This window comes from Nothobranchius furzeri, chromosome 3 (genome assembly GCF_043380555.1).
Source record: "Nothobranchius furzeri strain GRZ-AD chromosome 3, NfurGRZ-RIMD1, whole genome shotgun sequence".
Classification (NCBI taxonomy): domain Eukaryota; kingdom Metazoa; phylum Chordata; class Actinopteri; order Cyprinodontiformes; family Nothobranchiidae; genus Nothobranchius; species Nothobranchius furzeri.
In genome coordinates, this window is record NC_091743.1 from 90,753,754 (window position 1) to 90,825,842 (window position 72,089).

The 72,089-nt window shown below is 45.4% G+C and overlaps 1 protein-coding gene across 2 annotated transcripts; it reads right to left on the reverse strand.

The window, feature by feature from the left end:
- Window positions 1-22,412: 22,412 nt before the first annotated feature.
- On the reverse strand, window positions 22,413-26,573 carry LOC129153774 (uncharacterized). Of its 2 annotated transcripts, none has more exons than XM_070549977.1 (2): window positions 26,490-26,573; window positions 22,413-26,132 (listed from the first exon to the last, which is right to left on the reverse strand). In XM_070549977.1, exon 2 carries the CDS (start codon window positions 23,851-23,853, stop codon window positions 23,224-23,226), a length of 630 nt encoding a protein of 209 aa, XP_070406078.1. In that variant the 5' UTR covers window positions 23,854-26,132; window positions 26,490-26,573; the 3' UTR covers window positions 22,413-23,223. The 2 variants fall into 2 exon arrangements, with proteins under 2 accessions (XP_070406078.1, XP_070406077.1); XM_070549976.1 differs by lacking the exon at window positions 26,490-26,573 and adding an exon at window positions 26,208-26,293.
- Between the last annotated feature and the right edge of the window lie 45,516 nt (window positions 26,574-72,089).

Here is a 72,089-nt window from a genome sequence, read left to right on the forward strand (position 1 = left end):
GTTTCTCCAGTGAAACGGAGAAAGATGGGCATGTTTGGGTCTGTGTCTTGACAGGTGGGATACAGGGCTAAACTCAGGCTTGTAAATGTACAAGTCGAGGCCGTGCTGGAGGGATTTCTGCGATGATGGAGTAAGTGGCTTGCTTCAGCAGTAAAGCATACCGATCAGCTGTCCCTTAGACAATACTCCCCGCTTTAGAGCAGGAAAAAGAGTTTCTTCTCACTCCTTTTCCCCAAATACCTCAGAAAGGTTGGTAAAAATAGGTCCATTCATTCTAAAAGCAGCGTTGTTCTCTAACAACAAGGCCATTTTCTTCCATGCAAGAGTGATTATTCTGGAGTATCTAAATGGACGTAAATGATCTTCAACAAAGCACATTTTTGTTTTAAAATTTAAGTCGTCCACTCACCGGCCTGCGCGTGGTACTGCTGCAAATTTAATATCTAAGTGTCAGGAGCCTGAAAAAGAACAAAAGTTTTATTCTTCATTTATCTGCCTGTGTATCCACTGATGCAGCAGAAAACGATGGGATGTTTGCTTCTATAAGGAACTTCTTCACTTAAATCAGATCAGGTTGAGGAACAGAAATGTCCTTGTGTTGAGTAAGTTGACTGAAACCTTTCAGAAGAACTTTAAAAACAAACAGACTCAACGTTAGATCTTTGGTGGCTGAGGCGGGCGCGCTCACGTTGTTAGCATATCTTTAGTTAGGCGGTTGGTGACAAACTACACATGATATTTGCCAAGCCGTTTGCAAAGCTTCAGCTTTTTTCTGAGTATTAGGAGCTCCTGTTGTATCATTGTTATAGATGCTAATGTCCCGTCTGCACAGGAGCAGTCGTCTCACTTTGCTTTCTGTGTCAGAAACCCTAACCCTAACCGAATTCGGTACTTTTTAAGGCACCGACCGAATTCCATAGTACCGACCGAGCACCAATTCACGTGATTTGAAACGGTGCCTCGTTTCGGTACCCGTCCTTCATAACGAGAACTTGCCTAGACAGCTGCGCATGCGCAAGAGCGTTACGTCGTCGGTCGCAGCGAGCCAGTTGTAAACAGAGCAGCATGGTAGAAAGAACGCACGCTAAAGCTTGGGTCCACTTCACTAAATGTGATGGGTAACTGGGTGATGATGAAACCAGCGACAACGATCTAAGTGAGGCATCCTCATCTTAATCTGCTCCGGTAGGTAAATAAAATGTTTAAGATAACGTTAGCTTGATATGTTAGCTTACATTGCCACCATTGTTATCAGCTAATGGTGCGTTCGCTTTCTCCTCGGAAATTCTAACTTCCCAGTAGGAAAAATCAAATGAAAAAAAACAGCAAAAGGAATGAAGATACACAGTAAATTTAGTTCACAGTAAAGATGTTTGCTTCAGTTTAATTATCAGCTTATAAAACTACAAGGACGATGTTAAAATACAAACAGTTGTGTGTTATTTATCGTGATATTTATCAAATATGGTTATATATTGAGAAAAATATGTATTTAATTATAAAAGAGAATTAAAATATTAAACACTCAAAAGGATCGAAAATTGGTACCGTTAAGTACCGGTATCGATTCCTAGGTACCGGGAATTAGTACCGGATCGATTCAAATCTCAAAGGTACCCATCCCTGGGGTTGGGAACACTATGGATGTGGACATCGTGACAAACGCAGACATAGCCGAGTTCGATGACGACCCAATGGTAGCAACATGTTTACATCTATAGTCTGAGCCCAGTCAGATCCAGGCCCAGGCTTCAGAAACCAACACATTCTCACTCCCTAAGCGTCGAAAAATGACGCGGTGTGACCAAGCGTTTGTTTCTGATGCGTAGGGAGCCCCTGTGCGTCGGGAGGCGGCACGCTGTGCCAGAACGCCCGCGGTAAAACGGAGATTTCACCGAATTGTGACCTTTACCCTCTTGCTATTTAACCTTCCCCTCACCCCCATCCTAACCTTAACCAGCTAGCACATGCAGTTTTGTTTCGCAGTTCATCGTTCCTCTCAAACACGCTTAACGGAAAGTTTAGGCTGGGTTATGGTTAGGATGGGGGTGAGGGGAAGGTTAAATCGCTACAGGTTAGAGGTGAAATATCTGTGAAATATCCGTTTTACCGCGGGCATCAGAGTACGATGCTCTGGCACAGCACAATGCCTCCCGACGTGCAGGGGCTTCCTAATCATCGGAAACAAACGCTTGGTCACACCGTGCAACTTTCCTATGCTCAGGGTGTGAGAATGTGTTCCGAAACTGAAACTGAAGCTTAGTTTTCCTCGGGTAGTGTGTTTGGCTTCATCTTCTTCTTCTTGTTTTGTTGGAAAACTTCTGAAGGCTTCACTGAAAACAATCTTTCTGCTTTTTACAGAACAGACCCTTGGGATCAGCGCAGCATCCAGTTAGAGCTGATGTGATCTCATCCACAACAAAAAGCAACAGACTGAGGGTGATGGGAGGGCCTGAACAGTCGGTCCCATGCTGCAGCAGAAACCAGCAATGCCTAAAGGGAAGCCAGACTCATTCCCAGTCAGACCTCCAGATGTAATCAAGCAGACGTGGCCCGTTCGGTGTTTGACGTTACGTCGTACCTGAGCTGCTCCATGAATAAGTCCGTGTTACATCCGTCAGCATGCATGGGAATTAGCATCAGCACATCCTTCTGTCTCCGCCTGTTACTGTGCAACAAAAACAATCATCTGGTGTAACGAAGGTAATGACCTGAGTGCTGCTGAAGTCAGGCGTGTCCCACATGTAGCCCATGGGCCTTTTGCAGCCATTGGAGCTATTTTTTTGTGGCCTCAACTTTCATATTTACAGTGAAGGGTTTTAATCATAAAAATATTCTTACGTACTTTATCACACCTTTGTGGCCTGTGAGGACTTTCTACAGCTTTCATCATCAAACCAAGAGCATAAAATGTGATCAGAAATCAGTCTCAGCTGTTACCGTCTTAGAGCTGAGCAGAAATGTGGTCAATTTAATTCATTCACTGGATTCGATTCATCTACCCCTAACCCTTCTTCAATCAGGTTCTTCTTTGGAGAATAGAGAAGCTTTTCCATGGAGACTAAATGTGAAACCAGTGGAACCAGTCCCAGTTTGCTGCTCCGCGTGTCTGCCGCAGCACGCACAACTCTTTCATCATTTTCATAATTAACACTCTGGCTGCTCTAGTAGGGCCTGCAGATCCGTATTGAGCGTTTATTGAACTGTCTGATGTTTGTGACTGCTGGAGATGTGTTCAGACGAAAGAGCCTGCCGCTGCGTTTGCTCCAAAGGAGGAAGCGTGCACGTTCTGGCTTCAGAGTGGAAAGTGACCTTGAAGCACGCAGGCTCAGCTGAGAGATGGACACATTCAGGAGTCCTGCTGCTGTTCAGGCACTCGTGTAGTTGGACGGTTTGTTTTTACTCTCATAGTCACCGCCCACCCATGAACTCTGGCTGCAGCTGCTCGGACTGTGAAACCAGGAAGGAGACAGCTGGAGCGTTTAGTGAGGTGCAGGAGGCCCGAAGCTCTTTTTACTTATAAGCACAGTGCACTTACAGCCAGTCAACGACGGGTGTGAGTGCATTTTTCTCACGATACAACATTCATTCATGCCAGTGCCCACAGCAAATGTATAAAAAAAAAAGTAAATAAGACCTTTAACATTTAGAAAATCTTAAAAACTCATTCGTGTAAAATCTCCCCAGTGAAAGGATAGATAGTCATCAGCCTATTGGCTAAAACATCAGAAAGTAAAATAAAAACACCGTAACTGAACTATTTATTGTATGTAAGGTTCATTTAACAACTACATAAAAATCTGCGTTGTTTTATGATCTAATTCTATTTGAACAGAACAGTTATGAAGCACCGCAGGGCCAACAGACGTACAGAACTGCAGGTTTCTCATGAAGGTACTAATCCTGATACTCTGAAGGAGGCTTATGCTAATCTGTGTTGTATAATTTCAGGATTTTCTTTAATAACTATGGTCCATGAAGAGTGATGATGAATATTAACACCTTATTGTCACAGATGAGCATCAAACCACAGTATTAGTACCTTCATCAGAAATCTGACGTGTCCAGTCCTGTACATGTCCACCGCCCTCTGGTGGAGGATCTTCAGGTGGTGAGGGCCCATTTTATTTGTCTACTACTGTAACATGTTATATAAGGAGATAAAACTGATTACATGTGGTACGAAATACAATAAATTGCTCAGTTTAAAACATGATTTTAATGATTCTAATAACAAAGAAACGTTTGACTTTGTCAGGAGAGACTTTTTAAGCCCTTACATGGAAGGGAATGAGTAATAAATAACAGCTTGACTCAAACATATGACCACAACAGAGCTGCATGGGGAATCCTCATCATTTGTAAACCTTACTCTGGCTTTCTTAGTTCTGGGATTTGGCAAAGATCCTGTCAGCCACGGGGAGGATAAACTGAGATTTGAAGATGGGCACAGGAGCACTGAAGCGAAGTGACAGAAGAGACCACGTTTTTACCTCTTGCTGAGAGTTGTATTGATTGGCAACTCCTCTCCCGATAGCACATTTGGAGAAGATTTTCTATCACAGCACAGATGAGGAGAAAAAAGAAAGATAATCCCTTCAGCAACCTCACAGGCTGTGCTGAACACATCCTTCTTAAACCTGCAGGAGCTGCCCCCTTTAGTTCCAGTGGCAGCTCCAGGGAAATGGTAAAGTGCACCGCCATGTGACAGCCACTCACAATCAGACGCGCTTAAGGACAGCCGCAATGCCAGCGACAAGGTTATCAACATCTTGCACAGACCGCCTCAGGCATTCGCCTCCTTTAAAGACTGCCACACTGACCTTGCACTGACCACAATCCCATTTTTTTATGTGATCAGAAAGGAGGAAATAGGCTAATGGGTCCTCCACAGTGGTGAGATGTCTCGCTGTCACACTTCATCTAGAGTGATGCTTTAGGATTGTTTCACCACTCAGGCCGAGCAATTACCGCCCAATTCCAATCTACTCCTCAGCACCTCTATAATGAAAAATAATTAAGAGGCTGAAAATGAGTTTTCGCATGAAATAGTTTTGGTGGTGCAACACAATGGTACTTGGCAGAGGGCTACGCGAGTGTGTTTCAACGTGGAACAGGTAGTTAATCACGTACCAGGTGCATTTGGCGACCGTTGGTGTTATCGCTGTCAGCGGGAGAGGTGCTCATCAGTAAGGCTGTCCTCTCATTCAGCATGTGGGGGTGCAGGTTGAGAACCACCTGACCAGGTGTGACTGGCCACAGCGTTTTTAGAACGGCTTCAAAGAAGAAAAAAGCTCGAGAACAAGGCCAAACATCCTTTCTAGTGAACCAAAGCTTGATCTACTCAGCGTGATTATTTTTGTTCATACTTTGCTGCTCAGGACAAGGACTAGCATTCAAGTGGAGAACCAATCCAATCTCCTGTTTCCTTTTAATTAGGAACGAGTAGATGGATCTACTGAATCTAATTACATTTTAACTGAACTGAAATTACAGCTGACTTGAAGCTGGACCCGATATCAACCGGATCTGGGTTTTTTCTGCATAAATAAACAGAACTGAAGCTTTATTTTTGAAAGACAACTGCCCCAATGCACTTTGCTGTTGTAGCTTGAGCATCACTGCTGAATGGTGCAGACAGAGCGAGCATATTGCACTGCTCTGCACTTTGCCACATTGCAGCATGATTAATGCAATTTGGGTTCTGGGCCCAAAGAACTTTGGTGGTTCTGGACAGAGGCCACTATTGCAGTGTTATTCATATCTAGGTGTCATTCAAGTCCCGTTTTAGTGAGTAAGTTGGTAAATTTTATGTATATAGCACTTATCACACACATAGAATCACAAAGTGCTTCACGTTGATCATAGAATCATAAATATATTAACACCATAAAATCAAAATGCTCTCAAAACAGAAAAAATAAAGTCATAAAATTTCATAAACAGATGAAAGATTAAAAATTTGAGTTAAAAATAACAAAATAAAAGATTTAGTTAAAATCAGCGTTAAATAAAAGGGTCTTCAGCTGTTTTTTAAAAGTGCCCAGACTGTCAGCGCTGCGTAAGGATAAAGGAAGATCGTTCCAGAGGCGGGGTGCAACAGTCTGGAAGGAGCGATCACCTCGACGTTTATATCTGGTCTTTTGGGACTTCTAGAAGGTTCTGATTGGTGGACCTGAGGGCTCGGGTTGGAGCATAAGGCTTTAACAGTTCAGTAATATAGGGAGGAGCTTGACCATGTAGAGCCCTGAAAGTTCTAGTCAGGACTCTAAAGTTAACGGGTAACCAGTGCAGAGACAACAGAACAGGAGTGATGTGTGCTCTTCTGTTTGCTCCAGTTAGGAGCCTCGCTGCAGAGTTCTGGACCAACTGAAGGTGGTCAAGGGCTTTTTGTTAAAACATGTGAAGAGTGTGTTACAGTAATCTAGACGCGAGGAGATAAAGGCATGGAGAACCATTTCAAGTTCATGTTTTGACACCAACCTTCGCAGTTTGGAGATATTTCTTAAATGATAAAAACGGTTTCGGACCAATGTTGTTGAGTGGCCTTCAAGAGACATTGATTGGTCAAAAATAACACCCATTTTTTTATGTTTGTCTTGACGGCAGAGGAGAAATGACCAAGTTTTAGACTAATCAGGGGAACCATGCTCTCACGGGCAATGATCAGACATTCAGTCTTTTCAGAGTTTAACTGAAGGATATCATCTTCTAGCCAGCTGGTGATCGCTGATAGACACTCTAGTAATTCAAACAGTTTGTAGAACTCAGAATCTTTAAAGGAGCAGTACAGCTGAATATCATCTGCATATAGGTGATAAGAGACATTATGAAAAGTATCGATTATCTGTCCAAGAGGGTGTATGTACAGTAGAAACAACAGTGGACCCAAAACAGAGCCTTGGGGTGCCCCACAGAACAGATCAGTAGAATCTGACATGATTTGGTTTATACAGACACTGTAACTTCTGTTAGAAAGGTACGATGTAAACCAGTCTAGACCAGTTCCAGAGATCCCCACCGAGTCACCAAGTGTGCTGTGATCAACAGAGTCAAAAGCTGCAGAAAGATCTAACAATACTAACACTGTGAACTCCCCATTGTCTGCAGCCATCATGATGTCACTGGAAACTTTTAGCAAAGCTGTTTCTGTTGAACGCTTTTTACCAAAACCAGACTGGAATTTATCAAAACTGTTGTGTAGTTCCAGAAAAGTAATCAGCTGATCTGCCACAACCTTTTCCAGTATTTTAGAGATAAAGGGTCATTTAGAGATGAGTCTGTAATTATCAATTACCGGGAGGTCGGTAGATGGGGGTGAGAAACTTGCCCTGATATTTCAGATTTTATTCTCAAAGAATGCTAGAAGGTTGTTACGGCCAGACCTTGAGCAAACTGGCATAAGAGGGGCGTGAGGAAAAAACAATCTGGTTTATGGTGTCAAACGGGACTTGTTTACAGCAATCAGCTGAGCAAAGTAAGTGGCCCTGGGATTTTTCACCGCCTCATTCAGAGATGTTATCAGTTCTTTAAAGTACTGCCCGTGACTTTCTAATCTAGTTCACTTCCAATGTCTGTCGGCTCTGCGGCGTCCTTCTGAGACTGTAAATGTTTTGATTAATCCAGGGACTTTTCCTCTTGCTAGATAAAGTAGCCTGCTTAACAGGAGCTACTTTATTTAAGATACTGCAGCATTGTTTGTCCAATGACTGGATGAACAAGCTTGGATCATCACCCTGAACTGAGCTGCTGTCAAATAATCTAGAAAATCCATCCACTGCTGACTGATTAATGATACGTCTCTGTGATTTTAGGTTGTGAGGGACAGATTCAACATCAGATAGGACATTAAAGAAAATGCAGCTGTGGTCACTCACAAAAACCTCTTCTACATATGAAAGATTTATGTTTAGTCCAAAGAAGAAAACAAGATCTAGAGTGTGGCCCATTGTGTGTGTGTGGCCTGAAACGTGCTGCTCTAAGTTAAACGCCTCCTTAATAGACATGAACTCCACTGCTGTGCTACAATTAGAATCATTAATGTATAAGTTAAAATCACAGAGGATTAAAACTTTTTCTAGTTTGATTATTGATGAAAGAAATTCTGCAAATTCAGAGAGAAAAGGGCCGGCTGGACCGGGAGGTCGGTACATTAAAATACAGTGAAATACATTTTGTAACCCTGCTTTGATGACCTGACATTCAAAAGTTGTAAAAGGGCCATTTTTCACCAGATTACAGACATGTTTGTCCTTAAAGACCACAGCAAGACCTCCACCACAAAGTGTCGGGCGTGGTGTAGTAAACACAGAGCAGTTTGGTGGACATATTTCATTTAAATGTCCAAAATATTCATCTTGCTGCCAAGTCTCAGTAAGAAATAAATAGTCCAGCTGTCCTCTGGTGAACAGCTCATTTAAAATAAAGGATTTGTTTGGGAGGTATTAACTGAAATAATCACAGTTTTACATTTCCATACCATGGCCGAATTTAGCCAGCCCTACAAAGGGGTGCAGGTAGAATAACCGGGGGGGGGGGGGGTTGGGGGGGGGGGGTGTCTGGGAAATAATTTTTTGGGTGTCACATACCTCCAAATCCCTAAAATGCATAGAAAACGATGCTATGCAATCTATCTTAGTTTTTTAAGGTTTTTATCTTTTTTTATGTCTTTAATCTATTTTATCCATCTCATCTGTCTATCCTTCCATTTTTTATTTAATTTTTATTTTACTTTTTACTAGGGGTGGGCCGTTATCGGCGTTAACGCGCTGCGGCAAAGCCAGACTCTTATCGCGCGATTAAAAAAAATGATGCCGTTAATCTATTCTCAAAGTTGGGTTGGGATCTGGGTCTATACTAAGTAAGCTATGATGACTTTCACATTGCGCGGATGGATCCCTGGTTGGCGCGGATGTATACTCGGAGCGGATCATCGTACGTATGGACGGACGCCAGGCTCGCGCAGTTTAATGTTCCCCATGCAGCCGAACAGTCGCACCTTTGTCTCCAGCAGCGCTTCTCCCTTCTCATCGCGTGGGACAAGTAAATAATTAATGTACTTTCACCAGAGTTTAATCCATAAATCTGACTTTCATTCTTTTTATTTTGTTTTGTTTACCTCCGACATTTCCAGCCGGGCTTTCCCCGGCCCACACTTCACCGTCCGCGGCCGAAGCAGCGCTCGGATGTGAGAAAACCGAGACAAGACTTTCTCAGACAGGTGCGGTTTCCAACTAAGTTTAGCTCTTTTAGCAGCTGTTTATTGTGAAAAAGTGATAAATTGTTTCTACAGGTCGTTGTTCATGTGGCTTCGACTCAAATTCACCTGTAATAATAAACGTTTTACTCATAAATTTTTATATTTGTTTAGAAAAGTTGAGCTAGGATAACTCCCCTTGCCGTTTTCAGAGACAACAACAGCAACAGTTGGCTTCTGCTTGTTGGGGTTATTAGGAGCGAACAATTCGTAAGCTTTAACTTACTTTTGGATTCTTCAATAAATTCTGTAAATATGGAACTATTTACTGATTTATTAATTAATTAAGATATTCTTAGATATCTTCGGGGCACCACCCTTTAATTAGAAAGGGAAATGAATCCAAAACTCTTATCAGTCTTTCTTGAAGTTCGTAGAATCCTCGGAGCAGAGACTTCTCTTCGACACAACAAAGCTACTGGACACAAAAATCTGAATTTTATAACATTTAATTAACAATTTGTCAAATGAATAAACAGTGGAATAGATGAATAATAACCGTGTGATATGATTGAAGATGGATGTGTTTGCATGTGATGGAGGATGTATGAATGGGGTCCTTTGTTCTCACAAAGGAGTAGTGTGTGTGTGTGTGTGTGTGTGTGTGTGTGTGTGTGTGCGTATGTATGGATTCAAAATGGAGTCTTGAATACAAGATGGCTGACCCCTTTGTCTGGCTAAAGTGTGGGTGGCAACTTGCACTTTAACTTCCAAAGCACTTAGAATCAGTAGTAACTTAACCTTAAATCACTCAAAACATTTCAAAAGATCATGAAACAACACAAAAGATTAATCACAAATTAATATCTTTTAGTTTCAGCCTGGCCATGACAGAAACCATTTTAAGATACCAAACAATGATCAATAAGCAGTTTATTCTTTCAAAATGACCCGACGGACGTGTTTGGGACGAAAGAGGAAAACACGAAGCTACTTTTTAAGCAATAGCGCGGTTTTATTGCTTATTCTGGACTATAGAGTTAACGGAAGAAGAAGGAGAGAGAGAAAGAGATGAGTTGCTGATCACCAGAAGAGCGAGGCGTCCCTCCCTCTTTGATTTGACGGTTCTCCGTGTTTCTCCGCAGCTTTCAGCGTCGTCCGTCGGTTTGATGCTTTCTCCGTTGTTTGGCGTTCACGAGTGTTTCTCCACGGGCTGGACAGAGACAGCAAAGTTTCTTTCTGTGCTGAGTTATAACTTACAGCGTGCTTGATGGAGTTGTTGCTTTCCTCCGCAGTTCTGTGTCCTCAAACATCAGCTGGAGGGGAGCAGAAACGAGCAGATCTGATGGGCTTGCAGTTTAGTTTCCAGCAGTTCCGTGGGCTCAACTTGGGCACTTAGAGCTTCCGCGTGCTCAAGGGAGTCGGAGCGTTGACAAGCGTGTCCTTACCGCCAGGTATCCTGGGCAAAAGAACAAGGTTTCTTTGTCTCTGCTGAAGATTTATGGTCTTAGTTCGCGGGAAAAGCTCCACGGCTTCCCGCACATGCGCAGAACGTGTTTCTGGTACTAGGCGGTGACGTCATCACAATGCTTCCGTGTGCATAGCATCATGGGAAATGAAGTTTCTTGGCGCTGATGTGATTATTTGCTTTTCAGAGCAATTTAAGCACAGTCATTTTGGAGAAAATCACTGCATAGTAATTTCCTCATGAGGTCAGACCCTCAACATTCCCCCTTTTGGTTTCGGGGATCGCGCCCAAAGCTCGATCGTCGGAAGCACAGATGGGTTTGTTCCTCATGAACGTAGGTCGACTTGATTGTCGGAAGCACAGGTGGGTTTGTCCCTTAGGACGTTGGTCTCCTTGGACGCCTTTGTCTTTGGTCTTTGTCTTGGATCCTGGCGCCTTTGGTCTTTGTCTTTGTCAGGCACAAAGAGGATAGGAAACGGGATAGTCCCCAACGCGCATAACGAGAAGAAGCCACTCACGCAGGTGGTACGCAATGATGATGTCGTCCATGCGAGAGGTAGTAGTGTAGAAGGAGGAAGGTCGGTGGGCGGTTAACTCCACGAGTGGACACAAAGGCATCTCACCGCCGGCCATACAGTTCAGTTTATGGAGCACGCGGTGATGTACGAGGTCCATAGTTCGCAAACGCGCATTGACCTATGTGGTCCCAAGATTCCCCCCTTTTTGGTCCAAAGGGTGGATCAGGACAGTCTTTGGGCTAAAACAAGGACCATAAAACTAAGAGGTACTACAATGTGCTGGTGCGTCAGACAGAGTCATTGACAGACTGAGCTGGGCCGGCACATAACCACTAGTTAATATGTGACCAAGTAAGAAACAAAAATACAGAAAACCCAAACAAAAAACATATAACATCCAAGAAAATTCATAGCAACCTTGAGGTCTCATAAAATACATTCTTAGGTCATACAGTCAGTGTGTAGCTTATAAAGAATGTGACATACTGCAACACTCAGATAAATATGTGAGGTAGACTAAAATGAGAACTACTCTTAGGGTTACAGAATAACAAAGAAAATGTTGCTCACCCCCTTTAGACAGGTGTGGTACATTCACGCTTGGAGTCTCCCCGAACGCGGTTACGAGGCACACCGTAGGTGAGCAAGTGCATCTTATCTTGGAGTTTCTTAACACGCCTGTAGGCGGAATAAGCTATCACGGCCGTGATGAGCCATCCCATCCCCAGGGCGACCAATGTGCAGATTAAAGTCGTATAATCTGTGTCAATGTAGCGTCTTGGGCGTCAAAGTAAGTTCACGCGGGTTTTGTGTGAACTTAACAAATTTGGTTCCTTCAATCAGTAATTGTTGGTCAATTTCTAAATCGATGGTAAAGTTATAACCCTGGAAAGCGTCCATGATCTCAATCTCTGAGTCATGCTGTTCGAGGTGGAGATGATGGAGTGCCAGGTTTCTAGTTCAAGGTGGAAATGCCTACCGTCCTTTCAAATACCAATGTTCAGCATCGACTTAAACCTATAGATGTGAGTTGTCACAATTATGGGAACATGTAACAGGAAACCGAGTTCTAATTTTTTCCAACGTGAATGGGCATTGCACTACTTAGGCTGTACGCTAGGTGGATTTGTGAAAGGTGCACAGTAGAGGGGTAGCAGCTGTCAAGCTATCTTTGAGCAGGTCCAGTGGTACCAAGTACGGGGAAATACGACTTTCAACCAAGCTGTCCAGCGTGGAACTTACTTCCCTGAGCAGGTCCTGCATCAAATCTCTCACCACTCATGTGTACACAATATCCTGATGTATGGTTTCAGACAAAGTCTTGATTGCACGTAGAGATTCATTAATCAGAGCAGAATGTAGGTTGACAGTTACAAGAGTACCCTGTAAGGTTTTAGTAAGTACTTCCTGTTAGCGTTCTAGGAGGAGTTTCTCTTGGTTAGTGAAAATGACGGCGGGGGGGCTTGGTTCTTTGTCGGTTAGTACATGTTAGTGGGTTAAACGTGCACTTCCCCCCCTTTTCCATTTCCATGCATAGAACTATGTAGCGACTACGTCTACCTCCTGCGGGGAGTCTGGTCTCTGTACCCGTGGGGATGGTTTGACGTAGGGTTTGATTTGGTTTGCATGCACCCATTTGTAGACAGGCTCCTGTCTCGCTTTGGTGATGCGTAACCTGTATGCAACTGGAGAGAGTTTTGCCACGATCTCAAATGGTCCTGACCAGCAGGGCAGGAACTTCTTAGGTTTGCGTGCCGGTTGGGCGAACCGAAAGTAGAATACTTTGTCACCCACCTCGTATTCGCGGCTGGTTGTCTTTTGGTCGTAGTAGGCTTTAGCGCCTTCTACGTTGGTCTCCAGTTTCTTCTGAGCGTGTGCGAACGTAGCTCTGAGGTGTGTTTTCAAGTCTGCCACATACTGATGAGCGGTATAGGCAGTGGCAACACTGACATCCTCTGGGTGATACAGGAGGTGCAGTGGTAGAGTCATCAGTCTGCCGGTCATCATCTCAAAGGGCGTAACCCCTGTGGATCGCTGGGGAGTGGACCGTATGGCCATCAGGACCAGAGGGAGCTTGACGTCCCAGTCCTTCCCAGTGGAGCAGACATACTTTTTGAGCATAGAGACGACCGTGCGGTTCATCCGTTCGACCTGTCCGGATGACTGTGGGTGATAGGGGAGGTGGAATCTCACTTCCACTCCCAGAAGTTCAAACAGGGACGTCATTACACTGGATGTGAAATGAGTTCCCCGGTCAGAGTCAATGCAGAGTGGAAGTCCCCATCGACTGAAAACGTGGTTAATCAGCAGTACAGCGGTTGTGACGGCTGTATCGTTTGGCGCTGGAAGGCACTCAACCCACTTTGTGAAACTGCAAGTTACAGTTAGCATATATTTGTTTCCTCTTGCCGATTTGGGAACCGGTCCAACCCAGTCGATCTGCAGGTGGGACCAAGGGAAGGTTATTCCCCTGCGTTGCAGTGGTGCTCTAGCAAGCGGCTGGGAGGGTTGAAACTGGGCACAGATGAGGCAGCCTTGGACATAGCTGTGTACGTCCTTGGACATCGACGGCCAATATGCTACTTCTGTCAGTGACGCGAGGGTAGCTTTTGCTCCGCGGTGACCTCCAACCGGAGTGTCGTGGGCGTAGGCAAGCATCACTCCTCTGTGGTCGAGTGGAACAACCCAGCGCGGCGGGCTGTGATCGTCACGCATGTAAACTAACAAATCGTTTTGTAGTTTCAGGTGCGTGAGTTGACGATGCAGGTTTACCAAATCTTGGCTTGCACCAATAGGTGGTGATGGTTGTTTAGACATCGGGCCCTTTTGGAGAAGCTCGCGGATGAGCTTCAGGTCAGGATCTTGTTCCTGCATGGTGACTAGGTCCACGTCCTGTGGTTGTCTGCCTAGAAACACTGGTACCTCAACGGTCCGAGGTTCGTCTGCCTGTTTAGCATGGCGACGAGTAATCGCGCAGACCTTGTGAACGGCCTTGGGAGGAAGCCACTCGTCTTTGAATTCCCAGCAGGTTCCATGGTCAGCACCGAGCTTAGCAAGGCGGTCAGCTTCGTCATTACCATCTTTCTCCGGACCTATGGTCCTGGAGTGACCTTTGACCTTTTTCCAGTAGACCATTATGCCTTTCTCAGTGGTGAGCAGATCACACGCTAGGAATAACTCCGAGTGTTTCACGCCTCTGTTCCTGGCGTTTTTCATGTGATTCTCCTTCCACATGGGGAAGTGAGAGATGAAGCTGTGTCTAGCGTAGTTTGAATCAGAGCAAAGGACGATTTGAGTGATGTCCAAGGCTGCCGCCTGGTGGAGGGTTATCAACACTGCAGCAATTTCGGCGTACTGACTAGACTTTTGGCCCAACCGGTAGTGATTTGGTTGCTTAGTGTCACAGTCCACCCAAACAACTCCAACCCCGGCACAGAGCTGGCCTTCGTGAAGGTAGGCGCATCCGTCAGTGTAAACTTTCGGAAGCCCTTGGCAAACATTCTCATCAAAGTAGCGATGATTGGATGCGGTTGGGTAGACTGCGGCAGGTGTGTCCAGGGGGGCCATGACGGAGTCAGAGTCACAGTGCTGGCAGCCTGCTAGCCCTTGTCCTAGCGCTAGCTTGGTGTTCTGACCATACTTGACCTCAATGTTGTATCCTTGGAGCACCATCATCCACGTCGCAATGCGGCTGTTTGACACTCTTCCTTCGCGCAGACGCTGGCTGTTTAGGAAGGTGACAGGCTGATGACACGTTTCAATGATCACTTTCTGTCCACCGATGTAACTACGAAAGTGTTCGACGGCCCAGACTGTAGAGAGGAGAGCTCTCTCGCAGTCTGAGAACTGGAGTTCCACCTTGCTCAGAGGCTTGCTGGCATATGCCACAACTCTCATATCCTGATCGTGTTTCTGCTTCAAAGCAGCGCTCAGGCAGTGAGAGGAGAAAGTAGCCTCTATGTAGAACTTTTTATCCTTGTCTGGGTAAGCCAGACAGGGTGCGGACGCCAACTTCTGTTTTAGGAACTGGAAGGAGAGTTCTTGGGGTCTGTCCCACACGAAAGGTGTGTCGTTCCGAAGCAGCTCAGTGAGGGGCCTCGCTGTTTCAGCGTACTCCTCAATGAACTGTCTGGAGTAGTTGCAGACTCCGAGGAAGCTCCTGAGTTCAGTCAGATTAGCTGGGGCTTTGATGTCCTGAATGGCTCTAATGCGTCCCGCTTGGGGCTCGACTCCATTAGGGCCAACCAGCAGTCCAACATACTCCACTTTGGTTCGACACCACTGTCCCTTGAGAATCGCCAATTTAGCTCCGGCGTCAGCGAGCTGTTGCAGCACGTGACGGAGTTCGGCCAGGTGCTCCTCGAAGGTTCGACTCCTCATCAAGATGTCATCGACATATATGAGGTTCCCTCTGGAAGCAGCATCTGACATGGCTTTGTGGAGGAAGATGTTGAACTCGGCAGGTGAGTTAGAGTAGCCAAAGGGGCAGCGGTTCCAAGTATATTGGCGATTTCCAAAGGAGAAAGCCAGTTTATACTGGTCCGCCGGCTCAACCTTCATGGTCCAGAAGCCGTTGGCTATGTCAACCGTAGAGAAGAAACGAGCATCTCTGACTCTGGCTAGCTCCTGATCTAAATGGATCATAGGCCACCTGGAGAGAGGTACTTGTTTGTTCAGTGCACGATAGTCTATGGTGAGACGCCATTTCCCAGTCGGTTTCAGAACCGGCCAGATGGGAGAGTTGTAAGTGGAGTTACACTCTCTGATGATGTTTTTCTCCTTCAGCTGATCGAGGATCTCCTGGATCGACTCATAAGCAGCGAGGGGAATCTTGTACTGACGTACAAAAGTAGGAGGGGCATTCGGGTTCGTTGGAATGCGAACCGTATGCAGGTTTGTGAGTCCACAGTCCAGGGAGTCCCTGGATAAGATGGACTGAAACTCATAGAACAGGCTTCTAAGCGCTGCTCTCTGCTCCTCTGACTCCAGCGCATCCGCTTTGTCAAGCTGCTGGCTGACTTCGGCCTCGAAGCCGTCATAAGGTTCAGAGGAGGAGGGTCTCTGGTGTTCCGGGCTTTCAACCGGTGACTCAGAGGGTTGAGTATTTATTGCAAAAACCGTTAGACACTGACCGCCGTCAGTATCTAAGGTTGCACTGCAAATGGGTTCCTCAGGAAGGGCTTCATGCCGCTTGATGGTAATCATTTGTGAAGGGAAAGTACTGAATGTGTCTACACCACCCTGTCTGTCGTTCAAGAACAACGGAAGTTGTCCGATCACGGGGACTGAAAGTTCGAAGTCATGGAATGAGCTATCTATCAGCATGCCCAAGGGCTTTCCTGCCGGCATGTGGATAGGACTCCGGGTCGGATTTTCGACCAACAAGTACGCAGAACGATTGTTCAGCTCCAAGAGTGGCGTGCCACAGACGGCTAAGTTGAGCTCCAAGAAGTGTGGTGATGGCTGGAAGAAGGCCTGTGTGCCTGGCAGCTTCTGATGCTTCATCAGAGTCAGACGAACAGGCACTCCTTTGACCAGTGGGGGCAGAACCGTGCTGGCCTCAACCACTGCACGGCAGGCCTGTGGAATGGTCTGTCCGGACAGCAAGTGTTCACGGCCTTCTGAGCGAGGCTCAGAGGAAGGTGTGGCCCGGGCCCAAAGGACTTGATTGCAAGTGTCCAGCTGGGCACCTAGTCGAACCAGCAGATCTGCTCCAATGAGTGCAGGTGGATCAAGCTGTGGTATGATGCTGAATGTATGTGTGAGCTGTCTTGCTCCAAGTTGGATAGTCAGAGAGCAGACCTCTGGCGCTTTCAGGAGCCTCTGCGGCCAAGCAGGTGACAAGAGCCGATGGCTACTTGTCACACTGACCAGAAGGGGGTCCTTCTGACGCAGGTGTTCAAACGTCTGCTGGCTGATGGCTGACTTTTCAGACCAAAGAGCAAGGCGAGCATCTGAGATGTGGGTGCAGTTGATGGTAAGACCACCAACTATGTGTGGTGCATATGGCTTCAGGCTGACGTTCTTCAGCGAGCAGAGAAAAGATGAATGTGTGCGGAACGGAGTTCCAGGAGCAGTTTCATGCCTTTGCAGGCGGACATCGTCTGTGGGAGCTGTAGGGAGGGGCATGACCTTGGAACAAGGGTTTTGCGGCTCACTTATGCTGACTTCAAGAATGGAGGATGGTCGGCTGCTATCCGGGTTCCAGGGCTTAGGTGTTTCCACCTGGGCCCACAGTTGACCCTTCTGGCAGTCGATGAGGGGAGCTAGACGTTCAAGCAGGTCCTGACCAATGAGAAGTGGTTCAGTGTCTAGCTGGCAGACATAAAACGGGTGAACCAGAGTCATGTCTTGGAAGGTGATGTCCAGCCACGCCCGGTGAGTGATACACTCCCGGGTCTGGGTGTAGCTGGTGATTTTCAGGTCACAAGGTTCAACCTGGACTGGTTTCCCGAGCGACCGCATGGTGTCAGACACGCGATGGAATAATGTGGAGCACATCAGGGTGATTTCTGAGCCAGTATCCAGCAGGGCATCAACCTGTATGCATCCACCTACGCTGGTGCTACAGTACAAACGGCGAGCATGATCATGGTTTGTTAAGTCACCAAGGAACTTCAGAAATTTAGTATCTGGTTTCTCTGGGGGGTAGATTTCAGGAGACTCCTGTGATCTACCAGTAGTGTTCCCCCAGCTGATCAGGTAGGTCCTGGCCACACTGGGGGGTTGAGCCACGCCTAGTCATGCGGACGTTGGCTCTGGGTCTGGCTTCTTAGAAGACGACTTTGGTGCAAGGGTTTCTTCTGCAGATCTCAGCTGTTCCTTCTGTTTAGCTAGAAACTGCTGAAACATCTCCTGGACGTCGGCTTTGGTCAAGTACTCACCTGCGGACTCGTGTTCGGGACCTACCTGTGGGCGGCGCTCCTTAAACCTTCCACTGTTCCGACCTGCCTGCCGTTGGTTTTGGTTGGGCCACTTCCTGTCTGATTGTCCAGACCTAGGCGGCCAATCAGCACCCCCCTTCCCCTGTTGAGGAGATTGGGACTGCTCTCGCGGTTTAACAGGTCTAGGTTTAGCAGATTTTGGCTTAGTGGGTGGAGCTTCTGTGCCTTCAAGCTCCAAACGCGGCTCGGCGTCGGGAGCTAGGTGCATGACGCGGTGATGTGCGTCAGGCTTTTGGGGCTTTCCGCCGGCTTCCCAAGCCTGTTGAGCGTATCTCCTAATCTCCTGAGTTGTCAGTTTTTTTCATCCGACAATACATTGAGACTTCGGATCGAACACACTCGTGCAGGTTGTGAATGAACAGGGATCTGAAGGCAGGGTCTTCCTCGAGCCCAGGGCCGTTTCGACCTTGGAAATAAGCACTTTTGAGTCGGCGATAATACTCTCTGGGGGGTTCGTTTCTCCCGTGTTTGATGGAGAAGGCCCCCATTGTAGCTGACGCGGAGTCTGCATACGTGGCGTATTCATCTCTCAACGCTCGGCAGAGCGAGGAGTACCGATCTCGAATGTCAGGTGGTAGAGTTTCCATGAAACCATGCACTGTTCTAGATGTGGTTTTCCAAATTAGCTTGAGCTTTTCCCTTGAAGAGGGTGCTGGAAGATCAAGCAGACAACGTTCTATCTCCCTGAGATAATCGTCGACATTGGATTCATTGTTGTTAGGATCAAAGCGTTCTATGTCTTTAGCTAGCGATTCAATTTGACGTACACGGAGCCCTGACTCACGGTACGGCGCGTCATCCTCTGACTCTGACCCACGGTCTGTCTCAGAGGGTGCTGGATATCGCTGGTGTGCTCTGGGCTCCCAATGTTGACTCCTGGGGCCCAAATCGGGGTCCGGCATGTTGTGGCGGGCTGCTGGCACGTCACGTGGGTGTCTTGGGAGGTCCTCCTCCCGGAGCACGTCTGCGTAGTGCAGCCTGCGTCTTTCAACTGGGGCTTCTGCGTAATACGCTTTGTCCGGATACGGACTGGCGTATGATGCTTGGTCATGCAGCTGGTTATCGGCATGCCGAATACCGGAGTAGCTAGGATGGGTGGATGGTTGAGGTGCAGCTCGGGCTTGTGCATAACCCCAGCCGGCACCTTGCACCCTTCGTGGACTGGAGGAGCGGTCTAAATAGAGGTGCCGCTCAGCTGGTCGACTTCTCACTGATTGAGAAGGCCGTGAAGATGAGGGTGGTGGTCCCACCTGGGATTCGAGGGCGAACTGCTCTCGGCCTCTAGGTGGTCCTGAATGCCCTATAGTGTGTGTAGGGAACGGGGCCGAAGGTTGGAACAGATGAGCTTCATCTCTCCCCTGCGGCGTGCGTCCGTCCAGAGAGTCCTGGTGTTTCCCCCCTTCCCACTGTCTGTTGTCATCAGCAGAGGGGGGCGGGGTCTCCTCCCCATCTTCCCCAGAATCGGTGCTGGTTTCGTCTTCCTCCTCATCATCCTTCTGCCTTCCATTTTGCTGCCTTTCAGCTAGCATGCTCTGGAGCTTCATGATCTCTCGATCATGTTGGAGTTCTCTCTGATAGAGGATCAGGGCTAACTTAGCTAAGTGAACCTGGATTGGTTTTGTACCATCCGGGTTTTCTATTTGATCAATTACAGCTTCTAACTCGACGCTACGCTGTTCTTCAGTGAAATCCCTAGAAGGGTAGTCGGGTTCTCGAGCAACCGCGACCAGTTTGGACAATAATTGTCCAGAAAGTAGGCCAGGTTCATAGTCGTGGGCCGCAGCGCCACCTGGTTGCTGGGAGTTGGTCAGGTCACTACTCTGATGCTCCATTTTAACAACCGAACCAAAATAGCCTAGTAGAGCTTCTGCAGATAGCTCAAGCTGCACCTTTTGGGCAGCAACTGCTAGCTTTGTAGCAGAAAAACACTAAATTAACCTTTGTGCGCACAGGTTTTAGCGTTTTAAGATTGCACGGAATGCCGTGACTGACGCTTAAAATACTATTCCTTTCAGTATTTTAGCAAGAGCTGGTGCGTTGCCGTAGCAACGTCTTACAACACTTGGGTGTTAAATATGCTAGTTATTCCTTCAGAATATTAGCAAACAGGGTGTTATCAGTCTTTGAGTGAAGGTTTCAGTTAGTTATAATAGCCACTGTGAGTTAAAGTCGCTAAATTAGCAGTTAATTTTAGCCTAAAAGGGTTAGTCAGAATCACTTACATACTGCACCTTTAATGAGGAACTGAATTTTAACCTAAAAGGTTAGCCAGAATTAATTACACGTTGCACCTTTAAGGAAAAACTGAATTTTAACCTAAAAGTCAACCAGAATTAATTAACACGTTGCACCTTTAAAGAAGCACTGAGTTACTGGTGAGAGTTCGATGCAGCTTCCTGCTCAGCGAAATCAGCACCACTCTGTTGCTGGTTCAAGGATGAACAACTGATTATTTTTAATTCAAGCTCTTTGGATTTATTTGTTTGTTTGTGCCGGATAGAAATCTCTGTGTATCCAAGCCTCACACGGGGCACCAATAAAATGTTGGGGTTATTAGGAGCGAACAATTCGTAAGCTTTAACTTACTTTTGGATTCTTCAATAAATTCTGTAAATATGGAACTATTTACTGATTTAGTAATTAATTAAGATATTCTTAGATATCTTCGGGGCACCACCCTTCAATTAGAAAGGGAAATGAATCCAAAACTCTTATCAGTCTTTCTTGAAGTTCGTAGAATCCTCGGAGCAGAGACTTCTCTTCGACACAACAAAGCTACTGGACACAAAAATCTGAATTTTATAACATTTAATTAACAATTTGTCAAATGATTAAACAGTGGAATAGATGAATAATAACCGTGTGATATGATTGAAGATGGATGTGTTTGCATGTGATGGAGGATGTATGAATGGGGTCCTTTGTTCTCACAAAGGAGTAGTGTGTGTGTGTGTGTGTGTGTGTGTGTGTGCGTATGTATGGATTCAAAATGGAGTCTTGAATACAAGATGGCTGACCCCTTTGTCTGGCTAAAGTGTGGGTGGCAACTTGCACTTTAACTTCCAAAGCACTTAGAATCAGTAGTAACTTAACCTTAAATCACTCAAAACATTTCAAAAGATCATGAAACAACACAAAAGATTAATCACAAATTAATATCTTTTAGTTTCAGCCTGGCCATGACAGAAACCATTTTAAGATACCAAACAATGATCAATAAGCAGTTTATTCTTTCAAAATGACCCGACGGACGTGTTTGGGACGAAAGAGGAAAACACGAAGCTACTTTTTAAGCAATAGCGCGGTTTTATTGCTTATTCTGGACTATAGAGTTAACGGAAGAAGAAGGAGAGAGAGAAAGAGATGAGTTGCTGATCACCAGAAGAGCGAGGCGTCCCTCCCTCTTTGATTTGACGGTTCTCCGTGTTTCTCCGCAGCTTTCGGCGTCGTCCGTCGGTTTGATGCTTTCTCCGTTGTTTGGCGTTCACGAGTGTTTCTCCACGGGCTGGACAGAGACAGCAAAGTTTCTTTCTGTGCTGAGTTATAACTTACAGCGTGCTTGATGGAGTTGTTGCTTTCCTCCACAGTTCTGTGTCCTCAAACATCAGCTGGAGGGGAGCAGAAACGAGCAGATCTGATGGGCTTGCAGTTTAGTTTCCAGCAGTTCCGTGGGCTCAACTTGGGCACTTAGAGCTTCCGCGTGCTCAAGGGAGTCGGAGCGTTGACAAGCGTGTCCTTACCGCCAGGTATCCTGGGCAAAAGAACAAGGTTTCTTTGTCTCTGCTGAAGATTTATGGTCTTAGTTCGCGGGAAAAGCTCCACGGCTTCCCGCACATGCGCAGAACGTGTTTCTGGTACTAGGCGGTGACGTCATCACAATGCTTCCGTGTGCAAAGCATCATGGGAAATGAAGTTTCTTGGCGCTGATGTGATTATTTGCTTTTCAGAGCAATTTAAGCACAGTCATTTTGGAGAAAATCACTGCATAGTAATTTCCTCATGAGGTCAGACCCTCAACATGCTCATACAGGTGAGCTGTGGCATCATTTCCAGCTCTCGCTCCTATTCACCAGAGGCGATCCTACATGCAAACTAAAGGGGGGCATTGGAAGGGCACCCCAGAAATGTAGCCCCCTCCCCAGGCCAGATAGTTTGTGTGTGTGTGTATGTATGTATGTCTGCATGTATGTATGTATGTGTGTGTGTGTATATATATATATATATATATATATATATATATATATATATATATATATATATATATACACACACACACACACTTTTTTCTTTAGCAGGCCATATTGTGCAGAAGAGAAGATCTAGTTTGTCACCAGACAATGTGAACAAGCTGGTCTGCTTGAGTGACTGGTGGAAGAAGGAGAAATAGAGCCTGGACTGATTGACCAAATGCTACTGACTGTAAATAGTTAATCATGACCTATTCTGTTGACCTACAGTGCAGAATTAGTTGAACTGAATAAACAGCTACTAAACACAAATACTTATTGATCATTATTTATTTTCATCATCAGTTATCGTAGTAAAACTGCCTTGATCAGTCTGTGATGCATTATTGAAACAAGAAATACGCCTCCATTCTCAAAGACTTGCTCTTATTCATTATCTAGGTAGCACACACATATGCCTTTGGCAGATTTTGAATGAGCCATTTTAATCTAGATTAATCTTGATTAATTCCAAGATTACAGTGAGATTAATCTAGATTAAAAAAATTAATCTATGACCACCACTACTTTTTATATATATATTTATTTTTATTTTATTTTTTTAGAATTATTGTTGTTTTTATTTCTTTATGGTTTTTATCAGTCATTACAGCATCACCCGTCTGCTTTTCTGTGCAAACATCCTAACAAATCCATCCATATCCAGGCCTGTTATGGCCTTCTTGTGATCCAGAATGACTACATTTCTTTTTCTCTCGTGTAGCGTAGTACGGCAGAACGGGGTAAGGACACGAGACAAAGAAGAGAAAGAGCTCTCGCATGATGCTGCTGATATTCCAGTCACAAGGGAGGTCACATACGTGTGATGGAGCTGAGGAAAGGCATTCTTATACCCGTGTAGATATTTGGTCTACAAACTCTTCACTGTTACCATCATCGTCCCTTTGAATTCTTTCTCCAACATTATTTTTGCAACAAAAATCTCATTGGAAAGTTTGTCACTTCCTGTCATTTTCTGCAGAGGACGTAACATGTCAGGATCCAGAAGAGAGGGAGACTGAGGCTGAAGGTAGCTAACTGCTTTCATGAGATTGAGATTGCTTTTGGAGAATCTTGTCTCCATCTCTACAACGACTATGTCCAAAACGTTGAGAAGAGCTCTCTTCAGAGCCTGGCTAGGGGATGTGGAGTCTTCTGCGTGGCCCACAGTGGACATTACAACACTTCCTGTTAGCAGTGAGCCTGTTTTTCTTTGTCTTTTAGCAGCTGGTGCAGGTGTGCTGGTTAATGTCTCTCTTTCCTCCTCTCTCATCTGCTTCAAAGCCTGCAGAGATGCACTGACTACTTCGGAAGCACAGCACAGGTCAACAGAGTGAGACTGCAGCATAGAAGTTGCAGACTTCAGGGAACCCAGAACTTTTAGGAGGAATTTTCCTATTTCAAAGAAATGCCTCCTGAACATCATCAGCAGTCCTGATGCCTCTGTACAGATATCAACAGCAGCAGCTCTGTCCTCTGTAACCTCTGACAGGATACTCATAATAGCATCCTGATTCTCCACACGGCACTTGGTCACATCATGGTGGCTTGTCCACCTGATCTCCAACAGTCGTTTCAGGGAGGAACGTCGTAGTTCTGTGAAACATGATGACGGTGGAAAAATGAGTGTAGAGATCCTGAAAGATCAAAAGAGGTTTTTGCACATGGCTCTGCCTGCATTGCATGGACCACTGCCAAGTGCAGCTGGTGGTTGTAGCGGTGGATGTAGGGAACATCCTTCCCTACCTTCTTCTGCAGTAAGGCCTGAATCCCACCCCTGACCCACTCATGACAGAAGCTCCATCATAGCACTGACTGATCATTTCAGCTGCACTATAGCCTGAGTCAGAGAGATGCTCAAGGGTTTGGGTGGTAATGAATTCAGCATCTAACTGACTGAGGTCAAGCAGACCGATCAGGTGTTCCTCTGGAATGCCGTTACAGACTAATCTAACCATGACTGACTGATTCTCCACATCTGTCCCTAGTTCCATCACTTTTAATGCAACTCCCAGCATAATATTCTTTGTCATATCTTTGATCTTTTGTTTGCCAGTGTTGCAATAATTTGTTTTGTATGTTGTGAGATGTGTATTTAGCATTTTCTGGGATGTGTTTGTTTATTTCATTAAATCTGGAGTCTTTGGCCAGTGTGTAGTCGACCATTGTTAAGAACAGTCCTGCAGAGAAATCATCACCACTGAAGCTTTCCACACTAGTTCATTTACTGCTAGGAACTGAACTACTTCTCCAATAGTTTTTACGTAGTATCTGTTTTTCTCGATATGTGTGGGACTTATTAAACTACCTATCGTTTCCCCTGTGGCCACTCTTTGGGACATTTCAGACCAGCTTTTTCATTTTTTATGTGGCATTGACTTGATGCATGCTTTGTGAATCCCTTGTCCTTTTCCAGTGCTGTTTTCCAATTATTAAATCCTTGTTTTGTGAAAACCAAATCCCTATCATTGTTACCCCCAAACTTACGACATGGGAAACAAAAGCACGCATCCAGCTTTACTGAATATTCCAGCCATGGTCTCCCACGACACCAGGCAGGGCAAAATGAGCGCATGTTCTTCCCAAAATGGCGCTTGGGGAAAACAAGAGCGGCGGGTTGGGACGGTGCGCTACTGTTCAGGCCTGTGTCACCCACAGCGACGGCTGGGTTGGTAGCGACGGGGACAGCAGGAGGGGCTGCGGTGCCTGTGCAAATGGTTGTGGTGAGTTGAGAAGCAGCAGCCCACAAGCCGGCTTCTGCCACAAGTGCCTTAGCAGTGTAGCTCGGTTTAGAAACCAGAAACCTGCCAGTGGCGTGGCCAGATCTTTTAAAATGGGGTGGCCCCAGTAGTGCACCAATGGTTATGCTTTTTCTTTTTTACCCCAAGCTTTTTGTGGAAAAGTATATTTAAAGGAAATTCAGTGGGATGGCCAATCAGATTCCAAGGGTGGCATGTGCTACCCCAGGCCACCCCCTGGACACACCTGGTTTTAATCAGCAACAAATAGCTGAGCTGCTTAACAGCTAATCTAACCTGTTAAAGCAGGAAAACCACTGAAACGTGCTGGATAGCAGCTCTCCGGTAGCCCTGGGCTTAAGTTACAGTCTGCTGCATAGAAAGTTATGAAAATACCCCATGAGAAATTATTCTGTAATGTGTTCAGCCCACTAAAACTGCCCTGATTTCATTATTTATTTACTGATACCAGCTGCTCTCTTGTAGGTGACCCTCTGGTGTCTGCAGGTGGTCTCCTGCTGGTGTCGTCAGGATCAGGAGCTTCTAGAAGAATGTGCCTTTCAATGACTCTTTCCCCCTTATTTGTTATATTAATTAAATAAATCTCAATTTATATATTTCTTGTTTTTGTTCATGTCCATAAATACATAAACATGCTTGAAATTAAAACGAGCTTTTAACAGTGAGGTGCTAGTTTAATTCATCTCAATAGAGCTAGTTAAACATGCAATGTGATAATTCAATTAATGTAATTTATAAATATCCATTAAAATATCAAAACTGGAATCAAAATGAGATATTTGGCAGCACAAAAAAACTTGTCAAACACAATATTTATTATAATAATTGTAGGCAGACAGGAGACAGAGCTGATGGAGGTTCTCAGTCATCAAAGGATGGCTGAAGGCTTTCCAGGAACAGGAGATGTGGTGTTGTCTCTTCTCTCTCTATTCTGCCAGATGAGCTGATAGGTTACAGGTGTGTGAGGACATCCTCATGCTGTCATAACCAGATGACAGGAGTTATCAGGTGATCAGCCAGGCTAATGATGAGAAGCAGAAAGAAAACAAATCCAGGACAGTGTACAGTAATAACAGTAATATGTGGTGTTGCTCACCTTATGTGCTCTTATAGAGTTATTAACGTGTGCCTGCCTCATGGTGTAGAGTCCATATTTTGATGAGTGTCCTGCAATAATGCAGGTTATTAGTTAATTTACTTTTGATAGCAAAGAACAAAATATTTAATGTAAAAGTTATTTATCAGGTGAATCATCTCACATGTCACCACCACGTGTCACAGGGGCAGGATCAGTAGCCTCCATGATGTCATGATGTAATCACATACTTATTTAATTGTTAATATCTTAAAAATTCTGAAATGTTTTAATTTTTTTTACCTTGAACAGTTCACTGAGCTTGCACTGTCACTGAGGTGGAAGCTGGAATCAACAGCAGACACCTCACATCTTGGTCTTTTCAGCGGTGTGGACGCTGCTCTGGGACTTTCTGGAAGATGAATTTCCATCATGGTCTCTGTGGGTCACCAGACACACTGCGGCTGTGAGCTCTAAACTGCGTGGCTATGTAAAAAACAAAGAAGCAGCACATTTATAAATGTTTAAAAGAGCATAAAATCACGTGTAACAGTAATCTGTAAAACAAATTAAAACTAGAAGGTGATAATAAAATGTTTACATAGAAGATTATTAAAAATAATTCACCTTTGCTACGGGTAAGGCTTCACGTCAGCCTGGACAAGTGCATTCTTGCAGCTAAATCAGTCTGACAGCCAATGTCTTGGGTAGATTTGGCCTGAAAAAAAAAATAGAAGCACATTGATGTTGTTTATAAAGTCAGATAATATACAAAAGAAAGTGTCCTACATAGGCGCTTTATAACATTCCTAGTGTGTGATCGTTGTTATAACGTAAAAGTCACTCACACATGATGTGGAGAGCCTGAAATGCGACCTCCTGAACAGAATTCCTCACGGAACCGGGTCACAAGCTGGATTTCACGCTGTAATGGTGTCTGTCAACTAGTGCTGCGTTAGTTAGAGTCACTGTTGCAGAATTACCGACTGACACAAAAGCAATCCGAATTTTCTCCGAGCCTGACAGTAGTAGTCATGTTGACCGTTTTGTCGGCCAGGGATTCGAGACATGTCCCGATTCGCCGCTGACTCTAACCTTACATCCTGTTCCACATTTTGTGAACTTGACAAATCTGCCCGAAGGCAGCGCAGGCTGATATTAGCTAGATGGAGTGAACCACTTTTCTCAAACTTCGCATTTAGGTAGGGAATTGTCTTTAGAAGATGTTAAAACTTTTATTTAGCTTACTCACCTCAGACTGGAGCCCGCCGTGGTGGGGGAGCAGAGTTGGTGGGCTGCATCTAAATTGCGGAAGAGCCACGGTGGGCACAGCCTCCCTCTTCAAACGGAGACGTGCAGAATCGCGGGTAAAATGCTGGTTGCAGACTACAGCACCAGGCGGGAGCTGAAAGTTTTCCAGACACCGATTGCGCGCAACCACTGGCGCCTAACGTCTAAGTCCAGCAGAAAGGAGTGCAACCCCACAGAGCAACCGCAACCATACTACACTACACCTTCTCACCATACTAACACGATATGGAGCACTAAACCTGAACTACTTTCCTAATAACACTAACAGCCAAACACTAACTAAACTACACTATCCAACAGCCAAGCTAACACTAAATAAGTATGTATAACACTAAAAGCTATGCTAAAGACTAGGATATGCTAATGCTATATGCTAATGCTGAACTACGGCTGACCTCCTACACTCGCTTGCAAATCCAACTCCCAACTCGCCACAAGGCGTGGCCGAGACTCTCGATGCTTTTATAACTTTGACACAGAGCTGCTACGTAGTACTCTACTGGTTTACGTAGTATCTTTCTCTTTAGCCATTGGCTAAAATTTATTCAAAATGACTCAAATTCTATGTTTTAAGCTGAAGGTAGCGCTATACTGTGGTATTTAGGCAGAATTTTTAAAGAAAATGCACCAAAATGCTAAAATAATGAATACACACATTTAAAACACTATTAGACACTCATTTATACAGTTCATCAGCAAAAAAAAGTTAATTTAGACGTTACTTGCTCTTTAAGTCCAGGTGGAGACTTTTATTTGGCCAGGCTGTTTATGTCCACAGGACGTGGACAGAGGCTCTCTAATCCCTGAGAGAGACGCTGACTGCAGAAACAATAAATAAAACGTACAGACGGTTGGAAGCTGCTGTGTTTGTTTTTACTCTGCCCTGTTGTGGGCTACTGTACCTGCTCCGACCTGCACGGCTCAAAAGAGTTAAATATTTTTACACACCGGAGGTTTTAAAGCTCTGATTTATCCCACTAAATGACTACCTGTGTGATTCACGGTGTCTATCATGTTGAATCCTTTAGCAGCTTGACTGACAACTCTAATTAACTTCATGTTTTCCCTCCACCTATCAGAGCTGTAGCTGTCTTCTCAGTGATCGTCTTAATTCAGCGATTATAACACAAGTGCTAGATTCGGAGTTTGCTTCGTGGAAGAGTTTTAAAATCTTCCTTCTTTTGGATCCAGAAAACTAATGACAGCAGGTCTGGAGATGACAGTGAAGCTGAGACCAGAGTAAAATGGGAGAATGGAAGCACTGACTTCATGTAGCGGCTGACTGGGCATCAGTTAAAGGAAATATTAGGTCCACTTCTCATCCGTCACACCTTTGACATCTCTCCTTGAGATAAATGGACACCTTGACTTGAGGAGGAGTAAACTGTGAGCTGTTCTCAGTGGGCGGTGAGCATGAGACAAACAGGAAGCGGTCTGCTGACAGAGCTGACAGCGACATCACTCATCCTCTCCTCTCCCTGTGGCCCACAGGTGAAGATCTAACAACCTCTTTTTTTAAAAAGCCACAAAGTTAGGAGGCCGTCCAACTGTTGTCAGTGGAAACTCACGGGACACCAGGAGTGTTTTTTTACCAATTCCTTTCCACTTTCAGCTCACCAGACATGAACTCTGCATGAAGGTGATGCGTGTTACCCTGGTTCCACGTAGCCGCCGGGTTAGCCGAGCGTTACATGAGAGTACTGTGGGCGGGGCCCAGGGTACCTGCTAGCTTTACCTGGATAATCCTAGAATAAATACAAATGTCGAACGATGATGTATCCACTTAGCAGTAACTTTGGAAAAGTGAAGTCCTCTGATGCTTCTATACACTTTCATTCTATACACAATGATTCAAAAACAGGAACGCTTTATGTAAACCCATCAAATTAAAATTAAAACGTGCGTCTAAGATGTAACTGAGTCGTTGATGGAGATGACTCAAAACTAAATGGGTGTTTCACCTGACTGGAGCAGATGACCAGGTGGTGTCAGAGAGACCTGCAGCTAGGGGGCGACAGTCCTGCTACAGCAGTGAAGCGGAAGTTTACGGTAAGACAGGCACCCGTCTCCCGCTCCTCGTGTTGAGTCTGTGAGAGCTCCACAGGGCGTAGAGTGGAAATAAACAAGAGTTGGTACTCCCCTTAGAAAAATATCCGGGGGTATTTTGTGGCCCTCCCCATTACAAAATATCATTTAGGTTTCCAACGCAGTAGGCACCGGTCAAATGAACAGCCTTTCTCAGCAGACAGAAGATAAACACATCCCCTTTTTCTGGTTGCATCTCCTCCATGAGCTCAGCTGATGCTGTGCTGCTCCTGAGCTAAGCCATGAGAACCTGGACACTCTTGTGCCTTGGATGAGTCTCGGGTTGAGAGGCTTCACTCAGCAGAAGCACCTGAAGAAATGTTAACATCAGGCTTCAGTACTGACCCTGATATGAGAAGGCATCCGTCATACAAGCAGCCATAGATTTGTTTTGGGCCTAAAGTGAAATTATTCTATCAAATTTATGGAAATATGACTACCGTAAGTTCTCTGGCATCGGCCTGTATTCCATTACCTGTTATCTTTAATCCCTATTCCTGGACTATTATGCCCAGCGGCCGGCTTCACAGCACAAACTTAACCGCAGTTTTGATAACTTTAACGCTCTCAGGCTCAAAAGAAGTTTTGATAAAAGGACGAACAACTAAGTCCTTCAGGGGAACTTCTGAGTTACAAAATGCTCATGAAGTACGTACGTGGAGTAACCAGGTAGGTAGGTTTTAACCTGCCTGCCTCCAGAGGGTTAAAGTGCTATTGATCTTAAAATATTTTAATAAATAGCGTACTTACCCATCTTTAATTAATTAGTTTCACAAAACACGACAGCAAGTCTGATCACGCATAAACAATAGAGTCACTTCCCACTTCCTGTTCTCTAGTCCCGCGTGATGTTGTGACTATCACGCAACTTTCCAAGAAGCGTTCAACGGCACGATGCGGCGCGTGCTGTGTGACCATTTGACTTATCAAAATCACGGCCGCCACGCAGCGCTTCTGCCAGTGGCGTGTCCAGATCTTTTAAAATGGGGTGGCCCAGGTGAGACACAACTTTGTGCATGGGTGGCACCAATGGTTATGCTTTTTTTGTTTTACCCCCAAGCCTTTTGTGGAAATGAAAAGCCTATTTAAAGGTAAATTAGTGTGGTGGCGGCACCTGGGGTGGCCAATCAGATTCCAAGGATGGCATGTGCCACCCCAGGCCACTCCCTGGACACGCCCCTGGCTTCTGCCTCCATCAAGCCCCAGGCTTTACTTACTTTGTTGACAGGGTGTAAAGACGCCCAAATTCCGTGCAATTGGGACAAAAACCACGTTTTATTGTTTTCATTGTGTGTCCCGAAGGTAGTGCGCCACAAAGGACTTACTGAATAAAGATGGAATAGTGGATCATATTCTCCGGCTGCAAGATGAGCAGAAACGGAACACAGGTAAAGGTTTACTAAAGGTTTCTTATGGCGTTTTATTGAACAGCTGAGAAACGCAGCCACAAAAACAGCAGGTACACCCTTTGATACCGTTTTCACGTGTTCTCACCGCGAATAGCTGCTAGAGTGCTAATGTTTTAACAGCTAGCTCGGTGTTGTAATGTGGATGATGAGGATGAGGATTAACTAGGTACGATGTCTGTGGCCTTTTGTTGTGACTCTATAATCTAATGATCACACGAGTGTTTACAGTGCACTACCGGCATGCTCTCTACGTTTGCTACCACACTGGGATTTAGCCCGAAACAATGGCGTTTGTTGTAAATGTTCTATATGAATATGTACGTACAATGTTAACTGTACATTTTCAATAAACAAGCCTAGTGTTTTATCAGTTCAAACAGACACAAAATCTTGATTTTATTCATTCTACTGGTAGTTTTTTAGCTCAAACTGAAGTTTTTTCTCACTACATCACTCCTCTGGTTTTGAATTTTTCATTCTTGTGCTGAGTCCTGATCTATGTTTCCATTTGGATGCCATCTACCTACCTCCATGGTAGTGACGAGTGATACCACTGATGGCCTTTCCGGTCCGATATCAAGTAAAATTAGTTTCAGCGATACCGATCGCGCACCGATACTTTACTCAAAGATTTTTGTTTGAAAAATTGAAATACAAAGTTATATATTTAGATTATAACTATGTAGTTGAGGGTCTGCGAGTTTGTTTTTGCCTGGAAGTTTATATTTACAGTTAGATGTGTTTTTTATTATTATTTTATCTACAACGGTCCCAATTGCTAGCCGGGCCTGCCAGACTCCTCCTCTGTTTGATTCTGCACAGAGAAAGGGTCTGGGAACTCTCCGATTCAAATAACCCCGCCCCCTGAGAATTCTAACCGAGCCAATCAGTGCTGAGTAGCGTACGTCACACACCACAATGCCCAGTTCGTCATAAACACGGTGACTGAAGCGGAGTTTGCTGCGGGTCTTTCCTCTGGTCTAAATAACTTGGACACGTCTTTAAAACAACAAATGGAAGCGCTAAAAGTATTTCTTCTAAAAAATGTTTGCGCCGTTGCCAGATGCCTTTTTTTACTGCAGCTAACAAACTACAGCATCGCGTGGTACAGTCGGCATTTCCATCTTTTTCTGATTGGTTCTTTGTGAGCTGGCTAGTCCCGCCCCTCGTGCCTCTCTGCCTGTGAGTCACCAGACTCTCTCTCTGTGTGCAGACTTAAACAGAGGAGGAGTCTGGCAGGCCCGGCTACCTAATGGTCCTAAACCAAATGTGTTGTAATGAAAAACGACAGCGTTCTCTTATTTAGATTATTACTGCTGTTTGTGGCAAGCAGGATGTGAAATTACACACGTTCCCGTTCTGAACCTCACATTAAACCAAGAGCTCTGCATTCCCCATTCTAACACTAAAAAAGTCTGAATCAGTAAAACAAACATCCTTCTGCATTTTTCTCAACTGCAGCTCTGAACATTTCATCATAACCAACATTTTAATAAGCTAAATGAATGTAGAGCACATTTCAGATCGGACTAGATAAAAGCAGCAGACTGTGTGGCTGTTCTGATGACTGTGTGCTGCACCTGATGCAGGAGCAATCACCGAGGCTCAGACACTAGGATCCATCACAAAGCTGCAGGGTTAATGGTTCCTCTACCCTCACCAAATCAGCAGATCTCTGCTTCTCGCCCTCATTCTGGACTAAGTGCCCCAAGGCCAGAGGTCAGACACACCGGTGTCTCCACCTATCTGCTGCACCACCTTGCTTTAACCCAGACTGACATAAACACACAAGAGCAGCTCCTGCTGGGGCTGTGCAGCTTTACAGTGCTCGTGCAAGCCACCAACGCTAGCAAACACACCAATGTTGTTAACTAGCTGAGACCCTGCCGTACCGAACTAAAGCACCGTGGGATTAGGATGCTTTTATTTTGACACGATCTAAATCCAAATGTACTTTGCTGCTTTATTCAAACAGAACACAGCTCCCACAGTTCACAGCTGTTTAAAAACCGAGTAACACGTCAGAAACACCTGTCCTCAGGTGCATACGGTGCACCAGGAGTGATGACATTTACAACCACAGAACTCCGTATAGTGTAATGATTTAATAAAGAACGACATACAAATGGTGAAAACAGCATTCTGGTTCGGATGTGGGCCCATCAGAACTGTGGCGTACGCTCACTAGGAAGACGTGAAACCACGTTTTTTCTGGAAGCATCCCAGAATATCTGAATGGCGCAGAAACTACACCTGTGCCTTCCCTCCAAGTGTTTGCTATGAAGTGTCTGAATTCATTTATTGGATAATTAAATTGACTGGGATCCATCTGGGACATGCGGCCTCACACGTTCTGAGTGTGTGCCGCTTGTGAGCATGCTCAGATCAGTGGGTGGATGCAGTACTTCCTCTTGTGTCAGTAGAAATACTTTTCCTCTTGAGAATACTCTAAGGGAAAAAGGATCTGGCTCTAGTAGCGCGTGCTGTGAGTATTTATTCAAGCTGAAAGGTGTCACTTTAGCTTCAAACCAAAACACGAGGCCATTTTAACTTGTTGCTAAAAACATGCCGTTTCGCTGAGCTGAGCTTTCCTGTGTGGCGATCTTTGCATCGCGTCCTGCACCAACAGCCCCACACTTTGGGAAAGGGCTTTGCTGTAGCTTGAGTGGCAGATGGAAGCATGGCTTACCTTTTTTCTTGTGTTTCATCACAAGTGAAGCATTTTCTAGCAGCTATTCTGTGTCACGCACAGGGAGACGATGGAGCCACAGTTCCTGCCTTACTGAAGCCCACCTGCCTGTGACCATACAGACCTGCCATTTAGTGCAGCAGTCCATCCTGGTCTTTGATTTTCTTGTCAGACGCTATTAAAGGTGTCGCTAGTCTTCATGGCGCTCCGGCTCAGCAGGGGCTTTAATAACAAAGAAATCCAGCATGATCCTCAGAACAGCGCACGGATGAAAGTGCACGTTCCGTCTGCTTTCATACGAATGCTTTATTCTGTTTTTCAAAATCTGAATCTGCTCCAATAACCATCAGTTTGTGTTTTAATGAAAGTTTAGATTATTGGCATTTAACATGCATGCAATTATGTATTATTACAACAGTCCATGGAAGCTTGCTTACAGCATTAATCAAACTCCGTAGAGCTGAACAATCCTCCAGACATTTGTGTAAAATTACAATTAGACTCTTCTGGCTGTGAAACATTTCTCACACAGAAAGTTTATGATAATAAAAGGTGTCATAAATCTCTGTTACACAGCTTTGGTAAATTAAAAACTCTTCATTTTCCTGGATGTTTACATTTAAAATTCTTCAGTTTCAGTTTGAACTTGATTTCTTACTGTTTTTTTTTGTCCCGTGTTGGGATCAGAGAGTAGGGTGACCGTGTGTCGTCTTTCCCCCGGACAGGTCCACTTTTCACTCTTTGTCCGGGGCGTCCCGGGGAGGGGGAGTTTCCTTCATGGAATAAAATGTCTGGGTTTTGATCCAGGAGCAGGGATCGAGTTACGGGGGGCTAGATATCTTTCAGGGAAAATCCAGTTTCTACCTGTATTACAATGTTTATGGACTCTCGGCGTAGCGGGATTCTGTTGAGCGGAGAGGACGCAGAGCTCTGATCGTGGGTGCACCCGCTACGACCGGCGCACGAAACCGTCTCCGCCCCTCACTGACCCCTCACACTGCCGCCATTCTCGTCCACAGCCTCGTCACCTCCCGTATCGACTATTGCAATTCACTTCTTTATGGTCTCCCCAACAAACTCCTTCATAAACTGCAACTGGTCCAGAATTCAGCAGCCCGTATTATCACCAGAACCCCTTCCTTTCACCACATCACCCCGGTTCTCCGGCAGCTTCACTGGCTCCCAGTTAAATTCAGGTCCATCTTCAAAATTCTCCTCCATACCTTCAAAGCAATCCACAACCTCTCTCCTCCATATATCTCAGACCTTTTAAGTATTCACACCCCATCCCGTTCACTCAGATCTTCTTCTTCCATCCATCTTGCGGTTCCTTCTGCCCGTCTCGCTACCATGGGGAGCAGAGCTTTCAGCCGTTCTGCTCCCCGTCTCTGGAACTCACTTCCTCCAGACATCAGGAACATCGACAGTTTTACTCTTTTCAAAACAAAACTCAAAACACACATGTTTAAATCTGCCTACAACCTCTGATTTTATTGAACTGTTTCTCTCTTTGTTTTTTCTTCTTTGGGTTTTATTATTATTTTATTGTATTTTATTACGTGTTTTGTGTAAAGTGACCTTGGGTGTCCTGAAAGGCGCTTTTAAATAAAATGTATTATTATTATTATTATTATTATTATTATTATTATTATTATTATTACATTCTCAAGGTGGTGCTGATAGGGTTTTTTTTCTGTATTTAATGTTCCACAGGAGGAAATGATGTACGTGAAGTGGATTCAAGTGCGAGTGGGATGGAAATTCTCAAGCGTCCAACTCCTGACCTTAGGATTTTAACCATCTTCTGTGTTAATGTTATGCATTGGGTCCATGGTGGGTTTAATGGTCATTAATTCCATGTTAAATGGCGTTTTGATCTGGCGGAAGGTTCCTGACGAAGGCCGGTGTAGTTTAGCGTAATAAATCAAGGATCAAAAGATAACATGCAGGTTTTAGTGTCTGGTTTATTGATCAGCTAAAATCCTCACGCTGACTGAACATTTCGAATCTCGGACGGGTAAGGTGTGTCATAATTCCTAATCACTAATTAATTATTGGGTTACTGACATTTTACTCAGGTCTTTTGATATGACAGCGTGTTTTTTTCTTTTTCCTTTATTTTTATCATTTTATCTTTTATTGCTCAAAAAGTCACATTCAGGAAGGAATTATAAGTTTTTTCTGTATTTAATGTTCCTTTTTGAGTCAAAGAACGTCTCAGGACACTCTTTCCTTTCCGGTATTTTAACTGTAAATGCTCCTCTGTAGGCCCGCTGATATCTCCGGAATGCGGTATCCTAGGAGACGAGCCTGTAACTCTATCACTCGAGAAGATCCCGCCTTCTTCGTCCCGTTTTTCAATAAATCTGCTGTGGAACTGAGGAAGGGGAGAGAAGGTATGACGGAGACAGGGAGGGGTTTGTGCCACGTCTTCCCTCCGCTGTTCGGGCCACACAGCGTAAAACGAATGAACTCCCCTCTGCGTGTGTTTATTTCAGGTTCAGGGGTTAAGGAAATTAAAAATAACCTAACAGGCGCAACAAAACGTTATTATTAACACATGATCGTTCCGTTTATATCCTCTGTTACTGTCTTTTAATCGTTCCCGACGCGCTCCGCTCATCGTGTGCTGCGGTGATTTCATCTCACTGACGCAGCATCGAAAAGCGCTCTCCGCTTTGCAGTCAGGAGATCCCTTTGATCTGCTCAAAAGTAACTGATGAGGTGAAAAGTAGGAAGCCAGGCAGCAGTTTTTCTGGAGAGTTTAGAGGAGATGCAGGAAGATGAAAGACAGACAGGACAGCAAGATAGTTCAATAAAAACAAGAAAACAAAGTAAAATGTAGGTAGATTCATCTCCACTACACGTTTTATAATACAATAAGTTACACACGTGTAATATTTAAACATCTGACACAATTTAGATGACCTTCAAAACTCAGTCACACACCCAGGGCCGTTTCAAGGCATTTTGGGGGCCACGGCCAAACAGAACACCCCAGAAGCTTCTGTGTAATTCATTCCCTGCCCAGGAGTGTTAATTATACAGTATTTGTAAAAACACCTCAGACATTACGGACATGTTCTACTATTATCAGACAACAAAAATGTTGGACACGCTGTCTCATCTGCTTCTTTTCTAAACTCACACAAATCTGTCAGTGACAAAACCACCACTGTTCTTATTAGCGCAAGCCTCTGATTGGTGGGTAGAGTCAGCCCACATGGGCTTAAGGCAAGGATGTGTGGAATCAACCGGGCCAGGCTGGGGTCGACTGGGGCTACCCGACCCGGGCCGACCCGGTACAGATGGGAATGGCTAATTAGATGCTAATTTAAGGCTGCTGATTGGTCCAAATCACAAGTGACCTAGGTCACCCACGTGACCTCTAAAGGCCCATTGCAAAATGAGCTCACCAATCACATAATTTAGATGATGTCAGAGCGTGGTCTTCTAGGTGTAAATAAATTTGGGAAAATGTTAAGGAAGTAATTGAAGGGCGGTGCTCAGAAACGGAAAGCGCTTCGTAAGAAGGAGCTTCGAGACAAAGAAGTTAGAAAGAAAATACCTAAGCTGACAGAAATTCTTAAATCTAAAGCTAAAGAAGTTGGACATAGCTCACTCACTGACAGGAGAGGAGGATGCTGCGCCCGCAGGCACGGAGCAGACTGCGCAGCATGGGACCACAGCGGGGGAGGAGGAGCAGCAGACAGGAGCGGCGGAGGAGCTTGGAGCCAGCGAGCAGATAGAGGAGGTAGAAGATCCTTACAGTAACGATCCAGGGAAATTCCGTCTCTGAACAAGTACATTCTTTCTGGACAAAAGTTGGACCGGAACAGTGTCAAAACAAAGATGTTGCATCTGAGCGGCAGCATAAAAAATGTAAAAGGGTTTTCTCTAAATGCCGTTTCAACCGCAAGCTTAATACTGGGGAGCTTATGGAAAGAAAATGGTTTTGCTATTCAGCTCTCAAAGGAAGCGTGTTCTGTTTTTCATGCTAAATATTTGGAGACGGCAAGAAAAATTCTGCAGTTGTCAGTGGGTACTCAGACTGGAAGCATGCCAGTGAACGCATAGCAGAACAAGAAGGTTCAAACAGCCGCAGGAAAGCCATGGTTTCATATAATAATCAAGCATCCAGCCATGGAACAGAACTGAAAAACCAGTTCAATGATGAATGTGAATACTGGACACAGGTTCTGCGGGGGGGTTGTTACAGTGGTTAAACATTTGGCAGAATGGGGACTTGCTTTTAGGGGGAATGTCACAGGTTCATATTAATAATGGCAATTATTCAGGCTGCATGGAGCTGATCAGTCAGTATGATCTTTTTTTTAAAGCTGATATTGAAAAATATGGAAATGCTGGCCAAGGAAATCCATCCTACCGCTCCCTGAAGGTGTGTGAGGAGTTCACACAGCTGATGGGACAAGAGGTGCTGGATGAAATCATCGGGAGAGTGAAACTTGAAAAGTACTTTTCTATCAGTGTAGACTCCACACCTGATATCACGCATGTTGACCAGCTGACCTTTATCCTGCGATCAGTGTCACCAGAGGGCTGTCTAGAGGAGCGTTTTGTAAAATTCCTCCCCATTGAAAGCTATACAGGAGAAGCACTGTTCAATTCAGTTGTTATTGTTTTAAAGGAGACGGGCAGAGGACAGTGCTACGACAGAGCTAGCAACATGCCAGGAGCCTACAAAGGTGTGCAGGCCCGCATCAAAGAGTGGGTACCCCGCGCTGCACATACCCTAAACCTGGTGGGTGTTAACAGTGTCCACTGCTGTGAGGAAACTGAACATTTTTTCAGTTTTGTTCAAACTCTGTTCAGCTTTTCATCAAAGACCACGCCACGCTGGCAGATGATCAGAGCAGGCGTGCAGCCCAATGACAATCAAATAATAGACTTTGAAATGGCTTTCTGATACAAGATGGTCAGCACATGCTGTTGCAGCCAATGCCCTGAGTCAGAATGATGCTGGAATCCAGCAGGCAATAGTCAGCATTGCAGAGGATGAACATCAAAGTTTTAGCACAAGAGAAGAAGCAAGAACAATTCACACAAAGATGAACAAACTGGAAACTGTATTCATGAGCGACATGTGGAATACCATCCTACAGCATTTCCAGGGTGTGAGTACCTGTGGATCTGGTCCACTCATTGCCTAACTACATAGCAGGCCTGCGGGATCAGTTTAACGTCTTTGAGACATCTGCAAGGAGCATGTCCCCTTCTGTGTCCGCAGAGTACAAAGCAGGTACACGACGGAGGAAAATAAGAAAGAAATGGCTGATGAGTCATCTGAGTGCGAGCTTTCAGGTCGCAGACACTTCAGTGTTCTGTGTGCATCAGCATCAATGACCGGTTGGTGCCAGAACTGGACAGAAAACACTCGTCATACAGTAGTCTGGGTGACCATTTTGGCTTTTTGAACAAACTGAACTTGATTTCTACTGAAGACCTCCGGTTAAAAGTGTTGATCCTGCAGAGGAAATACACCTGTGATTTAGAAGAGAACTGCATGGAGGAGGTGGTCCAGTTTAGTGAGCAACATGTCGGCAGAGGAGTTACTGAAAGTTTGCAGACAGCGGGATCTCCACACGGTGTTTCCAAACACAGACATTGCTCTAAGGCTATTCCTGACTTTGCCGGTGTCCAGTGCAAGCGGAGAGCAATCCTTCTCCAAGCTGGGCTACAAGATAGAGTCAGTAACCTCACTCTGATGGCCACTGAGCATGACATCCTTCGAGATTTGGATTTTAAGGACATTATCACAGCTTTTGCTGCAAATAAGACCAGACGAAAGCACTTTTATGTGGTCAGGTCTTTGTTTACTGCTTTCCAGTAACATGCACAGGTTTGAAATTACTGTAGCTTTCACTGATTTAAGAGAAATGTGAGATTATTTAGACTAACTTCGACTGCAGATCTTTAAATGTAAATCAATAAGCACTTGCTGACACATCGGCCATGTTGCTGTCCATGGTGCTGAAAGATGTGTGTGTGTTTGTGTGTGCGTGCGTGTGTGTGTGTGTGTGTGTGTGTGTGTGTGTGTGTGTGTGTGTGTGTGCGTGCGCGTGTGCGTGTGCGTGTGCGTGTACGTGTGCGTGTGTGTGTGTGTGTGTGTGCGTGCGTGCGTGCGTGCGTGCGTGTGTGTGTGTGTGTGTGTGTGTGCGTGCGTGTGTGTGTGTGTGTGTGTGTGTGTGTGTGTGTGTGTGTGTTTGTAGAAAATTTTAAGGGGGGCCTACTGAGCCTCCTTGCCCTGTGGCCTATCAGCTGGTTAAGGCGGCCCTGGTCGGGGGGTGGGTACTATGGGATGTGGTGGGGAATCCGATCTATCTTCTCTCTGTTAGTTCAGGATTTTACCTGTTGATGTTAAGGTTAACAACAATTATAATTAATACGTGTAAATTTACAGGTCAGAAGAACGAGATGGAGTAAGGGATGAGGACATAAACATCCAGTACAAAGCAGGAAGTGAGTGTTCAGAGGAAATAAATCACACGAGTTATCTGGGTTCTACAACCCACCCCATACCGAGGCAGAGGGAGCAGTAAACCCCTTTTTCTCCTTCATGCAACAGATTTTTTGGCAATTTCTAAACCCGCTGTTTATTCAAAGCTGATGTCTATTCCCCAAAAATGGTACCTGGATATAATTATAAAGAATTACTGACTTGCAGGAACAGAAAATCACCTTAGGTAGGTAGCCCAATCCCATCTTTCTGCTAGATGGACATGTAATAGACACATTTTACCAACTAGCTCTCTTCTCATCGGGAACAGGGTCACAGAAGCACCACGAAAGGAGAAGACGGCGGCGTGGATCCAAAACCGTCTGCAGTTTACGTGTTTTATTTACCTTGTTACAGCGGTTCCACAGGTCACTAGGTTTGCTGTAGCTGATAAATGAGAAATGAGTCAGGGAACTCAGAAGCACTGTACACTACAGTATCATCCATTCACACACACATTCATACACTGATGGTGATGAGCTACATGTAGCCACAGCTGCCATGTCCTCTGACCACCACCAGCAGGCAAGGTGGGTGAAGTGTCTTGCCCAAGGACACAACAGCAACTGACGGCAGTCCTATGCTGCTTTATTTGTACAGGTTGATTGTTGTGTAGCCCGGCAGCTTGGGCGTCCCAGAAGGTCGTGGAGGGGGCTTTGCAGATAAAGTGAAGTGAAATGAAAGTTAATCTAGGTACGAAAAGGGTGACACTGGCTTTATTACTTTATTCCAGGCTAGTGCGCACATTAGGAGTGAAAACGTGGGTGTTTAGAAAAGTTTCCTGATCGATCAGCACCGTTACATAAATCCTGTGACTGATCTCTGCTGAACCTTTTTCTTGGAACTAAAGCCTTCGATGACATCATCTTCACAGGTTTTGAATTAAAAGCCTCCGCCTCACCTTTTTCTGTCTGGTGATCCAAACACCACGAGCCCCTGAGATTGTTGTTGCCAGAGTCTCCTCCCTTTCTTTCATTTCCTCCACAGCAGTTCCCGGCTCTTCTGGGGTCAACGCTTGATATATGTATTTACTGTGTGGATGGCTTTGATCTTGGCTGGGGTGGAGGAAAGTGTTCTCAGTGACAAGTGTGTGTGTGTGTGTGTGTGTGTGTGTGTGTGTGTGTGTGTGTGTGTGTGTGTGTGTGTGTGTGTGTGTGTGTGTGTGTGTGTGTGTGTGTGTGTGTGTGTGTGTGTGTGTGTGTGTGAGGTAAAACAGTCCCTCTGGAGGAGAATGATTGTGAGCACACTGCCATGTCCACTACAGCTGAAGAGAGACAGCTGAGGGGGTCAGGGACTGATGTGTTGCAGGTTGTGAGTCTCTCCAGGGCCTAACACAGAGCTGCTGTAACACACTCAGGAGCGGGCCTGGTGACCCACACACACACGGAAACACGCTGACTGGCCACATCGCTGCAGCATTCACCGTGAATGGAGACTTCTATAAAAACCAAAAGGCTCTTTGGGTTCAGGCTGATAAATGGGTTTGTCAACACGAGACTTTTATTAAGACCAGCTTTGACCACCAAATGTCAACTAACCAATTCAGGCTCCGCCCCTCTCACTGTCACCTAATGTGAGTCCCGACTAGGGCTGCAGCTATCGAATATTTTGTAATCGAGTACTCTAATAAATGACCCTTTTGTGTTTGTAAACCATTATATCAAATAGCATGTTATAACATATGAAACACCTCATAAAATGAACAAGCTATTGCCAGTTATTCTTCAAGTTTTATTCAAAATTAGTTTTCAAAACTTCAGCTTTACATCACAGTAAACAAACGCCTGTGCAACACATAAGTACACAGCCTGAGACGATTTTCCCCTCGTGCGAGAAGTAGCGCTGCGAGCGGCTGCGGCCCAAACAGAACCAGAACCGCTCGTGGCGCTTGCGCAAACATGGCTCGCCAGCTGTTTCCCTACTAACACACGTCCGTTTTCATTTCTACACTTTATTTTTCACACAACAACAAGGATTATCGAGAAAGCATGTTTGCCGTGGTTATGTCAAATTATACTGATCACAAAACATTTATTTACTTTCTTTCATTTTCCTCTCATAAATACCCGAGTCCTCCTGCAGCGATCCCGAGGGACAACAGACGTCAGTAACACAGTAAAAAGTCCCACGTGTTGCAAAAACTGCTATTTTTAGCACATTTTTAGGTCCGACGTGTTGCTACCAGACGTACGGTGTGAGCTGAAACTGAGTGCTACAAACGAAAAAGTCACACAGTGTCTGATGAATAAATAACGACATGATTCACCTGAATGAAACACCTGAATCGGAGGTGAAGGACGATGTTATTTAGAGGATTTTGAGGAACATAATTGCCAACATTGATCTCCATTGAACTGCTGGTATGTTTAATTATACATCAGTGTTCATTAGTTTTGACTTCTGCATTGAGACACTTTCTCTCCCATAACCGCTGACAGGTAGCTGCAGCCCAACCGTCCACATTTGAAAGGTCAACTTCACTCGTATTTTTAAGACATTTGCAGTGGTCTCCAGTAGGAATGAATGCTTTGGATGTCATCCTGGACAGTCTGAGGTAGACTACACAGACACACCTGCTAAAACACTGAAAATAAGTAAAAAAGATGACCTTGTTGTCCTCCACCTGCAACACCACTTCTGTGCTTGAGGGCCTTCTCGCCGTTGCCCCTTCAAGGTGTTTTCCAGGAGCACATCTCAGCCTAAAACAGCTCTGCACCGCGTGGTTGGACTCAGCCCATCTGAGTGCAGTTTTGTTCCCAAGCCAGCTCCATGACAGAAAGTGGATATTTGCTCATGGCAAAGTAGCACGAGGTGATCAGTAAACAGTGTAAGGTGACCTGTATGCTCCACAGAAGCACAACTCAGCTGAAAAATGTTGGTGTTGCTGCACATTTTGCTCAGTTTTATGGCTTCTTGTCAGACTCTGAACCAGAAATGGCTGCAGGCAGTGAAGCAGAAGCATCAAAGTCCAGAAGAACCAGTGACTCCGCCCCCTAGCCAATCAGCAGCCAGGATTACGATGCTGGCCCGACTCAGCAAGGACTAAAGATAGAGCAGAAAGTAGAGGACAAATACCCGACCCTTGGCGACAGTGGTCGGGTCGAGCTGCTCCGAGTGTTCCTGGAAAACCACCTTAGTGACCTATTGTTCATGTCACGCTCACCAAAACAGCCCCTCCAGAATGTTCCTCCTGTCCTCCTGCGTGTTTCACAATTACACACACGTGACCAGCTGGTCAGTTGGTTGTTTAACGAAGGTTAAGCCACAAGCCGCCCTCTGCACAGAGGAGCTCTCAACACTAGATGCAGGACTGCACGTGAGATCACGTTTAAAACCACGGAAACGTTCCGGTTTTATTCGCCGATCAGCTTGTTGAAAAATCGAGTCGGGATGTGAACACTCCCACCAAAGCTTTCTGCCGAGCGTACTTGTTTTGGCACACCTCTGGTGCATCATCCACACTATTCTTGTGTTCTGGATCTTTTCACTTGATATAAAATGTATGAAATACTCTGCTTAAAGAAAACAAGCTCAAGTGCAAACTTAGTAAAAGTACAAGTTCACCAAGTTCCCCATCCACCTGCCTGCTTTAGCTTAACCTGCAGCTCGACTGTTTCAGATTTCTTGGATTCATTGCTCCTTCTCCTCTTCTGCAGAGATTTAAAACGTCCATAATCTGTTTCCTTCCCCCAAGCACTAAAAAGCCACACTTTCCTTGCAATGATGACAAACACGAGGATTTAATGGTCTGAGATGCTTTAGTCTGGAGTGAAAGACATCATAGTGCTTGTTTTCAGCATGCGTGACGCACTTCTGAGGGAAATGGTTGTGAGAAGGTTGTGCAGAGTTCTGCTTGCTGCCAGAACCCAGATCAAAGGCATCTTGTATCATGAATAATAACAGTCAAGCTCTGGTCCTGCTGCCTGTCTCCATGATGCGCTTGTATACAAACGGAGCCATCTTGTTAGAGCAGATTGGTTTTGGATGCTCCACACAGCCCTTATGTCTCCATCTTAGCAGACACAAAGGACTAAAGGGGGAGATGACAGCTCGGTCTGTGCACAGTCAAGATGCTCTCCAGGCAGTCTGCTCACAAACTACCCTTCCCTCACGCAACACGTGCCTTTCACAGCAGCTAGCAGCATGCTAACACATCACTGAAGCTCTTTCTCTACTGAGTGCCTTTTCATTTTATATTCACCATCCCCAAAACATCCCAATAAATAAAAATAAACACAGTCTGTTTGTATCTGTCTCATATTGGGATGGATAATTAAACAGGGTGAGGATGCATCTGGACAGGTCACCATTCCTCAGTCTCAAACAAGTCTCACACCAATTTAGAGCTATTTACAAATCTTTATTAATTCCAACTTGCATGTTTTGGTCTGAGTGGAGAATCGATGCAGAGATTAAAAACAACCTCTCCACAGAAAGCTGAGATTTAAACCCAGGACCTCGTAGCAGCGAGTGACGGTGCCGCTGTGAAACGTCTGAGCTGCTCCTGCTCATCGTTGTTGCTGCAATAATCTGTTGGAATGATGTGGAAAAAAGCATCGGTGGGATTTTTAGTAAAATGCAAAAGATTCTCTACAATAAGGTTTAGACACAGGCAGTGACTCTGCTCAGACAAATAGATATAAATGAAACCCTTAGGGAAATTAGGGTCAGGGTTATTACCACCAAAAAGTTGTAATGACCCTTTAGGGGTTAATTTAAGAACTGTCACTGTTCCATTAAAAGACACGGTGGTGAGACTGAATGTTTAGAGTTAGTCTTTCTTTTGTGAAAGCGTTTACGAAATGAGCACGAAACGGGCTACGCGACAATGAGACGCCGTTATAGTGGGTGGCTTCCTCTTCCACCGCACGAGTCCCAGAGGAGAAGTTACGGGTCTGTGTTTTTTACACGCTACGCGTCAAAAACACGTCAAACTCCGCAGTTGAGATCGCACCAGACAGGAAGTCAAACACAACGGCAGTGTAAAACATCTGAAACATCTGAGACTTTCAAAATAAAAGTCAAGTACAGGTAGACGTGTGCCACTTCCTGTGTGTGTGTGTGTGTGTGTGTGTGTGTGTGTGTGTGTGTGTGTGTGTGTGTGTTTCTTCCTGTTAAAAGGGAGTTTTCCTCTCCACTGTCGCTGCATGCTTGCTTGGTATGAGGATTGCTGTATAGTCACTGACACTAGTCAGTGACTTGATGCAACCTGCTGGGTTCCTTATATAGGAAACATTATTTCTGATTGGCTTAATGAACTGACTTGAATTGGAATGTTTATTATGTGAAGTGCCTTGAGACGACTCTTGTTGTGATTTGGCGCTTTATAAATAAACTTGAATTGAATTGAATTGAATCCATGGAGGGGCTGAAGGGAAACACCACCAGTACACAGAAAATACTTGGATTGTATCACGGCAAAACGTAGTGTGGAAGTAGGTGCTGCTCCCAAATGAGCCACGGAACTACACGTTTTCATTGTGCTGTGTGTGTGTGTGTGTGTGTGTGTGTGTGTGTGTGTGTGTGTGTGTGTGTGTGTGTGTGTGTGTGTGCGTGTGTGCGTGTGTACACGCATGTCCCTCCTTTTACAACCAATCGGCTTGCTTTCTCAGCTTTCTCAAATTGAACAGCAACGCTTTGGTGGATCACGCATTCTGTGACATTTATGCAACATTTTAGTGCATTTTTGTTATGCATTTATTCATCAGTTCATTCGTTTAACTGCTCATGAATACAAATGTGATAGGTGACCTGTCATATCAAACCTTAGTCCTCCACAGATCATTTTGCACTGAGGTTGATGCAGTGCTTCCTCATGCATATGCATCAGTCCAGCTAGGAAATAAGGAACACCAGAGGAGCGTGATGCCATTGAATTAAAGAAGAGGCTTCCTTTCCCCTGCCGGAGCGGACACGACACCGGTCATGTTTAAATAGCAGTTCAGGAGGTGGGCTGACTGTTGAGAGCGGCTAAACGTACTGACTCCATCGTCCTGTGTAGTGTGACGGATGTTTCCCCAGACCACTGTTTCTGAAATGTAGACCAAATTAAATCTTTCTATGAAGTCAGACAACATTTTCACGCACACATTTGCCTTCCCTCACATCCTACTGGAACAAGTGATGCAGCCAAAAACACTGCTGGATATTTTTAAATGATCAGAATTAAACTCTTAAGTAGCTAATTGCAAACGTTGCCTTTGTTTCTAATTAGGTTATTTTATTTAAGCTAAAAAGCAGCCTACGTCCAGATGGACCCACCCCTAGGTGCCTCAAGATGTTTCAGTCTCCATCTCTCAAATCTAAGGGGAGAGTAAGCTGTGTGAATGTCTGCGTTCACATCAGCAAAGGTTGTATCTGTGCAGTCCCTGCTGAACATCAACACAAACGTTCAGGTTTGGTTTTGTCTCACAACATCAGACACAAGGTAGCAGAGCTGATTATTAGCCTCAGCATTTTGTTAAGCTGCTTGGAAATGAAGACATCTGGCATAAAGAGGCCGACTGCATCCTGCTCCTTCATTACTTCTGTTAGCAGATCCCTCTGAACATTTTAGCTAACAGAAAGAGAAAACTGTGCATGAATGCAAAGCAAGAACACTTTATTCTGGCAGACGCACATATGCTGGAGATGCAAAGGATGTTAGAAACCCGTTTCATGCTTATTGTTTACCTAATCAGAAATTTTAATTGCTTACGGCAACTAATTAACTCATGAATAAGTGACAAGAGTGTTTTGTACCCCGCCATGTAATGCTGTATGTGTATGCCAGTGAAATATGCATGTGATGAGAAGGCAGTTTGGCAGCTTCGCTGTGATATTAACTTGTTTGGTCTCCAGTCTCTCGGCGCTGTCACCATCGATTAACGTGACAGGAAATGTGAACCAGCGTCTGAAAGAGCCGAGGGAAGAGGTGGATCAGCTGAGCTGGACTTCACATCTGTAACGTGATGAAGATTGACCACGGGGGGTCTGTAGCGACATGAACGGACTCATTTGTGACCCAAAGGTCACACTTCCCCAGCTGGGTCAACCTGTCCTGGCTGCACTTCTATTTACAGATTATCCATCACAGGAGACATAAAGTCTGCTAAACCATCGCTAATCTGACTGCTTTTATCCGTCTGCTGTTCGTCTGCAAGATGGACACTTCAAGATTTAAAATAATCATTTTTAATAAACTCTATTTATGAACATTGTAATAGACAGTAAAAAATCATCAAAGTTCATTATAAATGTATTTAATTACTGAAATGAATTATTGTTCTTTGGTTAATAATAATTATTATTTAACAGTGTAAAGAAGGTCGTGTTCACTTATACACACCATGCAGGACACAGACATCAGGTTAAAGGTAACTGCTCTCACATGTCTTTGCTCCATAACCAAAGCTTTCTATCTCTGAGAGGCGTGTCCTGAGGTTTAGTTAAAACCAAAACTCCTCAGTCCAAGTTCAGTTTCTTGAGCTCACCAAAAGCTCTCCGTGGCACGAGAGTCCCAGAGGATCGAGACGGCCGCTCGAAGCCTCTACTAAGCTTTCTGTCACGCCGATAGAATTGCTCCAACAAACGCCACCTGCAACCAGCTGACGCAAACTCCTTCAGAGCTAATTTAATATGCAAACTCCACCTGTGGGCCTGCGGCAACTCTAGGACCAGAGAGTCGGTACCACTCGGGTCTTCCCTACCGGACCGAGTACCCAGAGGCTGACAACATCCTCCCTTGACCTCCGGATCCACACAGAGGGTCGTCTGAACGGTGAGGTAGAACACAGATTGCGTCTGTATGCTGTTCCTCTTAAGAAATACTCGAGTTAGCTGCAAAACAACTCCTTCACCCAGAATGCGTTTCCTCCCTCTGAAAGAAACCCTCTGAGATTTCATTCACACATCCAAACACACACACTTCATTTTAGTTTCCATCCAGACACAGATTGCTTTAATACCAAGTTTTAATATCAAAGCTGTTATAAATTGTCTTTTAAATTGTCAGTAATAAATTCTTAAATTTTTAAACCTGACTCTTCTTTGAAATGAAACACAGAATGGTGTGTATTTGGTCATTCAACGAGCAAAGGTCTCTTTAAGTCTTCTGATTTAATAAATAAACTTCTGCTATTAATTAAATCTCTTAAAAATTAATCTTTGGATTAAATATAGACCAAGCCAGTTGGTGTATGAACTTCTATCGATTATATAAATATCCGTGGATATCTGTGTAAATATAAGTTCATATGCTAATTTGTTTGATCTTTCTCAGGATTTAGCAGAGCTGCACAGCAAACAGCGTTAAATCCTAGTTATGTAGATTTGCAAGGAAAACACTGAGGTTCAAAACAACAGGTCTGACTTATTATTCAGTTAATATTCAACCATCCAACCAGAGCTGAACCTAGGTAAATACATTCAGGTAAAAAAAAGTGTCCTAATCTTTTTCCAGATACTCAGGCCCTGTCCACACGTAGCCGGGGATCTGCCAAAACGTAGATATTTTTCTACGTTTTGGCCTGTCATCCACACGAAAACGGAGTTTTTTCACACGAAAACGGATCTTTTTAAAAACTCCGGCCAAAGTGAAGATCTGCGTTTTCTCCGTTTTGGGTGTCTGCGTGTGGACAGACAAAACCGGAGTTTTAAGGTCCGCAACGTCACTTTCCGCGACAAAAAAATGCTGACATCACGTGTGCGACCTGTGTTTACACTAGCCGACAGCATGGATGCCCGCAGAGCTGCGCTCGCTTTATCAATTGTCCAAGCGCTTTTTGCTTGTTTGTTTTTGCAAGCGGAATTACTGCTGCTTGCGGAAGACCACAGACGAAGGACGAGGTTAAGAACGGGGGAGGTACTGCCGCCTACAGGTCTGGCATGTCCTTAACAACGTATTTATCCGGGTACATGTGGACAATTTTTTTTTAAACGAGGTGGTTTGGATGCAAGTTTTTGGAGGGGCAGATATTCGTTTTTAAAATTAACCGGCTACGTGTGGACTAGGCCTTAGAGAGATGTGCATCACCCAGGACTGAGCCAGAGGATTATTTCATGTTGGACGGTGTCATCAAATCTGGGGCAGCAGCAGGTTGTAAGAAGTACAAAGACAAACAAAACATCCATGTTTCTGAAGTTTCACTTCACAGTGGAGCTTAGAAGTAACCCTGTCCTGGTTTCTCTGAGCTGCACCCAAAAGCACCACCTGCTTACCCTGATTGCTCTGATTACCTGCACCTGTTTCCGTGTAGAAATACCTCACCTGTAGAGCAGATGAATTACACAAAATATCATCGTTATGAAAATTTGAGATAAAACTGACATTGAAATCACACATCACTCATCCTTCTGAGAAACCCTTCCCCGAGTGCACGTGTTGAGGAGACTGCAGGTCAGTTGATCATGAGGTTCACTGTTTAGTGGTGTTTCAAACTTATTATGACACCATTTCATTTTTCCATCTAGAGTCAGTCTATCATGAAAATTGCTATAGCTTAGATCAAAAACGCAGTAATGTAACTTTTATTCATTAGACTAAAACACATGAGGACCCCAGCCAGTTATGTTCTACCTGATAAAGGAAGTCAACACGGGCAGACTGCCCTAGAAGAGCTTTCTCTTGAGACCAGGGCACCGTCCCAATACTCGCCCTGCACCCAAGGGCACAGTAAGGCTTTATGTGAGCTGAGAGTGGCATGTTGTGTCCCAAAGTATCAGTGAACAATATTGATCAACAGAGAAACTTGTTTGGAATTCTATATGCACTCAATAATAAAATACTCAATATTTCAATAATCACACTTGAGTCATTGCTCCACCTTCTTCTCAAAATTACCAGCAATGAACTGTGGGTAATACCCTTCGGGAAGTGCAGATCAAGAGTGCACCCTCGCACCCTTAGCCGAGAACATGTGATCGAAGGGTGGAAATGTGAGTATTGGGACTGGGCCCAGATGTCAAAGCAGGTCGGAGGTGTCTATTGTCTGGACATTGATCTGTACTGATGAGTATTTCTGGAAATGTTCCTACAGAAAATGTGTGGATCACAACTGAAAAAGATGGTACACCTTTTTGATGTGTAACATATGCTGCCAGTTCTTTTAGCCTCTTTTCTTCCACTAACTTAGAAACACACGTGGGAGGACTGGATCGTCCCGAAGGAAGGACACGATGGGGGAATGCCAGTAAAGCAGAATGTGACAAAAAGTATTAATAACACATGGTCTCCCTTTTTTCTGACATCCTGATGCAAAGAAAACCAGATAAAATAGCCCTTGCATTTATTACCTACAGATTTGATTATTGTAATTCTCCATGACCAGGATGTTGTAAAGGTTCTTTTAGAGCAGGTGTAGCCTCCGGAAATGCTCAGTTTTCCACCTACAGTTGGACCTCTTCAGTATCGGGTTATATGGAGACATGAGTCTTAACTGGAGCCTTTAATCTGCAAGAAAGATACTGTTGCTTGACCAAGGTCTCTCGCGAGCTTCCTCTTATCTAAGACTGCTTTACTTCACAGAACAGGAAGGATGAACTTTCATAATTAAATCATATAATGAAATTAACAATATGGTTAAAAGAAATGTTTTGATTAATCTGTGCTTAAATTACTGAAGTTGAAATGAATATTATTATTACATTGACAGGTTAATAAGGATTAAATGAAATATATGACCCTTATATTTAATCAGCGTACGTGACTGCACAAGACACACTCACCATATCTCCATGACGCACTTTAAAGTTAATGTCACTGCACATACGTACCGTATTTTCTGGACCATACTGTCATGAGCATCAGTTGAACACTATTGGACTGCAGATCATGGTGTGTTGCTACAGAAAGGGCGAGAAAAAGTAAATTCTAAATGGAAGAGAGGTAGGCCATCCTAGCACATAAAAATGTAGGTGTTTCCTACAGAGAAATTGCAAATAGTCAAGGTGTCAGTGAGTACAGTGTCCTTCACCATCAAATGGCACAGAAACTGGGGCAAACTCTGACAGGAAGAGGTCTGGCAGACCCAAAAGCCACAGCTGCATCAGAGGACAAGTTTCTGAGAGTTAACAGCTTGCGTGTTAGACGGCTCACAGGACAACAGCTTCAAGCACAGCTTAATAGTGGTCGTAGTAAGCAAGTCTCGGTTTCAACTGTGAAGAGAAGACTTGGAGCTGCAGGTTTGACAGGACGAGTTGCAGCAAGAAAGCCACTGCTAAGATGTCAGAATAAGAGAAAGAGGCTTGCCTGGGCCATGAAACACCGCCGCTGGACTACTGAAGACTGGAAGAAGGTATTAGGGACTGATGAATCCAAATTTTAAATCCTTGGTTCATCACGCAGGATCTTTGTACGCCGTGGAGTAGGTGAAAGGATGGTTCCACAGTGTGTGGCATCAATTGTCAAACATGGAGGAGGAAGTGTGATGGTCTGGGTCTGTTTTGCTGGATCCAGGGTCGGTGACTTGTACAGAGTGAGAGGCACCCTAACCAAAACTGCTACCACAGCGTTCATCCTACAGCAAGATAATGACCCAAAACACAAGTCCAGGCTATGGCAGAACGACCTCAGGAACAAAAAACAAGATGGTGAGCTTGTGAACATGGAGTGGCCAGCACAGTCTCCAGACTTAAACCGCATGGAGCTGGTTTGGGATGAACTGGACAGAAGAGTGAAAGCAAAGCAAGCTACAAGTGCCACACATTTATGGGAACTTCTGCAGCAGCTATGGAAGAACTTTCTGAAGAACATTTGATTTCTGTTGTAGAACGAACACCACGAGTGTGTTTAGCTGTTATATCTGCCGAAGGTGGCTACGTTGATGCGTCAAAAGTTCAGAATTCATTTTGGTTTATGAATTCATTCCATGATTTCTATTTGAACTCCAATTGCTTATTTGTACTATGCTTTCATTTCAGAGTGCAATGTGACATCAAACTGCATAATTTCCAATAAAAAATGGAAAAATTAGAAGGTTCTAAAACTCTTGATCGGTAGGGTATGTGGGGATGTATTTAGTACAAACAGATAACGGGTTAGGGAAGAGAAATTAAACATTCACATTATGGTGATTGGAATCCTGATTCTTGAAGTGAATATTCAATCTGTCGGACATGATAGGAATTCAAAACTATGTCAGATGAGTAATGATACAAAATGAAAAGAAGGGAAATCTATTGAAAATTAAGACTTAACTATAACTTTCATTACTTTTTGATTACTTAAATCACACATTTCTGTTCACGGTTCGGTTTTTATACTTTCTACACTTGACTTATGGAAAATTAAGAGTTTTTTTCATAAGCGAGCCTTAAAAAGCCAAGTTGTATTCAGACTAAAGTTTCCTTAGAGAAGAGAAGCAGTGTGAAAATACGAGACTAAACGGTTGATGTTTAAATACGAGCTCAACAACTAAAGTCTGAAGAGTCTAGGAAACTCTGCAGGGTTGGGATGGAGACGTGCATCTGTGCAGGACTGTGGCCCCCTCACACACCACAAATGGCACTGTCACGTCATATCAAACCAAGATGAGAGAACGTTTTATTGAAATATTTAAGTTTATTATAATGACAACAACAGCAATCAACACGGCACCGGACCAGTTTATCCAAACAGCCGTCATGAAACAAACTCTTTGATGATTAACTTTTGTGTCATGCTGAAAATGTTTGGGAACCACTGATCTAGATAAACATTAAAGGAGGCAACAACCAATAAAAAATGATAGAATCATAATGAAGGACAATAATATTGTTTAAAGTGCAGCAATGTCATGATTGAAATATCAAAGACCAAGAATCCGTACGGTGTGAGTCCAGGTTGATGATGACACAAGCTCCCAGTGGGCCACTTTGAAGGCTCCATGCTCTCGGAGTGTTTACATACTTCACTATTTTAGGCCCATCCCTCAGTGTTGGAAGACAAATGTCACCTCCCTCCCTCTTCACCAGCAACGCTGCCTTGTAGCTGACAGACGTTTCATATTCATGAATATTCTGTGCCCTGCCAGGCCCCGGCGTTGTTGGTTCAGCTTTGATCTTCATCTCAAAGAAAGTTCTTTAGAGACTTTGGATGACTCACTCATGTTTGAGTTCAGTAATAAAATAATTATTCAGAGCTCATACTGAGGTTAGCAATGACAGCCATGTGGTCATTTAGTTTAAAGAACTGCTTTTGTCTTGTAAGATCATGTTTGCCCGCGTATGTAGGAGGACTTCAACAGCTCAAGCAACCTTAGAATCAATCAATCAATCAATCAATCAATCAATCAATCAAAGATACTTTAATAATCCCAGAGGGAAATTAGAGTTTCAGTACACACAACTCAGACATACATGGGCAAGACACATGACAAGAATTGGTGGTGAAATAATGTCATGTCAGTTTTCTTGTCATTGGAATCAGGCGTTCCACATACGAGACTTCCATCTTTGAATGGGATCAGCCTTATGATTCAGTTAGAAATGTTCCAGGTCTCGTCCTGTGTAGGAGTTGGTAAACTGAGTGCTTTAAGAGCTTAATCTATTACCTCTACTTATGAAAAATAAGCTGTGAAACTCTATATAAATATAGAATATCAGCCTGCTTGGTCTTTGGAGGTTTACTCAGAAGATTCTAGGATTCTCTGTTTATTCAGGGATTGTAAACACTTCGTCTTGATTCAAGGAAATAGTCAGGTTTATAAAAGTCAGAATTTATTTTCCAAACAATTAAAACACGACAAGTTAACTAATATTTACTGTGAGTGGATGGATCTAGATGGAGGAGATGTGAATATGATGTTATCAGAACTTCCGTATCTCGGAAAGCTGAGTTCTGGGTGTGAAAGGGAAAGAATTTGGTTTGTGTTAAGCTGTGAAGTTCTTATCAAAAAGGCATCAGAGGCTATCTGTGTGTCTACTTCACCCGTTTGGATCTGAGATGTCAAGGAGCCGATGACCCCAAAGCGCGTGGTTCGTAGAAAAGCCCTCGATGCGACCAAGTCAGTCCTGAGTTGCCTCTGGGTCAGGCGGTTACGTCTTACAGCAGCTGTTTCTGAGTAGCTGAAGGAGCAAGTTGTTCTGCAGGAACCGTTTGCTGTGCCAGCTTTGCAGCAAGCTTGACGGCGTGTCAAAGATTGCTTCTGGGTTAAAGAGACTTCACTACAGGCGGCCGTTTTCGTAGCGTCCTCTAGAGCTGACTCATGGTGACGTGAGCTGAGTTCTTAAAGATCGTCATATTTTGATTTTCTAACAAATCAGAATTGGACGTGTAGAGGAGGTTTTTACCAAGAATCTCAGAAACACGCCTTCTTACAGATGCAGAGGTTCTGATTTGTGGGTAAGAAAATATCTATGTGTCATGACAATTAACTTAACTTTAATTTATCTCCAATGAACGTTGTGTGAGTGTAGATGATGATGGCTTTGTCATATCAAACATTACTGATCCATTAATAAATCTTTCAATGTAATAATGACATAACATTCATTTCAAACACAGATTAATCAAAACATTATTATTATTATTATTATTATTATTATTATTATTATTCATATATTTGTTCATCCAACCTTATTATTATTTAGTGATTAATTACCTTATAAGTTTTAAATGTCTTCGTCTTCGTCTTCCTCCGCTTATCCGGGTCCGGGTCGCGGGGGCAGCATACCAATTAGGGAGCTCCAGGCCGTCCTCTCCCCGGCCTTGTCCACCAGCTCCTCCGGCAGGACCCCAAGGCGTTCCCGGACCAGATTGGAGATGTAACCTCTCCAACGTGTCCTGGGTCGACCTGGGGGCCTTCTGCCGGCAGGACATGCCCGAAACACCTCCCCGGGGAGGCGTCCAGGAGGCATCCTGACCAGATGCCCAAACCACCTCAACTGGCTCCTTTCGATCCGGAGGAGCAGCGGTTCTACTCCGAGTCCCTCCCGAATGTCCGAGCTCCTCACCCTATCTCTAAGGCTGAGCCCGGCCACCCTACGGAGGAAACTCATTTCGGCCGCTTGTATCCGCGATCTCGTTCTTTCGGTCATTACCCAAAGCTCATGACCATAGGTGAGGATTGGGACGTAGATCGACCGGTAAATCGAGAGCCTGGCTTTCTGGCTCAGCTCCCTCTTCCCCACGACAGATCGGCTCAGTGTCCGCATCACTGCAGAGGCCGAACCAATCCGCCTGTCGATCTCCCGATCCCTCCTACCCTCACTCGTGAACAAGACCCCGAGATACTTAAACTCCTTCACTTGAGGTAGGACCTCTCCCCCGACCCGGAGGTGGCAAGCCACCCTTTTCCGGTCGAGAACCATGGTCTCAGATTTGGAGGTGCTGATCCTCATCCCAGCCGCTTCACATTCGGCCGCGAACCTACCCAGCAAGAGCTGAAGGTCAGAGCTGGATGAAGCTAGGAGGACCACATCATCCGCAAAAAGCAGAGACGAGATTCTCCTGCCACCAAACTCGACACACTCCACACCACGGCTGCGTCTAGAAATTCTGTCCATAAAAGTGATGAACAGAACCGGTGACAAAGGGCAGCCCTGGCGGAGTCCAACCCTCACTGGGAACAGGTCCGACTTACTACCGGCTATGCGGACCAAACTCACGCTCCTCTGGTAAAGGGACTGAATGGCCCTTAACAGAAAGCCACCCACCCCATACTCCTGGAGCGTCCCCCACAGGGTGCCCCTGGGGACACGGTCATAAGCCTTCTCCAAATCCACAAAGCACGTGTGGATTGGTTGGGCAAACTCCCATGCCCCCTCCATCACCCTTGCAAGGGTATAGAGCTGGTCCACAGTTCCACGGCCAGGACGAAAACCACATTGCTCCTCCTCTATCTGAGATTCAACTATCGATCGGACCCTCCTCTCCAGTACCTTGGCGTAGACCTTTCCAGGGAGGCTGAGGAGTGTGATCCCCCTATAGTTGGAACACACCCTCAGGTCACCCTTCTTAAAGATGGGGACCACCACCCCGGTCTGCCACTCCCTAGGAACTGCCCCCGATGACCACGCAATGTTGTAGAGACGTGTCAACCATGACAGCCCTACAACATCCATAGCCTTGAGATACCCAGGACGAACCTCATCTGCCCCCGGGGCTCCGCCGCTGTGTAGTTGTTTGACTACCTCAGCAACTTCTGCCCCCGAGATCGGACAGTCCATCCCCAGGCTTCCCAGCTCTGGTTCCTCCTCGGAATGCGCATTGGTGGGATTGAGGAGCTCCTCAAAGTATTCCTTCCACCGTCCGACTATAGCCTCAGTTGACGTCAGCAGCTCCCCATCCCCACTGTAAACAGTGTGAGCGAGTTGCTGCCTTCCTCTCCTGAGGCGCCGGACAGTTTGCCAGAACCTCTTTGGAGCCGATCGATAGTCTTTCTCCATGGCCTCACCAAACTCCTCCCACGCCCGAGATTTTGCCTCGGCAACTGCCACTGCTGCACCCCGCTTGGCTATCCGGTACCTGTCTGCTGCCTCCGGAGACCCACAGACCAGCCACGCCCTGTAGGCCTCCTTCTTCAGCCTGACGGCTCCCCAAACCTCTGGTGTCCACCAGCGGGTACGGGGGTTGCCACCACGACTGGCACCGGCCACCTTACGACCACAGCTAGCAACAGCCGCCTCGACAATCGCAGAGTGGAACAAGGCCCACTCGGACTCAATGTCCCCCACTGCTCTCGGGACGTGGTCAAAGCTCTGCCGGAGGTGGGAGTTGAAGACCGTCTTGACAGGTTCTTCTGCCAGGCGTTCCCAGCAGACCCTCACTATGCGTTTGGGTCTGCCAGGTCTACGCGGCATGTTCCCTTGCCATCTGATCCAACTCACCACCAGGTGGTGATCAGTTGACAGCTCCGCCCCTCTCTTCACTCGGGTGTCCAAAACATACGGCCGCAGGTCAGATGATACGACTACAAAATCTATCATCGACCTGTGACCTAGGCTGCCCTGGTACCAAGTGTACCGGTGGGCATCCTTATGTTCGAACATGGTGTTCGTTATGGCCAAACTGCGGCTTGCACAGAAGTCCAATAACAAAACACCGCTCGAGTTCAGATTAGGTGGGCCGTTCCTCCCAATCACACCCCTCCAGGTCAAGCTGTCATTGCCCACGTGAGCATTGAAGTCCCCCAGCAGGACAATGGAGTCCCCTGATGGAGCACTATCTAGCACTCGTCCCAGGGACTCCAAAAAGGGTGGGTACTCTGAACTGATATTTGGCCCATAAGCACAAACAACAGTCAGGACCCGTTCCCCGACCCGAAGGCGCAAGGAAGCTACCCTCTTGTCCCCCGGGGTAAACCCCAACACACAGGCAGAGAGTCTCGGGGCTAACAAAAAGCCAACCCCAGCCCTCCGCCTCTCACCCGGAGCAACTCCAGCAAAGTAGAGTGTCCAACCCCTCTCCAGGTCTTGGGTTCCAGAGCCAATGCAATGTGTCGAGGTGAGTCCGACTATATCTAGCCGGTACCGCTCAACCTCTGCCACAAGCTCCGGCTCCTTCCCCGCCAGCGAGGTGACGTTCCATGTCCCAAAAACTAGTTTTCTTGTCCGGGGATTGGACCGCCAAGGCTCCCGCCTTGGTCTGCCACCCGATTCGCATTGCACCGGACCCTTCATGTTCCTCCTGCGGGTGGTGGGTCCACAGTTGGACGAGCCCATGTATCCGGTTCGGGCTGGGCCCGGCCGGGCCCCATGGGTGAAAGCCCGGCCACCAGGCGCTCGCTCACGGGCCCCAACCCCAGGCCTGGCTCCAGGGTGGGACCCCGGTAACCCTCCGGGCCGGGTACTCCGACTCTTCGTTTTAACCGCCATGAAAGATCCTTCGAACCGTTCTTTGTCTCACCCTTCACCTAAGACCAATTTGCCATGGGAGATCCTACCATGGGCACTAAGTGCCCCAGACAACATAGCTCCTAGGATCATTAGGACACTCAAACTCCTCCACCACGATAAGGTGACGGTTCAAGGAGGAGAGTTTTAAATGTTCACATTATAATTTAAGAGTTCATTCTTTGATTAAGCAACTCATATGAGCGGAGAGTGTTCACTTTATTCGGAGGCATGAAGAGTCGCGTAGAACGATAAGGGACACTTGAGGCCTTGAGGAAGGAGCATGATGTTGACAATACGTTATCATGAGTTCAGAGCTGCAGAGAGGCTCTGAACTCCAGCTGATGGGATGCAGGATCCGTCTGGCTTCAGGAAGATGGAGTGTCAAATCAACTTTAGGGGATAGAATTCAGTCTGCAGATGACCAGTGGCATCTAGGTCAATATGTAGGTGGAAATTGATCATTTCGGGACATTACGCCTGCCTGATTTCACTTAGAAGTGGTTGGTTGGCTGTAACTGCTTCCTAATGATCACTGGATGTTCCAGTAGGATGGATCAGCATCCCATAGACGCTGCAGAAAACAACAACTTCTGAGGGGGTCGTTCCTTCATTCAAAAAAGAAGGACGAGTGGAGTTAGGGAACCCTGGGGTATTTTTCATTTGAAAGTGGGGTTTTATTTAGGTTAACGTTTGCATTGAAACTCAATGCCTGGCACTTTGTGGTGAACTGGCGAGTTTTTGTGATTTTGAGAGTTTTGAGAGATGGCAGCAAATTCCAAGAAGAGCAGAGATACTCACGCTGCAGACTCTGACCCTGGAGCCTCCTCGGGCCAGATCGATCCGGTACCTCACCCAAGCTGAGATCTGGTCCCAGCAACAGGACATATCTAGGCTGAAGGCTGGAACGCTTCAGACACTGAAATCCAACATCCTGGCAGTGTTTAGATTGGAAATGAAGGAAGCCGTTGAGGGGAATGATTACTTTATTAAGAAAGAGCTGAGTGATGAAGGCTGAGTTACAGGGAAGTGCACCCAGAGCTGTAGAAAGAGAGAGCTGCGACACGCTTTGAACTCGCCGACTCGCGGTCACGTGGTTCATGGAGCTCTCAATAGTTCCAAACATCCCAGCGCCGTACGTCAGTTTGAATGGCGTATGGTGGGACAAATCACAAAAAGTGAATATAATCACATTTCCCCTGGTGATTTTTGGTAATTATTGAATATTATATTATATATTATGTCCTAATTCCTTCACAAAGTAGCCTATTTTTTACCCCGAGCATTTGTAGGAAGACACACCCGTGACTGTTCTACATTACAGGAACACGACAGTCCTAACACACTGTAGAACACATTTAGACCACATACATTACTATAATATACTATAGCAATACATTTGATGTAGTAATACAACACACTGCTCTAATATAAGCATGTTTAATAACTTTAAGTCCTACAAGAAGCCCTAAACTCGAGTTGTAATATCCATTTTAAAGTGTTTATTGAAAGCTAGAATTCTGCTCCAGCTTACCTTGAAGAAAATATGAGGCTGTTTATGCTTTGAATGATGATCTATTATGTTCAGTAGAATACATTTTACAATCATTATCTTTTATTTTTATGTGAAGACAGTACATGCATCTATAACCCAGTTTATCTGGCTTCTACAGCAACTAATTACAAAGAAAACTTCAATAAAACTGTATGGTTCATCACAGCAGATAAAAAAGTGCTAACTGTGAAAAAATGAACACCAAACTTGTACAACATGTATAATAGCATTTTTAATAAAGCATGTTACCAACATTATGTTTAGTCATTACATATGCACAAATAAGCTGAATCATTAATTATGAGCAATGTACTCAAGACCTAATGAAACTCTTTTGAATAAATTTATTTTGATTTTTATTAAATTAAAATGTGTCCGTGGGTTAAAATTTGAAATGACAAATTTTAGGGTTGGAGAAAGTTTTGAAATGTAATTTTACATTTCTATATTTTTGATTTAGTTCAATATTTCTACATGTACAAAAATAGTATTTTAATAATCCCTTTATAGGTTGAATATCTTACATGGTTGGCTGAGCTGCATACAGCAATCGGTCTGAGGGAGGAATCAGAATTACGGCTTCCCCAAAGATGCAGAGAGAAGAAGAAGAAAATGGTTGGCTCAAGTCAGCAGGAGCAACTTCACCATGACCAGAGATCACAATAACAAAAAGCTGTGTGCAGTGAGTTTAACGTGCACTCTCAAACGTTTTCTATCAAGGCTCTACATGTTCTGCTCTCCACTGCACAAGGCTGCCATTAAACTGTTAAATGTGGCAGGAAATAAACTAATACACCACTCTACAGGCACATGTAGAGGAGGGACAGTTTACTAAGACTAGGCAAGGCAAGGTGAGACTCAGGGCTGATGCTGTGTTTGTTCATCACCCTGAACCAAGGAGGAAGGATCCCGCAGTGACCACACATGTTGTACTCAAGTAAACTTTGGTACGAATCTTTTGAAATATTAGACATTTGTATTTATTTTATTTTAAAATGATTCTTTATTCTAACAGTGCCATTATAAGTTCAGAGAAAGAGGAAAGCAGCAGCAGTGAGGCAAATGAGAAGAGGGAAAGTGAGGGGGGGACTTGAGATGGTATCAGGAGAGAGGGGCATCCCAGGAAGCCATGAGGAGCCGGCGTCAGGGCCAGGAGGAGAAAGGAACAGGCTGCAACCAGGGAACCCAGCTGGAAAACCTAAGGGAGGAAACAGAAAGTCAAAAAGAACACATTAGAAGATTGGAAGGAGCACATAAAACACAGACAAACCTGTATTCAGTCCAGCAAAAGAAAGTTTTCAACATGAAAAAAAAATAGGCCATAATTTTACTAAAGATCAATTGAAGGCAATTGGCATGAAAAACACAAGAGCCATTAAATGGAGTAAACAGACGATCAAAAAGGCCGTACAACTCGGTTCTATATGTTATGGCCATGTTATATGTCATTGATATGACCGATAAGATCAATGGCAGACAAACACGTCGATGCCTGGTTACATGTGTGACTGGGATTGTTAATAATAATTATATAAAGTAAAGAAATGTCATGTCTCTTAAAGTGGCTTAAACCAGATTTAAGCTGCACAAATATGCAAATAAATCAGCTTGTTTGCATATTTGTGCTACTGATGAGCCGCATTTAGCTCATTCACTGCCATTGATAACTAAAGTCATCATTTGTATGTTTTTTTACTGTGTGGGCGTCGGACGAGCCCCCGCACCATGAGAACAAACACCCTGGCTCTAAAGCCGATCTTCATCCACGTAAGTCACACGTCACGTGATCAGGAAGCAGAACATCCACGTGTTAGGAGATCGTTTTGGGCTGCCGCTGTAAAAAAAGTGAGGCAACAATCGGTTAAGCTTCTGTCGATCACAATTCAACAACGGATTATGAAAGAATGGATAACGCTCGAAACGCGCACATTCTTTCCTGATGTAAGAGGTGAGTCTCCTCTTAGTTTTGGTAGTTTTAGCGTTGACATCATCCTAGCATGCAACGTTCTGTGACTCTTAAAAAAACAGTAAAAATGCTGGCAATGAAGGGCTTTACTGATCAGGAAACGGCTGGCAGTGAATGACTGAAAGACAAAATGGTCTGGTCAGGTGTTTCAGTCAACTTCTGGTTCTAAATCAAGGTGAGTTGCTGTCATAATTAGTAATCATTTTCACTGTAATGCTTCTAATGTGCACAAAGACTACTAGCTGTTATGTAATTGTAGTGGTTAAGTGTTATATAGAACGGACTAGCCTCATGTGAGAGCGGCTCTGGGAGCAGCAATCGCATCAAGTCCTATTTTTTACAGAAAAGTTGCAATATAAATGTATAACGTACCTTTTACTTTATAATTGTGTATACATTAGTTAAATTAAACATGTAAGTGCTAGCCACCGAAGCCGTAACTATTAAGTAACTAACCAACATAGCTAACTGCCTTGGATCTAAAAACACTTTATATATAAGCCCGATAGCTACAATTGACACACATTTAAACTGGAAGTTTGTCCTTGAAGTAGCTGCTGACTCCTGATCCACCATCCTTTTGAAATTACAGCGCTGTTTTCTGGGAAATGCTTGACCGAGAGAAGGCAACAAGACACCTAACATGTATCCTTGGTCAGTTAGCTAAACAAACGGAGGACAGACACCTCGGCAGCAGGGGCGGCGTTAGGCCCGGCTACTTGGGCTGAAGCCCCGGATGTTTCATGAAAAGCCCCGGATCTAAATCGTGGAAGTAGCATGCAGTACCAAAGTCCAACAGAGAGGGAGCAGCTGGCAGTAGTTTGTATACAGCCTGCCTGAGCCTCCACCACTGAAGAAGAAGCCCTTCAGCAGCAGGCTTCTTCTACACTCTCTGCCTGAAACGCATGAGTGAAGATGGACATAAGGACGTTTTTAGACCAAAAGTACGGCGACAGAACCCCAGCTTTGATGAGACTGGTGTTGACTCAGGTTTGTGAGTCTTATTAGAAAATATTTGTTGTGCTGCTGGTTTGCCTAAAGTTAGCTTACTATCAGGTAAAGTGGTTGGAGAAAGAAAGGGAATATTTACTATCATCTCACACTAAACACTAACAGGAACAATACTCTGCCCTGAAAATGCCTAATATGTAGCTTCAGATTAAAAATTATGTGGTACAAGATGAATATATATGATGTTGACTAGTGCGTGTCACGTGTGTTAAGCCCCGGATCTTCTTCAGTCCTAAATCCGCCCCTGCTCGGCAGCACATGACCCGGGGCGGGACCAAGATGTCAAGGCGAGGTTCCTTGACATTGAGAAACACCCAAAGGCTCCAGACTTATCCAACAAACAAAATCCGGAACCACACTTTGAGACTCCATTCCAAAAGTTGATTTGCTGACATTCCATGCTAAGCTAGGTAAAGATATGGAGCAGCAAACACATCTGTGGTGTGCAGGATTGTTGGTCATTGCCTGCTGACATCGTTACATATGAACTGAGCTTTTTTGGTTTCTGGATGAGGTGTAAAATCCAGGTTGCAGGTTAGGTTGAATACATTATTAAATGAGCTGCACTTAAAATGTTCTTTACACCACAGTGTATCACTCACCCATGCACACACACATTTACACCCTTGCGGTGATGAGCTACAACGTGGCCAGAGAAGCGAGGCTGCCCGTGCACAGGCAACCCCGGTCCCTCCGACCACCATCAGTAGGTGAGGAGGGTGAAGTGTCTTGCCTAAGGGCACAACAGCAGAATTCTGCTGGGATCCATCCTGCAACCCTCTGATTACTGGAAAAGCTACTTTACCTCCTGAGCTACTGCTGCTGTCATGGTCTGCGTCTCCCTCATGTGTCTCCTTGTGTTCCTCATGTGTCCCCTGGTCTGCAGCCCCTCCAGATCATCCCTCCCAGGTCCTGTGTTCATGTCGGTCACCCCTAGTCACCCCTCTGCAGTTTCCTATAAGGTTCAGCTTTTCATATAATTAGTCTCTTTTAGTGTTTCTTTCCCCACCGGTTTTTGGTTTTCCTTCCCCTTTAGAACATTAGTTATTTAGCTTGCTTTTCTGTTCTTTAGGTTTTGTTTTTGCTCTTAGGTCATGTTAGTTTCCTCTCCTTGATTAGTTAATTGCTTTCACCTGGTTCTCTCCCCACGCACCTGCAGCTTATCTACCACTCATCATGCCCAGGAGTATTTAACCCTGTCTGCGTCTCTGTTTGTTGTTGGGTCATTGTTTGTGTCACCCTTGTCTCATTGCCCTCTCTAGATTTTGGTTTTAGGATACCTCTAGGTTTGTTATTAGGGCTTTTTGATTTTTGTTTTTGGCTCCCTGCCTTTTTGGATTTAATCTTTAATAAAGGATTTGTTTTTTTGTTAATTCTACCAACCCTGTGTCATTGGGCATCTCTGCATCTTTGGGTCCTAACCTCCTCTCGGCTCACAACGTGACAGCTGCCCCATGGCACCATGAACAGTTGTAGATTTTAATTAACTGCTGTTTAAAATAAGTTACTCATATAATATAACAATATAAGCCCTAACCCTAAATGGTTTAATAAGTTTAATGTGTTCCTAAAACAAAATGTAAAATATTTTCTCAAATACTGCGTAAACCAGTCGTTTCCCTTAAATCTGACTCAACTGGTTCACAGCTGAAGCTGTTAGCTGCTCTCTATAAATACTAAACAGAGTGGGTGTATTAAGAACAGTTTGTCTTTTTAGGCTCATAATAAAGTTCATTTCAGGACGAAGCAGAATTAGAGGATAATTAGGCCCATTTAAATAAAAGACAATTGAAACAGAAACCCAGAATAATGGGCAGGTGGACAACACTAATTAAAAGCAGCATTTTCGTTAAGCGTAAGTGAAACTCATTCATTTTCTTCCTTTGGCATAATACAGTGTGTTCTTTCATTATGTTTCCTGACTGCTGATCTGAAGGAGCTGGTTGGAACAGTGGATCTAAAAGCTGTTTCTGTTTTCCACACACTGGGAAAAACCTAACAAATAAAAGGCTGAGGTGTTTTTACTCTAAATGACTTTTTGCTTGCTGTATTTATTTTTGCATGTTATGTATTTATTATGTGAAGTACCTTGAGACGACTCTTGTCGTGATTTGGCGCTATATAAATAAACTTCAATTGAATTGAATGTATTTGAACTCCCTTTCTCAGAAGCTGTCGCTACACCTGTGCGCTGGTCGCTCTTTATCAAGGCTAAACTGTAGCATCAGGTTCTGAGCCACTGGGTCAAGCTGCTTCCAAACCGGCTCGGTCACCTCTGCTTAGGAGGGAAAAAGCTCTGAACACAACTCGCTCACAGACCTACATCCAGAGTTCTTGACCTCTGAAGACACCCCTCTGTTTGGTGTGTATTGGAAGGGCTGTGCTTGTTGGGAAACAGCAGAATATTTCATATTCACAAGTGGTTAGTCACTTTATTAAAAGGCTTTTAGCAATGTTTACTTTCTTTTAGTATATGACCTTTTCAAATTGGGAGTCTCCCCCTGGCCTTGTCATTGATAATGCCGCCTCGTCTCTGGAAGGCTGCCTTTCCGTGCCTTGGCCCTTCACTTGGTCGGATTATCAATGGGAGCCTCAGCACAGGTGTGGTCCCAGCTGCTTTGAAAGCAGCAGTTATCCGGCCGACCCTGAAGGAACATGGTGCTGATGTCTCTGTGATCGCAAATTACAGGCCTATCTCTACCCTGCCCTTTTACATCTAAACTGCTTGAGAAAGTCGTTTATCAGCAGCTGGTTTCACATTTAGCCGACTCTGATCTGTTTGAGGTTTTTCAATCAGGGTTCAGGTCTGGCCATAGCACAGAGTCAGCTCTACTGAGGGTCGATTTAGCAGGGATCGATCCTTGGTCCTCTTTTGTTTGCCATTTATCTGCTACCTCTGGGGTCAATCTTTCGTAAACATGGCCTATCATTCCATCTGTATGCTGATGATTGCCAGATTTACTCTCCATTGTGTCAGGAGAAAGGTCACTTTATCCAGTCCTTTGTGTCCTGTATTAATGAGGTGAAGTCTTGGCTAATGGCCAATGTTCTGCATCTGAATGAGGGAAAGACAGAGCTCATTGTTTTTCACCCCAACAGCAGGAATGTGGATCGTTATGTTGATCTTGGGCCTCTTTCTCCCTACTCAAAACCAGTTGTTACCAGTTTGGGAGTGAAAATTGATGCTGGACATCAACTCTGTGATCCGGTCCAGTTTCTTTCACCTGAGACGCCTCGCAAAAATCAAGCCTATGCTGTCAAGAGCCCACCTGGAGCGGGTACTGCATGCCTTTGTAATTTCTCGGCTTGACTACTGCAACTCTTTCTATGCAGAGTTGTGTCAGTCAACACTGCGTCGCCTACAGGTTGTGCAGAACAGCGCCGCCAGGTTCCTGACTGGGACCAGGAAACGGGACCACATCAGTCCGGTTCTAGCCTCCCTGCACTGGCTTCCGGTTTGCTCGTCTCGTCTCGTCTTCCTCCGCTTATCCGGGTCCGGGTCGCGGGGGCAGCATCCCAACTAGGGAGCTCCAGGCCGTCCTCTCCCCGGCCTTGTCCACCAGCTCCTCCGGCAGGACCCCAAGGGGTTCCCGGACCAGATTGGAGATGTAACCTCTCCAACGTGTCCTGGGTCGACCCGGGGGCCTTCTGCCGGCAGGACATGCCCGAAACACCTCCCCGGGGAGGCGTCCAGGAGGCATCCTGACCAGATGCCCAAACCACCTCAACTGGCTCCTTTCGATCCGGAGGAGCAGCGGTTCTACTCCGAGTCCCTCCCGAATGTCCGAGCTCCTCACCCTATCTCTAAGGCTGAGCCCGGCCACCCTACGGAGGAAACTCATTTCGGCCGCTTGTATCCGCGATCTCGTTCTTTCGGTCATTACCCAAAGCTCATGACCATAGGTGAGGATTGGGACGTAGATCGACCGGTAAATCGAGAGCCTGGCTTTCTGGCTCAGCTCCCTCTTCCACACGACAGATCGGCTCAGCGTCCGCATCACTGCAGACGCCGAACCAATCCGCCTGTCGATCTCCCGATCCCTCCTACCCTCACTCGTGAACAAGACCCCGAGATACTTAAACTCCTCCACTTGAGGTAGGACCTCTCCCCCGACCCGGAGGTGGCAAGCCACCCTTTTCCGGTCGAGAACCATGGTCTCAGATTTGGAGGTGCTGATCCTCATCCCAGCCGCTTCACATTCGGCCGCGAACCTACCCAGCAAGAGCTGAAGGTCAGAGCTGGATGAAGCTAGGAGGACCACATCATCCGCAAAAAGCAGAGACGAGATTCTCCTGCCACCAAACTCGACACACTCCACACCACAGCTGCGTCTAGAAATTCTGTCCATAAAAGTGATGAACAGAACCGGTGACAAAGGGCAGCCCTGGCGGAGTCCAACCCTCACTGGGAACAGGTCCGACTTACTACCGGCTATGCGGACCAAACTCACGCTCCTCTGGTAAAGGGACTGAATGGCCCTTAACAGAAAGCCACCCACCCCATACTCCTGGAGCGTCCCCCACAGGGTGCCCCTGGGGACACGGTCATAAGCCTTCTCCAAATCCACAAAGCACATGTGGATTTGTTGGGCAAACTCCCATGCCCCCTCCATCACCCTTGCAAGGGTATAGAGCTGGTCCACAGTTCCACGGCCAGGACGAAAACCACATTGCTCCTCCTCTATCTGAGATTCAACTATCGATCGGACCCTCCTCTCCAGTACCTTGGAGTAGACCTTTCCAGGGAGGCTGAGGAGTGTGATCCCCCTATAGTTGGAACACACCCTCAGGTCACCCTTCTTAAAGATGGGGACCACCACCCCGGTCTGCCACTCCCTAGGAACTGCCCCCGATGACCACGCAATGTTGTAGAGACGTGTCAACCATGACAGCCCTACAACATCCATAGCCTTGAGATACCCAGGGCGAACCTCATCCGCCCCCGGGGCTCCGCCGCTGTGTAGTTGTTTGACTACCTCAGCAACTTCTGCCCCTGAGATCGGACAGTCCATTCCCAGGCCTCCCAGCTCTGGTTCCTCCTCGGAATGCGCATTGGTGGGATTGAGGAGCTCCTCAAAGTATTACTTCCACCGTCTGACTATAGCCTCAGTTGACGTCAGTAGCTCCCCATCCTCACTGTAAACAGTGTGAGCGAGTTGCTGCCTTCCTCTCCTGAGGCGCCGGACAGTTTGCCAGAACCTCTTTGGAGCCGATCGATAGTCTTTCTCCATGGCCTCACCAAACTCTTCCCACGCCCGAGATTTTGCCTCGGCAACTGCCACTGCTGCACCCCGCTTGGCTATCCGGTACCTGTCTGCTGCCTCCGGAGACCCACAGACCAGCCACGCCCTGTAGGCCTCCTTCTTCAGCCTGACGGCTCCCCGAACCTCTGGTGTCCACCAGCGGGTACGGGGGTTGCCACCACGACTGGCACCGGCCACCTTACGACCACAGCTAGCAACAGCCGCCTCGACAATCGCAGAGTGGAACAAGGCCCACTCGGACTCAATGTCCCCCACTGCTCTCGGGACGTGGTCAAAGCTCTGCCGGAGGTGGGAGTTGAAGACCGTCTTGACAGGTTCTTCTGCCAGGCGTTCCCAGCAGACCCTCACTATGCGTTTGGGTCTGCCAGGTCTACGCGGCATGTTCCCTTGCCATCTGATCCAACTCACCACCAGGTGGTGATCAGTTGACAGCTCCGCCCCTCTCTTCACTCGGGTGTCCAAAACATACGGCCGCAGGTCAGATGATACGACTACAAAATCTATCATCGACCTGTGACCTACGCTGCCCTGGTACCAAGTGTACCGGTGGGCATCCTTATGTTCGAACATGGTGTTCGTTATGGCCAAACTGCGGCTTGCACAGAAGTCCAATAACAAAACACCGCTCGAGTTCAGATTAGGTGGGCCGTTCCTCCCAATCACACCCCTCCAGGTCAAGCTGTCATTGCCCACGTGAGCATTGAAGTCCCCCAGCAGGACAATGGAGTCCCCTGATGGAGCACTATCTAGCACTCATCCCAGGGACTCCAAAAAGGGTGGGTACTCTGAACTGATATTTGGCCCATAAGCACAAACAACAGTCAGGACCCGTTCCCCGACCCGAAGGCGCAAGGAAGCTACCCTCTTGTCCCCCGGGGTAAACCCCAACACACAGGCAGAGAGTCTCGGGGCTAACAAAAAGCCAACCCCAGCCCTCCGCCTCTCACCCGGAGCAACTCCAGCAAAGTAGAGTGTCCAACCCCTCTCCAGGTCTCGGGTTCCAGAGCCAATGCAATGTGTCGAGGTGAGTCCGACTATATCTAGCCGGTACTGCTCAACCTCTGCCACAAGCTCCGGCTCCTTCCCCGCCAGCGAGGTGACGTTCCATGTCCCAAAAACTAGTTTTCTTGTCCGGGGATTGGACCGCCAAGGCTCCCGCCTTGGTCTGCCACCCGATTCGCATTGCACCGGACCCTTCATGTTCTTCCTGCGGGTGGTGGGTCCACAGTTGGACGAGCCCATGTATCCGGTTCGGGCTGGGCCCGGCCGGGCCCCATGGGCGAAAGCCCGGCCACCAGGCGCTCGCTCACGGGCCCCAACCCCAGGCCTGGCTCCAGGGTGGGACCCCGGTAACCCTCCGGGCCGGGTACTCCGACTCTTCGTTTTAACCGCCATGAAAGATCCTTCGAACCGTTCTTTGTCTCACCCTTCACCTAAGACCAATTTGTCATGGGAGACCCTACCAGGGGCACTAAGTGCCCCAGACAACATAGCTCCTAGGATCATTAGGGCACTCAAACTCCTCCACCACGATAAGGTGACGGTTTGCTATGGTGCACAATTCAAAATCCTCGTCTTTGTTTTTAATTTCTTCCAGGGTGGTGCTCCCCCCTATCTGGCCACGCTCCTGAACAGACATTCCCCATCACGCGCTCTGCGCTCCTCTGACCAAGGCCTGCTCGCTGTCCCTCGTTCTAGGTGTCGTACTCGCGGGGACCGGGCTTTCTCAGTCCTAGCACCGTCTCTCTGGAACCAGTTGCCACCCTCAGTTAGGCTGTCCCCTTCTCTGCCAGTCTTTAAGAGTCGCCTAAAAACACACCTTCTCCGCCTGGCGTTTCCTGAACATGTTTGATTCGGCCCTTTTTTACGCTGATTTTCTTTCACAGTTTTAATTGGTTCACTCTATCCCTTGTTTTACCCATCTGTCCTGTACTAGAATGCTTCACCTTTTTTTGTAATTTGTAATTTGAATTGCTTTTATTTTTGATTTATTCACTATATTTGTACTTCTACTGTACCATGTTCAGCGCCTTGGGCTTCCTGACAGGATTGCGGAAGGCACTTTATAAATAAAGCTTTTATTGATTGATTGATTGAAGTGTCACAGGGCCAGAATCAGTAGCCTCCTTCATGATGTCATGATTTAATTGTTAATATCTTAAAAAATCTGAAATGCTTTAATTTTTTTTACCTTGAACAGTTCACTGAGCTTGCACTGTCACTGAGGTGGAAGCTGGAATCAACAGCAGACACCTCACATCTTGGTCTATTCAGGGGTGTGGGCGCTGCTCTGGGACCTTCTGGAAGATGAATTTCCGTCGTGGTCTCTGTGCCACAAGACACACTGCGGCTGTGAACTCCATTCTGGCTGGCTATGTAAAAACAAAGAAGTAGCACATTTATAGATGTTTAAAAGAGCATAAAATCACGTGTAACTATAATCTGTAAAACAAATTTAAACTACAAGGTGATAATAAAATGTTTACATAGAAGATTATTAAAAATAATTCACCTTTGCTACGGGTAAGGCTTCACGTCAGCCTGGACAGGTACATTCTTGCAGCTAGATCAGTCTGACAGCCAGTGTCTTGGGTAGATTTGGCCTGAAAAAAATAGCAGCACATTGTTGTTGGAGTTTATAAAGTCAGATAAAATACAAAAGAAACTGTCCTATATAGGCACTTTATAACATTCCTAGTGTGTGATCGTTGTTATAACGTAAAAGTCAGTAACATATGATGTGGAGAGCCTGAAATGCGACCTCCTGAACAGAATTCCTCACAGAATCGGGTCACGCTGTGGTGCAAAGCTGGATTTCATGCTGTAATGCTGTCTGTGAACACAGACCACGTCTCTCAAACTTTGCATTTAGGTAGGGAATTGTCTTTAGAAGATGTTAAAATTTTTCTTTAGCTTACTCACCTCAGACTGGAGCCCGCCGTGCTGGGGGAGCAGAGTCGCTGGGCTGCATCTAAGTCGCGGAAGAGCCACGGTGGGCACAGCCTCCCTCTTCAAACGGAGATGTGCAGAATAACCCAGTTCAAACTCCATCATGTTGGCGAAGGAATCGCGGGTTAAATGCTGGTTGCAAACTACAGCACCCGGCGGGAGCTGACTGTTTTCCAGACACCGATTGCGCGCAACCACTGGCGCCTAATTTCTAAGTCCAGTGGAAAGGAGTACAACCCCACAGAGCCACCGCAACCACACTACACTACACCTTCTCACCATACTAAGACGATATGGAGCACTAAACCCGAACTACTTTCCTAATAACACTAACAGCCAAACACTAACTAAACTACAATATCCAATAGCCAAGCTAACACTACATAAGTATGTATAACACTAAAAGCTATGCTAAAGACTAGGATATGCTAACGCTATATGCTAATGCTGAACTACGGCTGACCTCCTACACTCGCTTGCAAATCCAACTCCCAACTCGCCACAAGGCGTGGCCGAGACACTCGATGCTTTTATAACTTTGACACAGAGCTGCTACGTAGTACTCTACTGGTTTACATAGTATCTTACTCTTTAGCCATTGGCTAAAATTTATTCAAAAAGACTCAAATTCTATGTTTTAAGCTGAAGGTGGCGCTATACTGTGGTATTTAGCCAGAATTTTTAATTTTTAAAGAAAATGCACCAAAATGCTAAAATAATGAATACACACATTTAAAACACTATTAGACACTCATTTATACAGTTCATCAGCAAAAAAAAGTTAATTTAGACGTTACTTGCTCTGTAATGTTGATTTGTGTGCAATATAATTTCAATGTCACCTGTTTTTTTCCTTATTAGTACTTCCAGTAGATGGCATTTCAGCTAGCCAGATGATTTAATGAGCATATGAATAATTGTTATAAGTTGAGACAACAATCTATCCTGTTAATCACATGTATGTTGAATAAAAATGAAAGAAAAAATATTTTTGTCGATTGATTTAAAATCTTCGGACCCAGGATAAATTTGGTGATGGAGGTAGTGGACCTCTTGCTGTTTTAGTTGGGCACCCCTGCTATAATCCATGGAGACTACTGAATGCAACATTAACCAATCAGTGAGCATGTAAGCTGCCAAACAGCATTAAAGACCAAGTTCACCCATTAACACATCTGCGGTAGTCTCTAGAAATGCCTTGTGAGTTGATCTCTGTGGGAAAAGCTCTGATGCTCCAGTTTCAGGCACTAGAATTTATCTAGAGAAAGGGGGAGCAGAACACAGCAGGATTTGGAGTCTTACCTGTTATTATTTTCTGATATTTCTACAGCTCACCTCTGATTGGATAACAGCAATG

Excerpts from the sequence above, each read along its gene's own strand:
- LOC129153774 (XM_070549977.1), bottom strand. The coding sequence starts at position 23,853 with ATGAGTATCCTGTCAGAGGTTACAGAGGACAGAGCTGCTGCTGTTGAT.